Source organism: Pelophylax lessonae, assembly GCF_965119305.1.
Source record: "Pelophylax lessonae genome assembly, chromosome: 13".
Classification (NCBI taxonomy): Eukaryota; Metazoa; Chordata; class Amphibia; order Anura; family Ranidae; genus Pelophylax; species Pelophylax lessonae.
In genome coordinates, this window is record NC_138780.1 from 205070118 (window position 1) to 205131065 (window position 60948).

General features: G+C 46.5%; 2 protein-coding genes across 4 annotated transcripts in view; both read left to right on the forward strand.

The window, feature by feature from the left end:
- The window catches only part of LOC309569940 (serine protease inhibitor A6-like), a 7718-nt gene extending 2319 nt beyond the window's left edge, over positions 1-5399 (forward strand). The window contains exons 2-3 of the mRNA XM_082275935.1: positions 931-1078; positions 5181-5399. Of these exons, the coding sequence (XP_082132061.1) occupies positions 931-1078; positions 5181-5396 (364 nt within the window). The 3' untranslated portion in view covers positions 5397-5399. The remainder of the gene's footprint in view (positions 1-930; positions 1079-5180) is intronic.
- Positions 5400-16345: 10946 nt separating this feature from the next.
- SERPINA10 (serpin family A member 10) lies at positions 16346-51022 on the forward strand. Of its 3 annotated transcripts, none has more exons than XM_082242771.1 (5): positions 16346-16489; positions 26250-26926; positions 32025-32298; positions 37788-37935; positions 48952-49333. In XM_082242771.1, the coding sequence occupies exons 2-5, from the start codon at positions 26266-26268 to the stop codon at positions 49141-49143; spliced, it is 1275 nt and encodes a 424-aa protein (XP_082098897.1). In that variant the 5' UTR covers positions 16346-16489; positions 26250-26265; the 3' UTR covers positions 49144-49333. The 3 variants fall into 3 exon arrangements, 2 of the variants coding, with proteins under 2 accessions (XP_082098897.1, XP_082098896.1); XR_014224780.1 differs by lacking the exon at positions 16346-16489 and adding an exon at positions 50940-51022 and having other exon boundaries at positions 26218-26926; positions 48952-49306; XM_082242770.1 differs by lacking the exon at positions 16346-16489 and having other exon boundaries at positions 26218-26926.
- The last annotated feature ends 9926 nt before the right edge of the window (positions 51023-60948 follow it).

Genomic DNA, 60948 nt, shown 5'->3' on the forward strand with positions numbered 1-60948 from the left:
TGGGTGTGGACACCTGTAACGGAACTGCCGACCCACACTGTACTTGTGGTCTTCCGTCAGTATACGGATTCCTTGCAGTCATGAACATATATACCAGATTTTCCCAGCCACCCCCACACAAAGCTAGCCAACAACTTAGCTTATTCAAGTTTTGGAACTTTCTCCTTTATTGAACAGTTTCACACTCAATTTATACACACATGAGCACATCCCCCTAGTGATCAAAATACCACACACAGGTCAGGGGTTACCTGATTACATTATCAAATGCAGATGAAATTGTATATAGAACCTGAACTAATTATCTAGCCATCTGGACAGAACAATGTGGGCACATTAACATTTAACAATGGGACAGGCAGACTTAACACAATCCACATCCCACCTCAAAACAGACAATAGGACAAGACTGCCAATAACAGTCTGTCCTTCTCATACATTGAAGTACATGGAATACACATCTACGTATTGCTATGATTATTTAGTAGTCAGACTTCATGGCAACAGGCTATAGGTCTCACAGTGTAAAGTGGGATTAAATCTTCATATTCCTTGCTGACAAATATTACTGTCCTACTTGAAGCAATCCAAACCATTAAGTATCTGTCTTTCACCCCCAGTGACAGGGAATACCATCACAACAGCCATGTGATGCAATTCTGACAAGCATTGCATTGTGGGATAGTGGGAGTTACTAAAATAACAGAGAGGTGATTTTTAGCTAAAAACGCCAAAAAATGCTAACACCAAAAAAATCTACAAAAACGCGGAAAATCACCAATGCAAAAAGCTGAAAAACTCGAAAAAACTCACTACAAAGCTACTGCCACTAGCGGTTGTTGTCGCTTGTGAATACTTTTTGCCTCATTGAGAAAGCCTGGGCTGGTTGGGACAGCTAATACAGACGCTGATGCATATCTTCCTCCACAGTTTGTTGGATCTCTACATACCCAAAGTATCCTTCAACTCCCCGGTCAATGTGGCCTTTGGGCTGCTAGACATGGAGATGGGAATTATGGGTGGTGACAATCCTGACTTCTCCGGGATCTCAGAGAGAGAAAAGCTAAACGTTTCAGAAGTGAGTATCTTTCATTGCAAAGGACTTGTCACCGGTATTGGCTGTGGTCTCCCGGCAGCTTATCTTTTCTTATTACTCACCTACCACCATGCCTTGTTCTGCACTGTGGTCTCCCGACAGCTTATCTTTCCTTATTACTCACCTACCACCATGCCTTGTTCTGCACTGTGGTCTCCCGGCAGCTTATCTTTTCTTATTACTCACCTACCACCATGCCACCATGCCTTGTTCTGCACTGTGGTCTCCCAGCAGCTTATCATTTCTTATTACTCACCTACCACCATGCCTTGTTCTGCACTGTGGTCTCCTGGCAGCTTATCTTTTCTTATTACTCACCTACCACCATGCCTTTTTCTGCACTGTGGTCTCCCGGCAGCTTATCTTTTCTTATTACTCACCTACCACCATGCCTTGTTCTGCACTGTGGTCTCCGGCAGCTTATATTTTCTTATTACTCACTTACCACGATGCCTTGTTCTGCACTGTGGTCTCAGGCAGCTTATCCTTTCTTATTACTCACCTACCACCATGCCTTGTTCTGCACTGTGGTCTCCAGCAGCTTATCTTTTCTTATTACTCACCTACCACCATGCCTTGTTCTGCACTGTGGTCTCCCGGCAGCTTATCTTTTCTTATAACTCACCTACCACCATGCCTTTTTCTGCACTGTGGTCTCCCGGCAGCTTATCTTTTCTTGTTACTCACCTACCACCATGCCTTTTTCTGCACTGTGGTCTCCCGGCAGCTTATCTTTTCTTATTACTCACCTACCACCATGCCTTGTTCTGCACTGTGGTCTCCCGGCAGCTTATCTTTTCTTATTACTCACCTACCACCATGCCTTGTTCTGCACTGTGTCTGTGTGTGGAAGCGGCCATCTTGGTGAAGGCAGGGTTTTGCTTCCGTTATGTCAGATCTGCTCCTCCTGATGACTGGTGATTTAAGGATTGGTGGGGTAATGATGAAGAAGCAGCAGGAGAAGTGGAGAAAGCACAGAATGAATGAAGCAGAAGCAGGGAGATCTTTGCACTGCAGGTCCTCAGTTACAGCTTCCCCTCCAGCAAGGAGAACAATGATCAGCACAGATGTAAGATCATTCATTGAAAAATATACAAGGCATTCTGTGAATAGAGGCAGAGTTGAGCAAACCACCCCCTGTAGTCAGCGTGCAGTAGGGCAGTCGCTTGGCACATAGGGTTGCCACCCGTCCGGGTTTTGAATCATGTGTACGGGTTTCAGGCCACCTGAAACCCCGGAAACAATATTCAGAATGGACTGTTGCTCCCCAAGCAACCAAGTACCACAACCTCTGAGTGTACCTAATGGGCACCTGGAACTGGAAGTCGATGATCGACTGTCAGACTGTGCCATCCTTTTCCTGCCCTATAGTATATATTGGTCCCTGTAGTATGTATATAGTAAGGTATATACTCCAGGTAGTTGTACTCTCTTGTAGTATATATCAGTCCCTGTAATATGTATATAGTAAGGTATATACTCCAGGTAGTTGTACTCTCTTGTAGTATATATTGGTCCCTGTAATATGTATATAGTAAGGTATATACTCCAGGTAGTTGTACTCTCTTGTAGTATATATTGGTCCCTGTAGTATGTATATAGTAAGGTATATACTCCAGGTAGTTGTACTCTCTTGTAGTATATATTGGTCCCTGTAGTATGTATATAGTAAGGTATATACTCCAGGTAGTTGTACTCTCTTGTAGTATATATTGGTCCCTGTAATATGTATATAGTAAGGTATATACTCCAGGTAGTTGTACTCTCTTGTAGTATATATTGGTCCCTGTAGTATGTATATAGTAAGGTATATACTCCAGGTAGTTGTACTCTCTTGTAGTATATATTGGTCCCTGTATTATGTATATAGTAAGGTATATCCTCCAGGTACCAATAAAAATAAATATCGCCTTATCGATAATTTGCATTTTTATTCTCGTGGGTGATTGTGTAGGCAGGGGGCCCCAGTGCACTGCATTGCCCAGGGGCCTATTAGGCTCTTAAGATGGCACTGCCCATCGGCACTGACTTAGTTGATAAGAGAATCAAGCAATTTTCTTTCCTTTAACCCATGCTTGAAGGAAAGAAAATTGCATAATGTATGTCCAGCATGGCTGTCTATAGACGACTCCAGCAGGCTGATTGAAAAAAAAAACAGTGAAAGGTTTCCCCCCATTTGCACAATCGAGTTGAATGGTGGAATCCTTCCCACTGTGCCATTGTATTCTTACAGTGGGACGCTTTGCTATTAGAATATACTGATCATGTTGATTGACAAATGTTTTCCAACACTCCTGTTACTTTTGTTGAGTATATATATATATATATATATATATATATATACTAGAGATCGACCGATTATCGGCAAAGCCGATATATCGAGGGCCGATCTGCACTTTCCCCAATATATCGGAATCGACCACCAAGGTGACCGATATTACCGATATTTGGGGAAAGTGCTGTACCGGAGTGATGCCTGCAGCTAGAGGCGTCACCCCGGTACCGGCGTCCATAGCCGACGGTCGGCTGACTTGTAATGACAACCGATGCGGCTGAGAAGCCACTCTGCTGTCATTACAAGGAGTGGAAGGGGACGTCCCCCCCCCCTCTCGCCGCCTTTCGCGGCTCGCCTGGGTCTCCCGTCCCACCGAGAGACCCGGGCAACCAGCCTGCATGGCCACCGAAGACCTAATAAAAGCCGCTTTCGGCTCTGATGGGGTCTCCATGCAAAATCCCAGGAAGTGATGTCATGACGTCATTTCTGGGTACTCGGCGCCAGATTTAAAAAAATGACAGCATTCAAAACAGCCAAACTTGGCGTTTTGAATGCTTTTAAGTGCAGAGGAGGGGTTTGCGGGCTTTTAGACCCCCAGATCCCTCCACAAGAGTACCTGTCAAATAAAAAAAAAAATTAAATGTACGAAAATATCGGCCCATATCAGCCGATATCCATACACGCTGACCAAAATATGAAAAAACAATATCGGTCGATCCCTAATATATATAGGGGCGTAACTACAGGGGTTGCAGGGGTTGCAATTGCAACTGGGCCCCATGCTCCTGTACACCTGGATAGGAGGGGCGGTGGGGGCAGCATGTAGAGAAATTCCCGTCCTCCTTTTTCCTCCTGTAGCTGCATTAGGAAAATGGAGGAGATTGGTTCCTCTGTATGCTGCCGCCGCCACTCCTCCTATCCAGTTCACTTGTGTTCTGCTGTCTCTGAGCCCCTGTGTGCTCCCTTGGTCCCTCCTACACCCCCCCACCCCTTCCCACTGTGCTCCCTCCCCTCTCCCGCCGGCTGCTGCAGGGGATGTGTCACAATAGAGAACCAGAAAGGGGTCAGTAAATATGTAATTTACCAGCTCCTTCCTTTTCTGAATGGACAGAGTCATAGTCAGTCACATTGTAAAAAAAATGAAATAAAATGATAAAAAATAATACAATTAAAATACCAAAAAATAAAAACTACTGACACCAGTGGGTGAACTTCCAGGATGGCAAAGGTCACACTTGCGACCGGGCCCCGGCATTCCACCACCATGGGGAGGCTCCAAGATGGCAGGAAGGGGGCCCACTGCAGAACTTGTGAAAGGGTCCCGCAATGAGCATAAAGGGCCCCAGGATCAGTGGGAAGAGCCCCAGGCTTGAAGGGAAGTGTCCCGGCCAGGGGTCCGGGGGGCCCTTCATGGTTTCTTGCACCGGGGCCCTGAAGGTTCTAGTTAAGCCTCTGTATATATATATCACCATTGCTATTAAGTAATGACAAAGTTATCATTGAAAAAAAAAAGGTCCATAGCAGAATTGTAAAAATGTCTTTGCTCCATTGAGGGGTGAACAGGTGTGAGAGGTGAAGTGGTTAAAGGACCAAAATAAAAGTTTTTGGTTGGACATAAAATTGAAGTTGTGTTCCTTTTTCCAATGAATGTTATTAACGTTCTCTTTCATACTTATCTGTGCTTTACCTTTTTTGCAGTCTTTTTTTTTTTTTTAACTTGAGCGATCTTTATTAAGAATTTTTTTTAGTAAATTTGCTGTCTTTTAACTTTTTGAGTAAGTTCATTTATTTAGTTATTTGTGTTGACAGTTTATCCACCAGTCTTTTATCAACATCGAAGAGGGAGAAACAGAAGCGAGAAGTGCGACTGACGCCCGACTGAACTTAGCCTCAGCAAGCCCAGAATTCAAAGCTGACCGTCCATTCCTGGTGCTGCTCTACCACAAAGTTGCCAAAATTATTCTTGGGATGGGCCGATTCATAAATCCGTTGTGGTCACAGAACACACGTCCAAAGTCCTTCTGAAACTTTATCTCCACACAGGATCTCCGGAGCTCAGTCAGAGTAATCATCAGGATCTCGGTCACCTCTCCTTCTAAGGTCCTTCCCCCCCGATTGCTCAGTTTGGTCAGGTGACCAGCTCTTGGAAGAGTCCTGGTTGTGCCAAACTTCTTCCATTTGAGAATTATGGAGGCCACTGGGCTCTTGGGAACCTTCAGCGCAGCAGAAGTTTTTTTGTAGCCTTCCTCAGATCTGTGCCTTGCAATAATCCTGTCTCTGAGCTCTGCAGGCAGTTCCTGTGACCTCATGGCTTTTGCTCTGATACAGTATGGATTGTCAGCTGTGAGGCTTTTCCAAATTAACCAATTCCAGCTCAAAGCTCCAAAACGCTGGAGGAGAAAAAAAATCAATTATTCTCTATGGAGTTGGTTCACATGTCCACTAAAGGTGTCAGGAAACTAACACAACTAATACTCATTCTAGTGCAGCTAATGCTCATTTTCTCAGAATTTTCCCAAAGCTAATGTTCATTCCCATGCAGCTAATGCTTGTGTACATGTACCAGCACACAGACAACCTCGGGCTAGTATCCAGCATCCACTGACATGTAGGCGCATTTGCGTGCAGCGGCGCGCATGTGCGTGAACATTCACGTTCATTGGCACCAAGCTGCCTTTTTAAAGGAGATCCTGGTGTGTGCTAATCGCTGGATGTTCTTCCGCATTTCCATGACCCGTGCTCCTGTGTTCTTGCTTTTGCTGACTGATCTTCTGTTGCTGACCTGGCTTGTTCCTGACCTTGCTCTGTGGATTCTGGATACCAACCTCAGCTTGCCTCTGACTATTCTCTGCCTCTTCCCTGGTACTGACCTTGGCCTGCTACTTGACCTTACTCTGCCTGCTTCCCTGTTACTGACCTTGGCCTGCAACTAGAATTTGCTCTGCCTGCTTCCTGTTAATGCTGCTACCTCACTGTTTATGACCCTGGCTCATCTAGACTTGGCCTCCGTATATGGTAATCACTTGCTACCAAGCTACTGGCATCTCTGGTTCTTTGAGCATTGTACTTCTGTCACCACATTCAGGGGTTCTCAGACCAGAGCCACAAGAGAAGTCCTCTCATCAACTCCATCCAAAGCATGAGATACAGGTACTCCCCACTTACAAATCATCTCTTGTCTCCACCCCACAGAACCTCCAGCAGCCAGAAACAAATAAACCCCTCCCTCAACAATAGATCCCTCCCAGAAACATAAAATCCCCCACCAGCAACAGCAGACCTCCCCAGGGACAATAGATTCCCCCCAGCAGCCAGCATCAATAGACTCTCCCACACACCCCAGCAACCCATTCAGTGAGGGAGGTGGCGGAACTGCGTTCCCCCGTGTTCCTGCATACCATACAGGCCAGTGTAAACAGTAGATAGTAGAACCAAATCTTTCCCTTTCAACCAATATAGATCGATCCACAATCCATAGCACTAGAGATCTCTTACACCCAAATTCCTGCCAATACAGAGCTCACTTTCTAAATCGCCCCCAGTATAGACTGCGACCCCCCCCCCCCAAATAATCATCAGTACAGACCTCTCCCCCCAATACAGACCTTTCTCTTCTCTCTCCCAATGCAGACCTCTCCCATAGTACAGACAGACCTCCTCCCCGTACAGACCTCAACAACCCATACAGGTCTCTCCTTCCCAGTACAGACTCCCCCCCCCCCCCACCACCCAATACAGACAACAGACCCTCTAATACAGATCCCCCCTCCCTCAGACCTTTACATACCTTTTTTTCGCCAGTACAGAGCACTCCCCAGTAAAGAGCACAGATCCCCAAGTATAGACCAACCCTCAGTATGGACCTTTCTTCCTAAGTGCAGACCTCTCACCAGTACAGATCCCCCCCCCCCCCCCACACTCTTCCTCCCCAGTACAGACCTACCCACATTACGTACGTTTCTTCCCCAATCAGGGCAGCCATCAGAAATTTTGGGGCCCCTTACACAGCTTTAGGCCTGGGCCCCTCCGGGCCTGACCACCAACATTCTGAAGGGCCCGCCCTCTGGCTGTCCCGCCGAATCCGCCCACTGGCCATCCCACCGAGTCCTTCAGTGCACCCACTTCTATTTTAACACTCTTACAACTTAATATATGAGAATGAATCAGACATCCGCATATAGTTAGCAAAGAGACATCCCAATCTAGTAAAGAGACATCCCAATCCAGTAAAGAGACAACCTCATATTTTCATCAACAAGACATCGCAATCCAGCAAAGAGACGTCTCTTCAGCTGCATCGGCTTACTCTGTAGCCACCCTGCTTTAACAATTGCTAGTTACTACAGCAGCAACAACTCAATCTTGTGGATTGGGGCCTGCCAGGTGGGGCCCCTCAGAATGCCAGGGCCCCCTACATGTGTATGGGCTGTCCCCTCCTGATGGCTGCCCTGTCCCCAATACAGACCTCTGTAAAGATCTTATCCCCTCTGTAAAAACTTCTATCCCCTCAGTACAGACCCCCTCCCAGTACAGACCACAGACCCCCAGTACAGACCTCTCCCCAAGTAAACACCTTTTCTTCCTAGTACAGACTGCCCCACCTCCCAGTACAGACGTTTCTTCCCCAGTATAGACCTTTTCCCCCCATTACAGACCTCCCCCAGTACAGGCCAAAGATCCCCTCGTATAGACCTTCCCACAAATACAGATCCACCCCCCCAGTACAGACCTTTTTTCCCCAGTACAAATATTAATATAAAATCCCATGAGCTACCACGTATGCCAAAAAAGTTTATTGATCAAAGGATAATATTTGAAAGCAGCTGCTCACAACTTACAATGTGTCCCCACATCAATAAATGAGATTAGAAGATATTTGGTGTGGTGCTTAGCATCAAAGGTTTTAAAATGAAATCAGTATGTGTATCAAACCAAAATCAGTCCCCTGATGAAATCACGTGCCTTGTGATGCAACGCGTCGGGAGGAGCTGGGTGATGTCATTCTCTGCCATGGCCGGGATCGGAGATATCCTGTGTAGATGTGATCTGGAGCCTTATCCATGCTGTTCATTATGGCCCAAATATGAGTTACTTTTTTTGATAAATCTTTTTAAAAATACTATTACACTCTGTGGATTGTTCTTTGTATATAAGCAAAACTGATTGGAGGAAAGGAGAACCCACAGCGAGCCACAGCAAGGATTATTCTACTTTTAATACCCTGCTAGACCTATCGGGTCCAAACATGAGGTAAGCTGCTAGAGCAGTTAGTGTGGATTGCCATTGGTGGATGGGAGTGATGACTTCATACAAGGAGCTTCCTCTTTATATACTTTAACAACATTGGATTGTAGTTTACCTATTTATGGACCCATGCAGGGCTTTTTCCCTTCCGCAACGTGCCGGAACGCCGTTCTGCCACCCATGGCAACCCGCTCTTATCGGACCTGTCATGTAACATATTAGCCAGGGAGGAGAGCTGGGGGGGGGGGGGATTATAGCAAAGAGGAGAGCTTGAGGGGAGTTTAGCAGAGAGGAGAGCTGAAGGGGATTTTAGCACAGAGGGGGAGGGGGATTTTGTACACAGGAGAGAGCTGGGAGAGGGGAGTATAGACGAGAGGAGAGCTGGAGGGGATTTTAGCTCAGAGGAGAGGGGGGGGGGTAATTTGTACACAGAGGAGAGCTGGGAGTCGGGAGTATAGCAGAGAGGAGAGCTACGAGGGGTTTTAGCAAAGAGGAGGGATGGGGGGGTGGGTTTAGCAGAGAGGCAGGTGGGGGGTTATTCATATTGTAAAGCGCTGTGCAAACTGTTGCCGCTATATAAATCCTGTATAATAATAATAATTTGTGGAGAGAGGAGAGCTGGGGGTGGGGAGTTTAGCAGAGAGGAGAGCTGGGGGTGGGGAGTTTAGCAGAGAGGAGAGCTGGGGGTGGGGAGTTTAGCAGAGAGGAGAGCTGGGGGTGGGGAGTTTAGCAGAGAGGAGAGCTGGGGGTGGGGAGTTTAGCAGAGAGGAGAGCTGGGGGGGTTATCACAGAGGAGAGCTGAGGGGAGGGGGATTAAGCAGTGAGAGAAGTTGGGGGGATTTTGCATAAAGGAGAACTGGGAACGTGTGTGTGTGTGTGTAGGGAGGATTTATGCAGATAGGGGAGCTGGGGGCAGATTTAGCAGAGAGGAGAGGATAGCAGGTGGGTGGAGATTTGTGCAGAGATGAGAACTGGGAAAGGGGGAAATGTGTGCAGAGAGAACTGGAAAAGAGGGAGATTTATGCAGAGGGGAAAACTGGGAAATGGGAGATTTGTGCAGAAAGGAAAACTAGGAAACGGGGGGATTATGTGCAGAGAGGAGAACTGGGAAATGGGGAGATTTGTGCATTTTACTTAAATATTATAAGTATATTTTTAGTTGGTCTGGGAAAATAAAGTCACATCTCCTTTATGAACTGTATATAAGCTGTCCTGACTTCAATGCCGTTAAATACAGACTGAGGGTGTTTTCACACTAGCACTTTTGGTGCGCACCCGGGTTTGATTGACGTCAGAATTTGGTTCTTTTTGATGATGTGAACACTGTCTTTGAACTCGGGTGCACACCTGCGAATCGTACCCGAGTTCACTTAAAAAGGGTGGTCTGGGGTACGGTTCATGTGAACTCCAGTACGGTTCGCTTCTGATGAGAACGCAATCATACCAAAGCGAGCAATTCTATCCATTTTGGCACCTTCTCGTTTACAGCGGTTGCAAGCAACATGAGTATGCGCCAGCTGCAGCATGATGACACAAGTGTACCGCGGTTCGGATACAAAAATCAAATGTGAACACAGTCCATCGGGGGCAGGGGGAGGGGGGAGCAATCGAACTCGGGTTCGGACCAGGCAATCGCACCAAGTGTGAAAACACCCTGAAAGACCATACCTGTCTTGATAGAAGAGGCACTCATCTAGGTAGAGCGAGGTGTTATATGGCCAACATCCCAAATATATAGCAAAGAAGAACCCCTCTTGGCCCCTAAAAGTCCCATTTTCTACCAAGGGGGGGTTTTCTTTGGCATACCTGTCTTGATGTCTTATTTCCGAGTTCTCATAAATTCTTTACAGGTTGATGGGAGGCTGGCCAGCAGAAGTATACCTACCAAGGGATATTCCCTTTCACCTCCCAGTACTGACAACAGACCAACCCCCCTCCCCAGTACAGACCCCCCCCCAGTACAAACCCCCCCCCCCCCCCAGTGCAGACCTTATCTCCCAAGTGCAAACTCCACCCCAGCACAGACCATAGACCCCCCAGTGCAGACCTCTCTATTCAGTACAAACCTCTCCCCCAGTACATACCTTCACCCCCCCCCCCCCCAGTACATACCTCCATTCGCCAATAGAGACCTCTTCCCAGAACAGACCTTTCCTTCACAGTACAGTCTCCCCCCCCCCCAGTTCTGACCACAGACCCTCCCCCTCCCACCAGTGCAGTTGTTCAGATGTTTCCCCCCGAGTGCAAACCTCCACCCCAGCACAGACCATGGACCCCTCCCCCAGTGCAGACCTCTGTATTTAGTATACAGACCTCTCCCCCAGTACATACATTGCCACAAGTACAGACTTCCACCCCCCAGTACAGACCTCCATTCGCCAATAGAGACCTCTCCCCTAGTACAAACCTCCATTCACCAATAGAGAACCCTACCCCAATACAGACCTCCATTCACCAACAAAGACCACTCCCCCAGTACAGACCTCCATTCACCAATAGAGACCTCTCCCCCAGTACAGACCTCCATTCACCAATAGAGACCTCTCCCCCAGTACAGACCTCCATTCACCAATAGAGACCTCTCCCCTAGTACAGACCTCCATTCACCAATAGAGACCTCTCCCCCAGTACAGACCTCCATTCACCAATAGAGACCTCTCCCCCAGTACAGACCTCCATTCACCAATAGAGACCTCTCCCCTAGTACAGACCTCCATTCACCAATAGAGACCTCTCCCCCAGTACAGACCTCCATTCACCAATAGAGACCTCTCCCCCAGTACAGACCCCCATTCACCAATAGAGACCTCTCCCCCAGTACAGACCTCCATTCACCAATAGAGACCCCTACCCCAATACAGACCTTTCCTTCACAGTACAGCCCTCCCAGTATAGACCTGCATAGTACAAACAGTGACTGCACATCAGAGTTGAGGAAACCTTCCTCTGCTCTATAAAAGTCGCTGCGCTGTGCAGTGCAGCGGTGAAACTTAAAAAAGCTAAATGCCCCAGCCCTACTGCCGGGACAGTTGTTTCCCAAGTATAGACCCCCCAAAAACTATTCCCGGGATATGGGTCAAATGGCAATCATAATATAGTCAAATTTTGTATGTAATTTTTTTTTTCTTGCATCTCTTTGTGCCCAACTAGAGATGTTATATTCTAAAATGACTCCCGTGTCTTCTGTGTACTAAGCTAAGAATTTATACACCTATAGAGATTGGAGCATTGTGTTACCAGTGCCAGTATGCTCAAAATAAATTTGCTGTTAATCTCTGTAAAATTGCATTGACTGGCTGTTGATTGCATGCAGATTAGTGCCGGTGTGTGTAAAGGAGTAGGTGTGTGCATGAGTGTATGGTTGTTCGGCAAAACAGTTCGATGACAAGCTTCAGATGGTGGAATGTTACCATAGATTGTATGTGCTGTGTGTGTGGGTGTGTGTGTGGGCAATAAGAAGAACTGATAACACAAGGATTCTCAGAAGTGTGTGGTAATCACTGTAGAGTGTGCCAGACTCTATGCAATATTTTTATATTCCCAGCCATCTGGATTTTGTGCCTCTAGTGGTGGCTGGCGGTATTGAAGGCTGGATCACAGCAGGTTTTGCCTTCCAAAAGTAAACTTTCTTCTCATTCCTCCGCCTTCAAGCAACTTCCAGGCTTAGCGAGTCGCTTTGGGTGTGATTCCTGGACATCCGATGTCAGCGGTGGGAGATTAAAGTGTGCGTATGCGGGGAGGGTCAGGTACTGGGTACCCAGAGAGGAGAGAATGCAGAAATGTGGTATCAAAGTTCAGACAAGGTGGCAACAGAGTCTTTGTAGTTAGCAGAGGAACAACTTACGATGCCGACAACATCTGACCGAGGAGGTGGCTTGAAGGAGGTCTGGAAACAAGGCACCTGGATCTAGGGATCGGCCAATATCGTTTTTTCATTGCCGATACCGATATTGTGGTCATTGCATATCGGTATCGGCCGATATGGGCTGATATTTTCATACATTTAAAATATTTTTTTTTTTTACTTGACAGGTACTCTTGTGGAGGGATCTGGGGGTTTAAAAGACTTAAAAGCATTCAAAACGCCAAGCTTGGCTGTTTTGAATGCTGTCATTTTTTTAAATTTGGCGCCAAGTACCCGGAAGTGATGTCATGACATCACTTCCGGGTTTTTGCATGGAGACCCCATCAGAGCCAAATGCAGCTTTGATCGGGTCTTTGGCGGCCATGACAGCTGGTTGCCCGGGTCTCCTGGTGGGACGGGAGACCCTGACGAGCCGTGGGAGGGGGGGGACGTCCCCTCCCGCTCCTCGTAATGACAGCTGTAACGGATCAACCAGCACCCCGACCGGGTACCTCCATTGACGGATGCTCCTAGTGCTTCCCGAGGGCTCCAAGCACTCCACCAAACACCATAACCGCCTCAGACTTGGTTGGGGTCTCGCCATCTCCTACCCACCCTGGACCTACGACAAGGCTCCAGGTTCCAGTGGGTGAACCTCTCTTTCCCCAGAGAGGGCAGCAGGAACAGGAACAAGCTCTTACACAAGCTCTTACAAGAGCTTAGTGATTATCCAAGGGAGTATGAAGGACATAGCAATCCCTTGTAGCATATTCCCCCAATGAGAGAGAGGACTCTAGATTGAGGGTGAAGTATAACTCAACTTTATTGAACAAGAAACAGAGTTTTTATACAGTTTTCCCCCACAAGGTTACCGCCCAGGTGGACCTTGTTGAAAACAGGCCCTGACATTCACAATCCAATGAAAACAGAGTTTTTCACTCCCATACAGTGTACACAAAGATATACACTGTGGGACAATCCCCCCTCCCCCTTAGCAGCCAATCCACATACACATATACATCCCATAAAAAGCTTATCTTAAGGCAGACAGAACAATGTGAGGTCATTAACATTTAACAATGAGACAGGCACAATCCACATTCCCTCCCAATACACAAACAATAGGGAAGTCTGCCAATGACAGTCTGTGTGTCTCTCTCACAGACAAGCACATGGAATACACTGTGTAAGGTGGTATTAAATCTTCATATTTCTATATGAAGATATGGTTGACAAATATTACTGTCCCACGTGAAGCAATCCAAACCATTAATTATCTGTCTTTCACTCATAGTGATGGTTAGTACTGTCACAACAGCCAAGCGGCTTCTCAGCCGCATCGGTTGTCATTACAAGACAGCCAACCGTCGGCTATGGACGCCGGTACCGGGGTGATGCATCTAGCTGCAGACATCACTCCGGTACAAGCACTTTCCCGAAATATCGGTAATATCGGTAACCTCCGGGGCCGATTCCGATATATCGGGGAAAGTGCATATCGGCCCTCGATATATCGGCTTTGCCGATAATCGGTCGATCCCTACCTGGATCGGAAAGGCTCCTAACTGCGGCACAGGCGAACAGTCCCTACTGTGTCCCCCCTCCACTGGAACCTTTCCCCGTGCTAACACACTGCCCCTAAAAGGTGGGTTCCTGTCCCCAGGGCTGCTGATAGAAATCGGGGGGCCCTGTACAGACAGCCCCCCCCCGGCCAAGAAAATATTAAAGCTATATTTCACTAAAAATAAAAATAAATCATTATTAGCAGACACAAATACAACATAACTCATATAATTCCTGCTAAATCTAGAAGACAAAACTGAGTTAATAAATAAAAATGAAGATGAGATGAAAAAATATACAGGCTGGGCAGTTGGATCTCCGGGATCAGAGAGACAGAAACAAAGTTACAGAGATGACAAACTCAGGAGCATCTCTAACATTAGAGCCATGGCTGGGAGGGGGATTAGTGAGGGACAACTGTCTCTTTCTCAGCAGGTAAAAGCTGGCAGCAGGGAGAGGGGGAGAGACCAGCTGCTGGAGAAAGCGGCTCTGCACCCCAGGTCCACCCTTTTCTGAAGCCTATTAGAGCCTCTAGCTCTAATCAGGTGATTAAAAAAAACCCTACTGAACTCCATGTGTCCAGCGCCCCGCATGTAGATTAGGGGGCCGGACGCATGGATAGGGGGGGCGGTGCCCCTGCTCCCCCAACGCACCAGCTGCCACTGGACTGACCCCAGATGATGTCTTTTGAGACGAAACGCGCTGGGTCAACTACAAGTGTTGTGACTATCTCTACCAAGCGCTTTTTCATCACCATTTCTGTAAGTGATCTTACCATTTTACAATAAATGTTTTTTTACTGCTACACACTATGTGAGCTTTTTATTCCATTGAGCTCCTGTGGTGGACATCCTGGCTGTGGTCACCTGAGGTTACTTATCGATTATATCATACGGATGACATGATGTGTGTGAAGTCGGTTTTTCGTGTACTGAAGGCATTTTGACATCAGCAATACAGTGACAACCTATGAGACAGACCTAAAGAGTATGTACTCTATTGGGTCCAATCCATCTGGTAAGCCCCCTATGTACTTTGTTCACCGGTGGCGGTTACTCACTTGGCATCACCGTCGTTAGATATATGAGGAGATCCATTTGCACGTTGCACTTTTGGTGGATGCCACACAGACAACATTATATATATATATATATATATATATATACAGTATCCTACAAAAGTAAGTACACCCCTCACATTTTTTTAAATATTTTATTTATCTTTTCATGTGACAACAATGAAGAAATTACACTTTGCTACAATGTAAAGTAGTGAGTGTACAGCTTGTATAACAGTGTAAATTTGCTGTCCCCTCAAAACAACTCAACACACAACCATTAATGTCTAAACTGCTGGCAACAAAAGTGAGTACACCCCTAGGTCAAAATGTCCAAATGTCCAAAATGTCCAAATTAGTCCCAAAGTGTCAATATTTCCCAGCACTGCCTTAACCCTCTTGGCCATGGAGTTCACCAGAGCTTCACAGGTTGCCACTGGAGTCCTCTTCCCCTCCTCCATGATGACATCACAGAGCTGGTGGATGTTAGAGACCTTGTGCCCCTCCACCTTCCGTTTGAGGGTGCCCCACAGATGCTCAATAGGGTTTAGGTCTGGAGACATGCTTGGTCAGTATTTCACCATGTTTGCAATAATTATTTGCTTGATTTTGCATATAGATGTTTACAAGTTCACACTACTTGTGTCAAATTTTGCACATATTTATATCATCTATCACTATTTCACTAATACTAGCGCTGCAATATTTCCTATTCTCAGTATTTAAACACTCGCAGAAGAGGACACTCCCTTCCAAATGCCAAATCCACTTATGATGGTAATAATGTCACAATCATTCGTAGCAAGATCTCAGTAATGATAAGGATCCCAAATCCCATCAGAAGACACTCTTGCCCTCTATGCTGGAACGTCATCTTTCTGAGAATTTCCCGCCTGAAGAATCGTGACGTCACCCTCACCGCAAAGGTCTCCTAAGAAGTCTTTTTTCAATTCTCTAACTTAGACTAGTAAAATAATATCGGAAGCAGAGTCGGTTTCTGGGGACAATATAATTGCTTCTCTTTTATCACTCACATTTTTTTTAGAGTTGGGAACACCATTGCAAAAATGTTGCCACCATGATCCCTGACATAGATAAATAAAAAAAAAAAAGTGATCCATCATGAGTTTTGGGTGGCATATTTCTCAGGATGTGGTGGTCTGTTTGGATCTATGGCAATGATTTACATTCAGCCCTTGGTCATCCCTTTTCGGAGGGGCCTGGAGGTGGATGGTACACGGTGTTTCTGTGAGGGACATGTCATGAAATTCTATGTGTGTAGATCAGTTAATCAATACAGAGGAGGACACGACCAGCCTTACACTTTGGATTGTCAAATATTTGCCGGGGATGTGAACATTGGTCTCCAGCTTCTGGCATCTGTTGAAACTTTGTAGAGGAACAACACAGGTAAGAGTTTCCATCTTTACCAGAAACGTAAGAAAAAAAAATTCTACCTAATTTGTAATATGGGGTGATGTGTAGAATTGGAATATCATAGATTTTTTTTTGCCTGTGGGTATAGGGCTGTGGGTGTGTGTTGGGGGGGGGGGGGATATGCTCTATGTTTTGATTCATTTGTTTCTTTTCTAATGATTGAATGACAGCCCATTCACACTGCCGTGACAGGATTTTGTGGGGCAACCTGTGAAGTCTCGGTGCACTGCGTGTACCGCGACCTCGGCGCCACTTGCACAGACTTCATATCATTGAGGTCAATGCAAGTCGCTCCCAGCTCGCCCCAAAGTAGTACAGGACCCTTTTCCTAAGTCGGGGCGACTTGTGCCACTCCTATTAGAACGGATCCTGTACTATTCAATGGCGAGCGACCTACCGCGACTTGTCAGGCGACCAAGTCGCCTGACAAGCCGCGCTAGTGTGAATGGACTTGTCTCTTATTTCAGCCTGTAACTATTTGTTTTTGTACACACCATGATTATGAAAATTAGACCCCATTCACTCTAGCGCGACTTGTCAGGCGACTTGGTCGCCTGACAAGTCGCGGTGGGTCGCTCGCCATTGATTAGCACAGGACCCGTTCCAATAGGAGCGACACAAGTTGCTCCGACTTAGAAAAAGGGTCCTGTACTACTTTGGGGCGACCTGGAGGCGACTTGCATTGACCTCAATGATATGAAGTCCGTGGATGTCGCGCCGAGGTCGCGCTGCACAGCGTACACCGCGACTTCACAGGTCGCTCCATCAAGTCGTGTCGCCCCTGTCTGAACGGGGTCTTATTGTTTATCTATCTATCTATCTATCTATCTATCTATCTATCTATCTATCTATCTCTCTCTCTCTCTCTCTATCTATCTATCTATCTATCTATCTATCTATCTATCTATCTATCTATCTATCTATCTATCTATCTATCTATCTATCTATCTATCTATCTATCTATCTATCTATCTATCTATCTATCTATCTCTCTCTCTCTCTCTCTGTCTGTCTGTCTGTCTATCTATCTATCTATCTATCTATCTATCTATCTATCTATCTATCTATCTATCTATCTATCTATCTATCTATCTATCTATCTATCTATCTCTCTCTCTCTCTCTCTCTATCTATCTATCTATCTATCTATCTATCTATCTATCTATCTATCTATCTATCTATCTATCTATCTATCTATCTCTCTCTCTCTCTCTGTCTGTCTGTCTGTCTATCTATCTATCTATCTATCTATCTATCTATCTATCTATCTATCTATCTATCTATCTCTCTCTCTCTCTCTCTCTCTCTCTCTCTCTCTATCTATCTATCTATCTATCTATCTATCTATCTATCTATCTATCTATCTATCTATCTATCTATCTATCTATCTCTCTCTCTCTCTCTATCTATCTATCTGTCTATCTATCTATCTATCTATCTATCTATCTATCTATCTATCTATCTATCTATCTATCTATCTATCTATCTATCTATCTATCTCTCTCTCTCTCTCTCTCTCTATCTATCTATCTATCTATCTATCTATCTATCTATCTATCTATCTATCTATCTATCTATCTATCTATCTATCTATCTATCACATTATTATACCTAACCTAATTCTAAGTGTGAATTCCTAAGGCTCGTACACACTTAAAAAAATGAAACAAAAAACTGTGCTTGGGTCTATTAAATATAAAACAGCTGCTGCACATATGCTGGATAAAACATAAAAACAGTATCAAATTGAAAAGCAGCGCTATATAAAAAGTCCAGGTATAGGTAGGGTCCAGCTGATTGGTCTCCTTGAAGTGCCACCACCACCAGAGAGAGAGAGCAACCCCAATCACACTGCCGCTTATCGTCCCACTAATAAAAGAAGGCTCAAAGGTTCCACCAAACTGCTCCTCCAGAAATCCTCAGCGATTCCAGGATCAAGCCAATTAGGTGCGACTCCATACAGATCGTAGAAGGCAGATTGATCACTCATATATACCAGAAAAAAGCAAAAAAGAAAACCATAGTGCAATACCTAATGAACCACCATTTAATTTCCTTATGCCAAATAAATGCTTACAGGTAATAAGAGTAAAAAGAGCTTATCTGCCAGAAATGTTTGACCACCAACAAGATGACCGCTGCTTCACTCCGTAGTGACATCCCGCATCACAGGTCCCGCCCGACGCCTCCGTTTTTAGTTGACAGTGCATAATGTTCACGAAATTTCTCGTCCGATTTTTTTCCTAGACTTCCGTTCCATTTTGTTCCTAGACTTCCGGGTTGTCAGCAACTTCAGATCATGTGCGGTCTTTCGTATTCCATTTTTCGCGGACGTACTGCATACCAGGGCTGTCTTTAAAGCGGAGTTCCGGGCACAGGAGTCATTTTTTACTAAACATACCCCCGGGACAGTCAGGGCTAGCACATTCCACAATGGATAGCCTCTGATCTGTCCCGGTTCGCACTTACCTGCAAGAAGAAATACTTACTTATAAAATTTCTTCCACAGTGTTTCCATCTCTCTTGTGGGCAGCTGAAGCCGGCGCGGTCCTCTTCTGTGTCTTCTTCCGCGTCTTTTTCTCCCAGAATGCGCCTGCACCGGCCCCTCTCGTCACTTCCGGTGCGGCGCCGCATTCCTCCACAGCTTCTGGGCATGCCCAGAAGCTGTTTAGCAGGGGAATGCGGCGTCGCCCGGAAATGACGAGCGGGGCCGGTGCAGGCGCATTGATTCCTGGGAGCGATGACGTTCAGCTCCCAGGAATCATAGCGAGGCAGGAAGTGACGGGGTGAGCCGCGGCTCCGAGGGAGGAAGTACTCTGAGGTGAGTATCTTCGATCTTCAATTACAAGGTAAGTAAACAAAAAAATAAATAAATAACTATCCAATTCCTTTTCAGGTGAGGCATACCTAGCGGAGGGGCACAAAAAAAAAAATATTGTTTTTGTGCCCGGAACTCCGCTTTAAGGCAGGACAGAAGGGGCGGCTTCCTATGGCCCAGTCATTGTTGTGGGGCCCAAAGTAGCCCCTTGAGCCCACACTGCCTGTAAAGAGTTGATAAGTGGATTTGGGAGGGGGGCCCAAGAACATGTTTGCCCAGGGTCAAATCGATATTAAAGATGGCCCTGTTGCATACACATTAAACAAAAATTGGCCATGCTGGGGAAGGACGATAAAAATTTTGTTGTTTGTCCCTCCGGTTTTTTTCATTGAAAAATGTCCGCATCGGCTGCTGAAAGTTGTGTACACACTAGCCGAAAATCGTACGATTTTACTTCGGATGGGAATTTTCGGCAGATTTTCTACTAGTGTGTACCCCGCTTTATTTTTTTGGCTTGTTGCTCTTATGGCTGGAATACACGACAAGAAAATAGGCGGAAAATTTCCGTTCAGCGAGCGATCGGCCAATATTCTACTCGTTAATGCCCAGCCATCAATGAGCGATATCATCATATTAATTATCAATTATTATTCATTATTGTGAACGAAAAATACAGTTTGAAAAACCCAAAAAATTCTGTCATCTCGTTTGCGATTGAACGATATTCTATACGTTGGTGTTGAGGTCGTTCAGTTTAAATCTGTATAACCTCATCACGCATGACGACTGATGAACACTGTTTCCATGGTCGGCGGGCAACGGTCGGGCAATATTCTGACCGTGTATGTTGGCAACGTTTTTGACCGACAAATACTTTTTCAAAAGTCGGTGGTCGAATGATTGGGCGATATTCTAATCATGTATTCACACCATTATTCTTTGTTATTCCTCAGTCTATGATAAGCTATCTTTCTATAACTCATTGTTTCTTCATGATGTTGTTTAATCACTTCAGCCCCGGAAGATTTTACCCCCTTCCTGACCAGACCCTATTTTGCTATTCGGCACTGCGTTACTTTACCGGACAATTGCATGGTCGTTGCGACGCTGTACCTAAACTAAATTGATGTCCTTTTTTCCCCACAAACAGAGCTTTCTTTTGGTGGTATTTGATCACCTCTGCGTTTTTTATTTTTTGTGCTATAAACAAAAAAAGAGCAACAATTCTGAAAAAAAAACAATGTTTTTCACTTTCTGCTATATAACATTCCCAATAAAAAATTTAAAAATCATAATTTTTTAACATTTTAGGCCAATTTGTTTTCTGCTACATATTTTTGGTAAAAAAAAAGTCACAATAAGCGTATTTTGATTGGTTTGCGCAAAAGTTATTGCGTTTACAAACTACGGGAAAGATTTATGTCATTTTTATTGTTTTGTTTTTTTACGTGTAATGGCGGCGATCTGCGATTTTTTGCGGGACTGCGACATTGCGGCTGACAGATCGGACCCCTGACTGACATCTGTCTATCTATCTGTCTATCTATCTATCTATCTATCTATCTATCTATCTATCTATCTATCTATCTATCTATCTATCTATCTATCTATCTATCTATCTATCTATCTATCTATCTATCTATCTGTCTATCTATCTATCTATCTATCTATCTATCTGTCTATCTATCTATCTATCTATCTATCTATCTATCTATCGATTACGGGTCCAGAGCTTTTTATTTTATTTTTTTTTTGGGGGGGGGGGGTGCCACACAATTGTGGGCGTGGTTGAAAAATAGGTGTTGCGTTACGGTGTCTGACTTGTAGTGTTCCACCTTTCCTTTTTCTATTTTGACAAAATTGACTCTGGGGGCGAACTAAAGAAGAGATTTTTGGGAGTAAAATATTCCCCAATATGGCGGACAATGATATTAGCAACTCCCCCTTCCCCTCTAACTAAAACCCCTGGTTTGAAAAAAAATAATCTTCTCCAGATATCCATTTTATTTTCCAGAAGCCGCAGTCACATGACAACCCTTCTCTATTCTTCTGTTTACTTCCTGGGATCCCTCTGTGTGTGTCCACATTATTGCCTGCATGATGTGCACACCTCCTATTGGTGGAAGTGACACAATGGCCGGGTCCTCTCATTGGCTCCAGATGACCCCAGTCCAGAGGCGTAGCGTGGGTTGTCAGCACCCGGGGCAAGGCAAGTAATTTGCGCCCCCTAACCTGCGGGATTTTAGCACTCGAGTCTCTTTCACTAGATTAGTTAAAGAAACCCTTACCCCCTAAGCACATGTATTGTTTGTTATGAAAATACTGATGTAATTAAAGTAACCTTTCGGCCAATCAGGAAGTGGGTCTCATAATGGGTGGCCTCTGGCTCTAATCAGGTGATTAAAAAAAAAAAAACCCCCATTGAACTCCATGCTTCCGGTGCCCCGCATGTAGATTAGGGGGCCGGGGGCACTGCTGGGGGGGGGGGCAGCGCCCCCAACGCACCAGCCGCCACTGACCAATGGGCATTTGAGACACAGTCTAGACCCGACCCGCCATTTTCAGCCATAGGGCAGCCACGCTGGACATATCCCAGCCTAAAGATGGAGGCAGCCGCAGACAGTGTGTGAACTGTGTATGTCAGAGTCAGAGAGTGACACTGCGGATGCGCCCCCCCCAGATGTTGCGCCCGGTGCGGCCCGCCCCCCCTGCACCCCCCACGCTACGCCACTGCCCCAGTCAAATAACAATCATTCTCTCTTCTTCTGTTGACTTTCTGGAGTCATTCTTCAGGTGTCCATGCCACTGCCTGTGTGATGCAGATGCCTCCTATTGGTGAAGGTGACACTTCCAATGGCCGGGTGCTCTAATAGGCTCCTGACCATTTCTTTTTTTTTACCTGAAGCCCCGGTGACATGGAAATCCTTCTCTATTCGTCAGTTTACTTCCTGTGGACCTTCTTTGGGTGTCCATGTTACTGCCTGTGTGATGCAGACGCCTCCTATTGGTGAAGGTGATACTTTCAATGACCAGGGGCCCTCATAGGCTCCAGGTGACCATTTTTTTTACCTGAAGCCCCGGTGACATGAAAATCCTTCTCTATTCGTCAGTTTACTTCCTGGGGACCTTCTTTGGGTGTCCATGCCACTGCCTGTGCAATGCGGATGCCTCCTATTGGTGAAGGTGATACTTCCAATGACCGGGGGCCCTCATAGACTCCAGGTGACCATTTTTTTTTTCCTGAAGCCCCCGGTGACATGAAAATCCTTCTCTATTCATCGGTTTACTTCCTGTGGACCTTCTTTGGGTGTCCATGTTACTGCCTGTGTGATGCAGACGCCTCCTATTGGTGAAGGTGATACTTTCAATGACCAGGGGCCCTCATAGGCTCCAGGTGACCATTTTTTTTACCTGAAGCCCCGGTGACATGAAAATCCTTCTCTATTCGTCAGTTTACTTCCTGGGGACCTTCTTTGGGTGTCCATGCCACTGCCTGTGCAATGCGGATGCCTCCTATTGGTGAAGGTGATACTTCCAATGACCGGGGGCCCTCATAGACTCCAGGTGACCATTTTTTTTTTCCTGAAGCCCCCGGTGACATGAAAATCCTTCTCTATTCATCGGTTTACTTCCTGGGGACCTTCTTTGGGTGTCCATGTCACTGCCTGTGTGATGCAGACGCCTCCTATTGGTGAAGGTGATACTTTCAATGACCAGGGGCCCTCATAGGCTCCAGGTGACCATTTTTTTTACCTGAAGCCCCGGTGACATGAAAATCCTTCTCTATTCGTCAGTTTACTTCCTGGGGACCTTCTTTGGGTGTCCATGCCACTGCCTGTGCAATGCGGATGCCTCCTATTGGTGAAGGTGATACTTCCAATGACCGGGGGCCCTCATAGACTCCAGGTGACCATTTTTTTTTCCTGAAGCCCCCGGTGACATGAAAATCCTTCTCTATTCATCGGTTTACTTCCTGGGGACCTTCTTTGGGTGTCCATGTCACTGCCTGTGTGATGCAGACGCCTCCTATTGGTGAAGGTGATACTTTCAATGACCAGGGGCCCTCATAGGCTCCAGGTGACCATTTTTTTTACCTGAAGCCCCGGTGACATGAAAATCCTTCTCTATTCGTCAGTTTACTTCCTGGGGACCTTCTTTGGGTGTCCATGCCACTGCCTGTGCAATGCGGATGCCTCCTATTGGTGAAGGTGATACTTCCAATGACCGGGGGCCCTCATAGACTCCAGGTGACCATTTTTTTTTTACCTGAAGCCCCCGGTGACATGAAAATCCTTCTCTATTCATCGGTTTACTTCCTGGGGACCTTCTTTGGGTGTCCATGTCACTGCCTGTGTGATGCAGACGCCTCCTATTGGTAAAGGTGATACTTCCAATGACCAGGGGCCCTCATAAGCTCCAGGGGACCATTTTTTTTGTTTTACCTGAAGCCCCCCGGTGACATGAAAATCCTTTTCTATTCATCAGTTTACTTCCTGGAGACCTTCTTTGGGTGTCCATGTCACTGCCTGTGTGATGCGGATGCCTTCTATTGGTGAAGTTGATACTTCCAATGACCGGATGCCCTCATAGGCTCCAGGTGACCATTTTTTTTACCTGAAGCCCCGGTGACATGAAAATCCTTCTCTATTCATCAGTTTACTTCCTGGGGACCTTCTTTGGGCATCCATGTCACTGCCTGTGTGATGCAGATGTCTCCAATTGGTGGAGGTGACACTTCCAATGGCCGGGTCCTCTCAGAGTCCTTAGATGACCATTTTATTTACCCAAGGCCCCGGACACCTGACAATCCTTCTCTCTTCTTCTGTTTATTACCTGGGGTCCTTCTTTGGGGTGTCCACATCACTGCCTGTGTGATGCGGATGCCTCCTATTGGAAGAGGGGACACTTCCAGCAGTTTGGTCACCTCTCATTGGCTCCAGAGGCAGGATAACTCTTAGGGGAAGGGAGGGGACCAGTGCCCAAGATGATTATGAGTCGGGGAAAATGTCTGGTCCCCGGGGCAAGAAATTAGATTGGCTGCTGTGCACAACTCATCGATGACTAATGGACCATTGGGGGCCCATTTTACAAATGCTGACTTCTGTTGCTTGATGAAATGTTGGGGGTGCTATAGCATACCTGTGCACCCCCTTTGCACTGCCTCTACCATCAATCAGTTAATATATTTATGTATCTAACTAGCTATGTCTTTATCTACTGTTCTGTTTCATAGCTAGTTCTCTACAACACGTCCACATGGTTTAGGTTTGTGAGCACATCATAATATTTAAGTTGACCCTTAATGCCAGTGCCTCACGGCCCTTTAAGAGGTTTCTGATGCCGCAATTGGCTGTCACAGCGGTTACATAATCAGAAAGCTCCTGATCACAAGTAGAGATAGTGAGCTTTTAGCTAGCCGCTGGTAACTGTGGCGGGAGTGTGCAGGGTGATATATATATATATATATATATATATATATATATATATATATATATATATGTATCATATATATGTGACCTCTCGGCATTAAGTCCCACCCACCGAGAGGCCACATATATGCGTACCGCTGGCGTGAAGAGTTTAATATACCTACAGTATATATATATTATAAAGAAATGTTTTGGATATCTATATCTATCTACGCTATATTACCAAAAGTATTGGGATGCCTGCCTGTACACACACATGAACTTTAATGGCATCCCAGTCTAAGCCCATAGGGTTCAATACTGAGTTGGCCCACCCTTTGCAGCTATAACAGCTTCAACTCTTCTGGGAAGGCTGTCCACAAGGTTTAGGAGTGTCTATGGGAATGTTTCACCATTCTTTAATGGCATCCCAGTCTTAGTCCCGTAGGGTTCAATATTGAGTTGGCCCACCCTCTGCAGCTATCACAGCTTCAACTCTTCTGGGAAGGCTGTCCACAAGGTTTAGGAGTGTCTATGGGAATGTTTCACCATTCTTCCAGAAGAGCATTTGTAGGGTCAGGTACTGATGTTGGATGTGAAGGCCTGGCTCACACTCTCCACTCTAATTCATTCCAAAAGCGTTCTATCGGGTTGAGGTCCGGACAGACCAGTCAAGTTCCTCCACCCCAAACTCGCTAATCCATGTCTTTATGGACCTTGCTTTGTACACTGGTCCAAATCATTTGGTGGAGGGGGGATTATGGTGTGGGGTTGTTTTACAGGGGTTGGGATTGGCCTCTTAGTCCCAGTGAAGGGAAGTCTCATGGTATCAGCATACCAAGACATTTTGGACAATTTCATGCTCCCAACTTTGTGGGAACAGTTTGGGGATGTCCCCTTCCTGTTCCAACATGGCTGCACACCAGTGCACAAAGCAAGGTCTATAAAGACATGGATGAGCGAGTTTGGGGTGGAGGACAGAGTTCTGACCTCAACCTGAAAGAACACCTTTAGGATGAATTAGAGCGCAGACTGTGAGCCAGGTCTGCTCGTCCAACATCAGTATCTGACCTCACAAATGCACTTCTGGAAGAATGGTCAAACATTCCCATAGACACTCCTAAACCTTGTGGACAGCCTTCCCAGAAGAGTTGAAGCTGTTATAGCTGTAAAGGGTGGGCCAACTCAATATTAAACCCTACGGACTAAGACTGGGATGCCATTAAAGTTCATGTGTGTGTAACGGCAGGTGTCCCAATACTTTTGACAATATAGTGTTTCTATCTATCTATCTATCTATCTATCTATCTATCTATCTATCTATCTATCTATCTATCTATCTATCTATCTATCTATCTATCTATCTATCTATCTATCTATCTATCTATCTATCTATCTATCTATCTATCTATCTATCTATCTATCTGCCTGTCTGTCTGTCTGTCTGTCTGTCTGTCTGTCTGTCTATCTATCATGGTTTATTAATGATATTTTTCCTTCGGTACAGCTATATAAGTTGCACCATGAGGTGGACTTTTGTTTTCATTCTCCTCTTCGGCCTATGCTTGGCCCATCAGCCCACTAAAGGGAAACCCAGGAAGGACAAACACCATCAGGAGAAAATGCCTTTGTTTGAGGAGCCCACCCTAAACCTTCTTAATGTCACAGAGGATATTTCTGCACTCAACATATCAAACATGAACAACAACTTTGGCTTCAACCTCTACAGAAGAACGGCCGACAAACACGACAACAACATCTTCTTCTCTCCACTTAGTGTTTCCTTCCTTCTAGGTGTTCTAACTCTGGGGTCTCGGGGAATAACGCATGAGCAGCTGCTGAGTGGCCTCGGCTGGGAGCCCTTTAAGAAGCAGAAGAACCCCGACTTACTGCACATGTTGCTGAAGGATCTGAAAGAAGGCATCATGAAGAGCGAAGGATATTCTCTAGACATAGGAAGCCTGGCTCTTCTACACGAGAGCTTTGACATCAACCAGGAGTTTCTCAACCAGACGCTGACATATTTCGATGTGGATTTCCAAAGTGTTGACTTTCATGACCGCTTCGTTATAGAGAACATCCGAGACCTGATCAGAATGAAGACAAGGGGCAGAATCTCAGAACTTCAGGATGAAATTGACCCCCAGACGAAAATGATGCTTCTCAACTTTATATTCTTCAAAGGTAAAGGTTTGGCTTTGTATCTGTCTTGGAAATGTTATAGATACAAAATTTCTATCCTAAAAAGAAACACTACATCTGCCCTAAAATAGTATGAGGCAAAATCCACCGGCTTGAACAAAAGGACTTAGGGGCAAAAAAATATTCAGTGCGGTGTCCAGATAAACTTCAGGCTTCACTGTCCCCTTCAGATTGTTCTCTTTAGTTCTAAATGACAAAAATAGGAGAAAAAAGTGAGTGTATCAACCTTGTGTATTATTTATAGGCACCGTTTGTTGGTAAAAAAAAAATACAAATATACTCAGAAAAGCCAAATAGCTTGTAGCATATATAAATACTTGGACATTGGTAGATAGACCAACCAAATAAAAGACCTTCAGAGCTCTGAAGAAGATGGTACACCCCTCGAAACATGTTAGCTTGTATATCTGTTGTGGTTTGTTGCCCAGGTCTTCGATTTCGTTGGTCTAGCCCAGTGATGGTGAACCTTGGCACCCCAGATGTTTTGGAACTACATTCCCCATGATGCCTTGCACTCTGCAGTGTAGTTGAGCATCATGGGAAATGTAGTTCCAAAACATCTGGGGTGCCAAGGTTCGCCATCACTGGCTCTAGCCACTGAGGTCCCAGTCACACTATATGCTACAACCAGGGCTTTTCTTCTCAGAGAATAGGTGCAGGTACTCACCTTTTCCAAGGCGCCCATTGCCTCCACCCCCTACCCACCTCTGAGCACCATCCCTTGTCTCCTCCCCCTACCCATCTCCCAGTACTGCCCTTTTTGGAGACTACAGAACAGATGGTGCTAAGTCATTTTTATGGAATGTATACAATACAAGAAAGGCAGTAAAATAGGTCTCCTGTAGCCAGAAACAATAGACCCACCCCAGCAACATAAGTTCCCCCCAGCAACAATAGACCCCCTGCAACAAAATATCTACCCAGGAACAATAGACCCCGTCAGCAACAATAGATTTCATAGCAGCCAGCAAAAATAGACTCCTCCCTCAACAGTATATCCCTCCCAGCCACTATTGACCCCCCATCAATATAGAACCCCCCACAACATTAGATCCCCCCAGCGACAGTAGATCCCCTAGCAGCCATCATTAATAAACCCTCCTGCACCACCCAGAACTAGTGATCGACCAATATCGTTTTTTTTATTGCCGATACCGATATTTTAGTCATCGCATATCCGTATCGGACAATATTGGCCAATATTTTCGTACATTTAAGAAAAAAATATTATTATTTTTTTTACAGGCACTATTGTGGAGGGATCTGGGGGTCTAAAAGACCCCAAACCCCTCCTCTGCACTTAAAAGCATTCAAAATGCCAAGTTTGGCTGTTTTGAATGCTGTAATTTTTTTTAATTTGGCGCCGAGTACCCGGAAGTTATGACATCACTTCCGGGTTTTTACATGGAGACCCAATCAGAGCCGAATGCGGCTTTGATCGGGTCTTTGGCGGCCATGCAGGCTGGTTGTCCAGGACTCGCGGTAGGACGGGAGACCCGGGCTAGCGGCGGAAATGAGGGGGGGGGGGAACGTCCCCTCCCGCTCCTTGTAATGACAGCCGAGCGGCTTCTCAGCCACATCAGTTGACATTACAAGACAGCCGACTGTCGGCTATGGACGTCGGTACCGGGGTGATGCCTCTAGCTGCAGCCATCACTCCGGTACAAGAACTTTCCCAAAATATCAGCAATATCGGTAACCTCCGGGGGCGATTCCGATATATTGGGGAAAGTGGAGATCGGCCCTCGATATATCGGCTTTGCCGATAATCGGTCGATCCCTGACTGGATCGGAAAGGCTCCTAACTGCGGCCGATCCCTAAATAGAACCCACTACAACAATAGATCCCCCCAGTGGCAATAGATCCCCTAGCAGCCAGCACCACTCCAGCACCCCTTGCTATTACATACATTCAGTGCTGGAGGTGCTGGAAATGTGTTCCTCCACGTTCTCACTGAAAAAAAAAAAACCCTGGCTACAATTTATATGGCTTTTGTGAGTATATTTGTATCTATTTTAACAATTAATGTTGCCAAATGATAATGCAGAAGGCTGGTGTGCCCCCTTTTATTGCTAATAATTCCTATCCTTATATTGACCAGTGAGCCCAAAATAATAATAATAATAGCTACTGCAGCAGAGAACAGAAACAAAAAGATAAACCCAGCATCTTTCCAAACAACGGTTCTGTTTTTTTCTGGTGCATTTGATGTTTTTTTATAAGCATGCTCATATAGATATCACATTCATATTATAGTTGTAGGAGGTGCTAGACATGTGTAATTTGTTTCGGTCAGAATTTAAATACAAACAAATTTTTGGGTATTCAGAGATTTAAATGTATCCAAATTTTTGAATTAAATAGTAACGAATTTAATTGAAATTTGTTTAATATTGTTTTGTATATTCATTTTCTAAATAATTCCAACGATTCGAATTAGGATCAGACGAAAAATGTGCGGAAAACAGCTGGTTGTTAACCACTTGCCGACTTTTTCTCTTTAATAACCACTTGCTGCCGCAGTTATACGGTGGCAGGTCCGCAGGTTCCAGAGAATCGCAGTACCTATACAGTGGACCGCGGGAGCGATCCTGGGGGCGCGCACGTGCCCGCTCGTTAGCGGGGAAGCCAATCCATGCGGCCGGCGGCCTCGATTGCTGCCGAGCACCCCCGATCTCTCCCCGCAAAGAGAGAACAGCGGTCTGCTGTTGTGAAAACACAGCAGACCGTTGTTCTCTCAGCCATTAATACAGAGCCCCCTATTTAGAAACACAGGTACCTGTATTGATTTCACAAGTCCACCCCCCCCCCACAGTTAGAAAGCACCCCCTAGGCTCACACTTATCCCTTTGATCACCCCTGGTGTTAACCCCTTCCCTGCCAGTGTCATTATTACAGTGACAGTGCATATTTTTAGCACTTATTACTGTAGTAGTGTCACTAAAGTGACATTACTACAGTGTCAAAAATGTCAGTTAGGGGTCCAATCTGTCCTCCGCAATGTCGCAGTCCCGTTAAAAAATCACAGATCGCCGCCATTACTGGTAAAAAAAAAAATTACATAAATCTTTCCCCTAGTTTTCCCCTAGCGCAAACCAATCAAAATACGCTTATTGCGATTTTTGTTTACCAAAAATATGTAGCAGAATACAAATTGGTCTAAAATGATGAAAAAAATTAGATTTTTAAATTTTATTTTGGGAATGTTATATAGCAGAAAGTGAAAAATATTGTTTTTTTTTTTTTTTCAAAATTGTCGCTCTTTTTTGTTCATAGCGCAAAAAAAAAAACGAAAAATCGCAAGACCGTGCAATTGCCCATTAAAGTAACGAAGTGCCGAATCGCAAAAAATGGCCTGGTCATTAAGGGGGCAAATCCTCCAGTCCAGAAGTGGTTAATAAAAGAAAAGGAATTGGCAGCACTCCAGGTTGAGTCAAAATCCAGGTTTATTGACTGGACATCCAAATATGACAATCGTGACAAGGTAGACGCGTTTCACACACTGACTGTGTGCTTAATCATTACCAGTCATTAAGGGGGCAAATCTTCCAGTCCAGAAGTGGTTAAGGAGCGGGCCGGGAAGTCGACCGCCGCATCCTTGACAACCGGTGACTCATCAGCTGTCAGTGGGCTTCCCCACTGACAGCTAAATGTAAACAAAATAATGCTGGCAGTCGAAATTGCAGAAAAAAAATAGTATGGTGTCCCCCCCCCTTCCCAATCCATACCAAGCCCTTTGGGTCTGGTATGGATTTTAAGGGTAACTCTATGCCTAAAACGTATCCGAGTATGCAGCCCAGGCAGGCCAGGAAAGCTGTGAGGGAAGAGCGAGCGCCCCCCCCCCGAACCATTCCAGGCCACATGCCTTCAACATGAGGAATTGCTTTGGGGTAGGGGGGCTCTGCTCCCCCCTCAAAGCACCTTGTCTCTATGTTGATGGGGATAAGCACCTCTTCCACCCAATCCTGGCCCTGTGGTCCACTTAGCAGAATCTGGAAGCCCCCTTTAATAAAGGGGCCCCCAGACCCCACCCCCTTATCCCTATGTGAATGAGTATGGGGTACATTATACACCTATTCATTCACTAAAAAAGGTGTGGTTCGGTGGAGACATGTAGGCTGAGGTCTGTCCATATTGTTTTTACCTGGGCTGGTCGGGAGTAGCGGCAATCCTTTCCTCTTTACATTTACTAGCCCTCTGGATTGGTGTCGGGACAATGAGACAAGGGTACACCCTATGCTCTGGAACACAGGATCACAGGGTTATGCTTTCACCTCTATTAGGGGCGCCAAAAGCAATGTAACAGGTCGCAGGTGGCAGAAGAGTTATTCTAATGCCAAGGATGTTGGCTGCAGTGGACAGAGAATACTTAATTAAAGCGGAGTTCCGGGCACGAAAACTTTTTTTCAATAAACATACCCCCGGGACAGTCAGGGCTAGTACATTCCACAATGGCTAGCCTCTGTACTGTCCCGGTTCGCACTTACCTGCAAGAAGAAATACTCACTTATAAAATTTCTTCTCCAGCGTTGCCATCTCTGTTGTGGGCAGCTGAAGCCGGCGCGATCCTCTTCTGCGTCCTCTTCCGTGTCTACTTCTCCCAGAATGCACCTTCACCGGCCCCTCTCGTCACTTCCGGTGCGGCGCCGCATTCCTCCACAGCTTCTGGGCATGCCCAGAAGCTGTTTAGCAGGGAATGCGCCGTCGCCCCGGAAGTGACGAGCGGGGCCGGTGCCGTCGCATTGATTCCTGGGAGCGATGACGTTCAGCTCCCAGGAATCATCGCAAGACAGGAAGTGACGTCGGAGCCGCGGCACAGAGGGAGGAAGTAGAGAATAGGTGAGTATTTTCTATCTACAATTACAAGGTGAGTAAAAAAAAAAATATACCTAACTATCCAATTCCTTTTCAGGTGAAGGAGACCAAGCGGATGGGCACAAAAAAAAAAAGGTTGATTTTGTGCCCGGAACTCCGCTTTAAATACGTGTATTGCTCTCTTATATTTATTTCATCAGTTTATTTAGCTGTTTGCTGGAAGTTCAGGTTTAATAAATAATAATAATTGAACTCCTTTTCTAGGTAAATGGCAGACACCTTTCAAACCTGAGTCAACCAACGCAGACACGTTCTACGTAAACAAGTATACTTCGGTAAAAGTCCCGATGATGTTCAAAATGGAGAAGGTGGCCTCCATGTTCGACAAGTCCTTGTCCTGCACAGTGCTGAACCTTCCTTACAGAGGGGGCGCTCACATGCTGATCGTCATGCCTCAGAACGATGGCAACTTCGATGCCTTAGAGGATGGATTGTCAAGTGAACTTGTTGCCTCTTGGCTCAATAAAATGAAATCCAGGTATAAAACTTATATACAGTGGGGTTTGCCCACTTACAAAGAAATGAAGGTGTAATGGAATGGCGACCCACACTGTGCTTGTGGGCTTCCATCAGAATACCGCTTCCTCCAGTCTGAACATAGATATCAGATATTACAGCCGCCCCCATACAAAACTAGCCAGAACTTAGCTTGTATAGATCTGGAACAACAACAAGTTTTATTGAACAGACTCACACACAATATATACCACACAGGAGGACATCCCCCTCCTGATCACATTACCCCACCAGGTCAGGTGCCTGATTACATTATCATATGCAGATGAAATTGTGTACAGAAATATAATTAACATATCTAGGGAACAACCAACACAGACAGTATTCTACTTCCCCTTCAACAACTAACAGACGACAGTGATTTAATTAACTTGAGTTAATTAAGTAGCAGACTTGCTGTCACCGAGCTTATGGAGTACAATACACATTGTTATAAGTGTAAACACATCCCTACAGTAGACATTAGATGAGTAAATCAGCACAATCAACAATGTGTGGAAGACAGGTGGTTGAGCTGATGATATTAGCATCTGCTATGAGTCTGACTGTGCAGAGAAGTCCCTTTTTGGCAATAGGCAGAGTCACAGAGTCTTCATATGTTCCTTGAGGTATATCAATGATAAATATTACTGTCCCATTTGAAGTAATCCAAACCATATTCTCAGTGTCCATTAAGTAGCTGTCCATCATTTCCTTGGTCACCCTGTGCCCCTAATAGACACAGGGAGACTTTCACATAAGAGGGGCCCAAGGAGCTGAGAAAGGGATTTCCCAACCTCTCAAAGGTAAGCTGGGTTCCACGCGCCCCCCAACCAAAGTGGCTCCCTTCACAGAAGGGTCTATCATTTTTATGTATATTTCAAATGATAGAGACAGAATATTAACCAACAAATCTAGAAAAAAAACACATGATACAAATGTTCTAAATGGAGTTGCAGTTCAGTGAGTAAAATAAGTATTTGATCCCCAAGCAAAACATGACTTAGTAGTTGGTGGAGAAACCCTTGTTGGCAAGCACAGAGGTAAGACGTAACTACAGGCGTTGCAGGGGTTGCAATTGCAACTGGGCCCCATGCTCCAGGGGGCCCGTGTGGCTCCACTGTACACCTGGATAGGAGGGGCGGCGGGGGCAGCATGTAGAGAAATCACTGTCCTCCTTTTTCCTCCTGTAGCTACAGGAGGAAAATGGAGGAGATTGGTTCCTCTGTATTCTGCCCTCGCCACTCCTCCTATCCAGTTCACTCCTGTTCTGCTGTCTCTGGGCCCCTGTGTGCTCCCCCGGGCCCCCCCCCCCCTACTGTGCTGCCCCCCACTGTGCTCCCTTCCCTCTACTGCCGGCTGCAGCAGATGTGTCACAATAGAGAGCCAGGAAGGGGTCGGTAAATATGTAATTTACCAGCTCCTTCCTTTTCTGAATGGACAGAGTCATAGTCAGTGACATTGTAAAAAAATAAAATAAAATTATGAAAAATAATACAATTAAAATTCCAAAAAATAAAAACTACTGACACCAGTGGGTGAACTTCCAAGATCGCATAGGTCACACTCACGCCCTGGCATTCCACCACCGTGGGGAGGCCCCAAGATGGCAGGAAGGGAGCCCACTGCAGAACTTGTGAAAGGGTCCCACAATGAGGGTAAAGGGCCCCAGGATCATAGGGAAGAGCCCCAGGCTTAAAGTGGAGTTCCGGCCTATTTTGCAACTTTAGTGATTCCTGGAGTGCTCGCTATGATGATCAACAATTGGGCATTTTCAATTTTTTTCGGGGGTCCATTACCTTATTTTAAGGGCACTTTTGATTGTACTTCCTCCTTCTCCCCCCTCTGTGGCCGCGGCCACCGACATCACTTCTGCCTTTGCATTGCATCCTGGGAGCTGTTTGTCATCACTCCCAGGAGGCTGGAATCAGGAAGAACTCCCAGAACACTCCCTGGAATCAGGAAGAAGGACACAGATTACACTGCGGCTTCAGATGCCCACATCCAAGATGGCCGTGCCCAGACAGCGTTTTTAAAAGTAAGATTTTGACTAAAATCCAATACCGTACACCTTGTAAGTATGAGAATAGCGGTTCTGTAAAGGGCGATGGATTAGTATTATAGGGGTATTTTTAGTTAAAAAAGGTATTTGAGGCCGGAACTCTGCTTTAAAGGGAAGGGGGGTCCTTCATGGTTTCTTAAACCAGGGCCCTGAAGGTTCTAGTTACGCCTCTGGGTAAGACATTTCTTGTAGTTGGTGACCAGGTTTGCACACATCTCAGGAGGGATTTTGGTCCAATCTTCTTTACAGATCTTCTCTAAATCCTTAAGGTTTCTTGCAGGGGCGTAACTACAGGGGTTGCAGGGGTTGCGATTGCTACCGGGCCCCATGCTCCAGGGGGCCCTGTAGCAAACCAGCGGGTGAACTTCCAGGATTGCAAAAGTCACACTTGCGACCGGGCCCTGGCATTGCACCACTGTGGGGAGGCCCCAAGATTGCAGGAAGGGAGCCCACTGCAGAACTTGTGAAAGGATCCTGCTGCGGGACCGTAATAAAAGGCCATGCAATGAGAGTAAAGAGCCCCAGGATTAGTGGGAAGAGCCCTGGGCTTGAAGGGAAGGGCCCCGGCCAGGTATCTGGGGGGGCCCTTCATGTTTTCTTGCATCGGGGCCCTGAAGGCTCTAGTTACGCCTCTGGTTTCTTGGCAACTCGAAATGTCAGCTCCCTCCATAAATTTTCTATAGGATTTAGGTCTGAAGACTGGCTAGGCCACTCCATGATCTTAATGTGCTTCCATGACCTAAATGATTCTGTGGACGGGTGTCTTTTATAGACATAAACAGTTGTCGGTTGGAGCACCGTCTTACATTGACAGGACTAATCTGTGTACCACATGAGCACCTACTGTAGCCAGTCTGTGGGAGCCAGAATTATTGTTGGTTGGTAGGGGATCAAATACTTATTTTACTCACTGAACTGCAACTCAATTTATCACATTTGTATCGTGTTTTTTCTGAATTTTTGGTTGATGTTCTGTCTCTATCATTTCAAAGACACCTATGATAAAAATGATAGACCCTTCTTTTCTTTGTGAGTGGGTAAACTTACAAAATCTGCAGAGGATCAAATATATATTTTCCCCATTGTACACTACAAAGCAAGTTATTTAAAGTGTATGTAAAGTAAGAACATTGTTTTTTAGTTTGGATAGCCAGGGAAGGATTAAAACCCCTGTAGAGTTTATATACTGTAGCTGTCTATGTCTCCGCTAGGTAGGTTCACCCCCTTTGTGCTGGTAATCATTGTCACCCAAATCTATGGTACACTATATGACACCAGTATATGGACTTCCCTCCAAATAAATAAGTCCAGGTTTTTTTCAGTGAAGGGGGGTGGCTAATGTAATAGCAACATTTGTACTCATCCATCCTTGTGGTAACACTTTGGCGAAGACCCTTTTCTGTTACAGCTGTGTACAAAATAATCTCCATGAAGACATTGGTTAACCAGTTTGAACCAGCTCGATAAAGGCATTGGTGGTCCAATTTGAATCAGCTCCTTAATGACATTGGTTATCCAGTTTGAACCAGCTACATAAAGATATTGGTTGACCAGTTTGGACAAGCTCCCTAAAGACACGAGTTGACCAGTTTGGACCAATTCCATAAAGATATGGGTTGACCAGTGTGACCCAGCTCTATAAAGACAGGGGTTGACCAGTGTGGACCAGCTCCATAAAGACATGGGTTGACCAGAGTGGACCAGCTCTATATAGATATGGGTTGACCAGTGTGGACCAGCTCCATAAAGACATGGGTTGACCAGTGTGGACAAACGCCTTAAAAATTTGGGTTGACAAGTGTGGGCCAACTCCATGAAGATATGGGTTGACCAGTGTGGACCAGCTCCATAAAGATATGGGTTGACCAGTGTGACCCAGCTCTATAAAGACAGGGGTTGACCAGTGTGGACCAGCTCCATAAAGACATGGGTTGACCAGAGTGGACCAGATCCATATAGATATGGGTTGACCAGTGTGACCCAGCTCTATAAAGACAGGGGTTGACCAGTGTGGACCAGCTCCATAAAGACATGGGTTGACCAGAGTGGACCAGCTCTATATAGATATGGGTTGACCAGTGTGGACCAGCTCCATAAAGACATGGGTTGACCAGTGTGGACAAACGCCTTAAAAATTTGGGTTGACAAGTGTGGGCCAACTCCATGAAGATATGGGTTGACCAGTGTGGACCAGCTCCATAAAGACATGGTTTGACCAGTATTATGTAGAGGAACTCCTGCACAGAGCCCTAACCTCAAACGAAAATAGAGGGGACACTTGTTTGGGTAACAACTTTCTAAGAGGGGATTTCCCTTATGTATCAACCCCCTGATCCCTGGAGGCAGGTGGATTACCCCCAGAGACAGAGTGAGCTAGCATTTTCCCAGGGCTGAGTCCATGGTTGAAAGGTGGGGGATGTGTCAGTCACTTTAAGGGCTTCCTAAAAGATTTTATTCTTCACAGCAACACATAGGATAAACAGGTAGGGAACTCAAGATACCCTTTTTGACTTGCAGACTCAGGGTCCATCCATAGACATGCTAAAAGGGCCTTTAAGCTGAAACCAGTAACCTGTACCTTTTCCAGAAGAAGCAGCAGTATATCCAGTAGCAACAGCATTCACAGTGATTCCCCCTGGCTCTCCATGACTTCCCCCTCCAAGGGATCTCCAGCAGCATCCACAGTGATCTTCCTGGCTCTCCATGGGTTTTCCCTCCAAGGGATCTTCAGCAGAAGAGTCACCTCTGGTACTTCATCCCAGGCATCACTTCTCCTTCAAGATCCCTGTTCTCTGTGAGCCCAGGGCCTCAAGCAGCAGGACTATACTGGATAGGCAGGCACTTGCACCAAGGCTACAGCCCAGGGGGAAGAGAGAAGCCACAATGTCCACATTAAATATTTATGCTCTCCCTCAGCATGCACCAGTGACAATAAACCCCCTACTGGTTGGCTAGAAGAAACACAAATATTCATAACTCATTCCTACTGTAGCTTCTCACCCTATTGCCAGAGGTACCAGTGATGCCTACTGGCAGCAGAAAGAAACCACAGCTACACCGAGTTTAGGGGAAAACCAAATGAACAAATATACTATAAATTAGTTAACTACCACCCAGCACAACTAAATTTAGATAGTCACCCCTATTTAGGACAGGATGGCTTCACTTAATTGTTGTGTCTCCAGCTTTGGTCTGTATCGGATTTTAACTATTTAACCAACCAGTGCTGGTTAAATCAGAGGGAGGAAATTCGAGAAATGGCAATTCTTGTTCTCACACCCGACCAGAAGAGTTTAGCTGGAAAGGTGAGGTGTACATTTCTCTGTTTTATAAATATTGGAGGTTAGGTATTGTGTCTGATGTACAACACATCCTTGTAGACTGAAATCTGTGTGTTTTTCTTTATCCAGGAAAACTGAGGTTTTCTTCCCAAAATTTCAACTTGACCATAAATACAAGCTGAAAAGCTCCCTGGACGAACTTGGGATTAAAGATATTTTCACTGGAAGGGCAAATCTAACTGGGATGACTGAGGACAGGAACCTATTGCTTTCTGAGGTGGGTAACGCTTTTTCTGGATATCTTCATGCTGCTACCATTTCCATCATCCTTCAGACACACCTTGCAAATGGGCAGGTGACACAGGCTCACCCGAGGTGCTGTGTCTATGTTGCAGTTAGTCCTCATGAGAGCTCCTGATGGAGAGGGGTCAGGAAACCTAGTGGTCACAGTTTTTTTTGCTGCAAACTGTTACCAGGTCCCAGCCCTCAGGATAGAACCTGGAATGGAAAGGCTATGCGCAGACTGTTTACAGGGCTTGCAGACAAGAGAGTAGACAGGTCAGGAGGAGATCAAGACAGACAGAAGGAAAGAGAGTAGTCAGGTCCAAGCAGGGAGTCCAAGCAAAAAAGTAGTCAGATCAATTTGGGTCAGCAGCAAACAGGCAAACTGGTAGAGCTTAAAGCGGAGTTCCACCCAAAAGTGGAACTTCCGCTTTAGGGAGTCCTGACCCCCCGACATGCCACATTTGGCATGTCATTTTTTGGGGGGGGGAGCGGGTACCTAGTTTTGACAGGTACCCGCTCCGACTTCCGCTCGGAGCGCCGCGGCGCCCTGAGCGGAAGTTCTCCTCTCCCCCTCCCTCCCTGCAATCTTCTGGGACACGTCAGAGGTCCCAGAAGATTGCCGGCCAATCACGGCGCGCAGCGCGACTCGCGCATGCGCAGTGGGTACCCGGCTGTGATGCCGCAAACTGTAACAGCCGGGTGCCCACAGCAGTGATGCCGGCGCCGAGGGAGAGGATCGAGGCTTCCGGCGGCCGCATCGCTGGACCGTTGGACAGGTGAGTAAATGGCTGGAACTCCGCTTTAAGTTCTTAGGTAGCTATAGATAAGACAGAGCACCAGCCACTTCAAAGCAGTTTTTTAAATACCCTCTAGTAAGAGGACATGCCCAGCATCATTTTTGGGAACTCTGGAAGGTAGGGGAAGGAAGACCTGACAGATATACAGTGAGTACTGGAGGTCCTGATAGTCCTTAAAACCTGGAAGACCTGTAGACAGGTGTAGTCTACTTTCTCCACAGCAGGTGGTGCTCTTTCGCCGAGGCCCTGCAGTTGAAGAGGAAGTCAAGATGAACATGGCTCCTCCATAGTTTCCTGGGTCACTGGAGAAGCTATCTGTCAGGGTGCCAGGAAACCAGACCACACTGAGATGCAGGTAAAATAAAGCAGTTTATTGGAGCAAACAACAATAAATGCACAGCAAGAGTGAGGAGCGAGATCAGGAACAAGCCGGGGGCAAATCCAGAAGTGGGTAGTCATCCAATCCTGGGTCGAGTCCAGAAGTGGGTAGTCATCCAAGCCTGGGTCGAGTCCAGAAGCGGGTAGTCATCCAAGCCTGGGTCGAGTCCAGAAGTGGGTAGTCATCCAAGGCGGTGGTCGAGTCTAGAAGCGGGTAGTCTGCCGATGTCGGGTTGTCTGCCGATGCTGGGTCGAGAGCCAGGAGAGTCAGCCAAGCCTGGTCATACATGGAGGAACACGGAGAACAGAAGACTGCTAAGAGATGCACCTTGGAGCACAAAAGCAAGGGCAAGGACTGCAACCCATCAGGTGATTGACATAGTCAAATGTGCAGCATCATCACTGTGTGACACCCAAGCAGCAGGCAAGTGATGCTGGCACCCCATGTGACTCTGGCCAAAGTCTTTTGTCAGGTAGAGCCTTTTTAAGGTCCTGGCTCCCAGGTTTGGGAGGAATTTTGCGAGTTAGTAGAGAAGGGACAGGTATCCTTCCTTTTTTTGCGTTGGATGACATACAAGACATGTGAGTGTGTTACCTTATGTTTTATTTTATTTAATAAAACCCTTTCAAACGGTATCACGCTATTGGGATTATGTTCTCTCCTCCCCATATGCTGCTGAGCTTTTTTTGACTGCGCTGGTGCGATTCCTGTTGTGGATACTCTGGACCAGTGACCATCATTATAAGCCTGAATGCTCAAACACGAAAGTGGGTTGGGCCACAGCATCTGGTGAGTGGGCAATTCTCCTCCCCCCTTGGAGCACGGTGGTGGTGGTGATCCTTTTGAGAAACACGTCTTTGTACATTATCATCCCAGGAGATAGAGTGAAGGATTATGGACTGTTTGAGTCATTTCTGAACTTTTTCCTGCTGCCTATGTGACATCTATTGCATTTCGGACTTTTGTGCAGTGGGCACAGTATTTTTTTGGCACTTGCTTCTTGACAAGTTTGCGCTACTATATATATATAGGGATATTGCTGAGTATCTATCTATTATATATCTTTCTCCATATGTTTTAGTTAAGTAGCTGCATAGCCAATTTATTTATTGGTGAGTGGTCCTCATTTGAAGCGCTTGGGATAGCTTATACCTTTATTTGGTTTTCGTTGGGCATTTAAGCTGTCATATTATATCCTTCCTGGTAGTTGCAGAACTAGCAGCAGGGAAAGTCTCACATACAGGATATTACTCGACAGGACTCTTCTCTTTGGGTAAAATCTCTTTACTTCTGTATTCCTCACAATCTGGCCCTTCAGGCTGTCGGATTCCATTTACAGCACTACATACATATGGTATGGATCTGAGGGAGTTTATTGTCATGTCTTTGGCCTTCCTTTTGTAACACAAATATTTTATTTTCGACCAGACATATTACCTGCACTGCAGTGGTGCTACCATGGGGGCAAAATGTTCGCCCTCCTTGGCCAACTTGTACATGGGATGGCGGGAGGAGGAGTCTCTCTTCTCCCTCACCAACCCCTGCACAGGTGCCATCAGATGGTATGGTTGTTACATTGATGATCTGATTGTAGTGTGGGACAAGACAGCTGGAGACTTGGAGTTCTTCTCCACATATGTGAATAACTCTTTGAACTTAGAATTCAGTTTTGAGAGTCATCCCAACTCACATTCATTTTTTTGGTCACTCTCACGGGTGATGTGAACGCCAATATTGTCCATTCCCTCACCTTCCGTAAGGAATGTGCTGGGAATTCTTTGCTTTTGGCTACCAGCTGTCATCCAATGCACACTATCAAGTCTGTGCCTTTGGGGGAGTATATTGGAGCAAGGAGAAATTGTTCTGATATGGATTCTTTCCTTCATTAATGTGATAACATCACCTCTAGGCTGAAAGTACGTGGCTACAAAGTGGCATATTGATAGAGCCATCCATACAGCCTGCATGAAGGAAAGATTGTCTCTTTTAAATAAGGACAGGGGAAAACTGACAAAAAGCACCACAAGATAAAAGGTTCTTCTTGTTCTACCCAGAATCCAATCACCTTTGTCACTACCTTCTCACATGACTTCAATTCCATCAAGGGTATCATATCCAAGTATCTACCAGTTTTATATGCAGATTCTGATCTTGTTCCCATTTTGTCAGTGGGCTGCAGATTTTCAAGCCGCCGCTCAAGTCCCTGGGGAATATTTTATCCCCTAGACTATTTCTGCTTTGACAACAGAATAAGACATGGTTGACTGTCTCTGGCTCATATATATGTGGCTTGAACTCCTGCCACTTTTGCGACAAGCACAGCAGTAAACATAAGGCCATCACAGCTTGTGCTACTGGGAGAGAATGTACCATCCGTAACTATGTCAACTGTGGCACTTCCAATGTGGTCTATGCCAGCATCATGTAGACTACATTTTGTAGGGTGTACATCATGCCCTCTGCAAGCCAGAGTTAGGAACATTATCATGGCGCTTCTTACACTAGCGACAAAGGATTGTCCAATGTCTCGAAACACTTTAAACATACTCATGCTGGCAACATGAGTTCTTTTAAATTCTTTTTTTTTTGGAAAGGGTTAAAGCTTCTCTCCGAGAGGATTATACCATCATATAGTCTAGTGCAGTGGTCTCCAAACTGTGGCCCGTGGGCCATATGTGTCCCTTTGCTTGACTTTATTCGGCCCTTAGGGCATTGTTCCTCACACTGACACCAAAGATGGAGAACTATTCATCTCTTTGACACCATAGATAAGGCACTATTCCTCCAACTGAGACCAATGATGGCAATTGTTCTTTCCACCAATACCATTGATGGGGCACTATTCTTCCCACCAACACCAATGTTGGGGCACTATTTCCCACTAATACCAATACCTCCTACTGACCTACAGGCATAAAAAATTATTTTAACCCCACAGAACACCAAGTCTGAGGCATTTTTTATTCCCGTTGGCCACAGCCCGGCCCTCCTAAAGCCTGAAGGACAGTAAACTGGCCCTTTGCTTAGAAAGTTTGAAGACCCCTGGTCTAGTGTATTGTTAGTGCTTTAAATCATGGATTATTTATCCTGTGCTATGAACTGTTCTTTATTTATTTTTTTTGGCTTTTTTATATGCATTGGAGCGATATATTATATCACACTGGTTATTGCCTTTATGCAGTGGTGGGATTCAAAAATTTTAGTAACCAGTTCCGACTTTCAATGCACAGTGACTAGCGTGCCCCCTTTCAATGCACAGTGACAAGCGTGCCCCCTTTCAATGCACAGTGACCAGCATGCCCCCTTTCAATGCACAGTGACCAGCGTGCCCCCTTCAAAACAGTGACCAGTGTGCCCCCTTCAATGCAGTGACCAGCGTGCCCCCTTTCAATGCACAGTGACCAGCGTGCCCCCTTTCAATGCACAGTGACCAGCGTGCCCCCTTTCAATGCACAGTGACAAGCGTGCCCCCTTTCAATGCACAGTGACCAGCGTGTCTCCTTTCAATGCACAGTGACCAGCGTGCCCCCTTCAAAACAGTGACCAGCATGCCCCCTTCAATGCAGTTACCAGCGTGCCCCCTTTCAATGCACAGTAACCAGCGTGCCCCCTTCAAAACAGTGAACAGCGTGCCCCCTTCAATGCAGTGACCAGCATGCCCCCTTCAATGCAGTGACCAGCGTGCCCCCTTTCAATGCACAGTGACCAGCGTGCCCCCTTTCAATGCACAGTGACCAGCGTGCTCCCTTCAAAACAGTGACCAGCGTGCCCCCTTTCAATTCAGAGACCAGCGTGCGGCGTGCCCCCTTCAATGCAGAGATCATCATTCGTGCCCCCTTCAATGCAGAGATCATCATTCGTGCCCCCTTCAATGCAGAGATCATCATTCGTGCCCCCTTCAATGCAGAGATCATCATGCGTGCCCCCTTCCATGCAGAGATCATCATTCTTGCACCCTTCAATGCAGAGATCATCATTTGTGCCCCCTTTCAATGCAGAGACCAGCGTGCTGCGTGCCCCCTTCAATGCAGAGATCATCATGCCCCCTTCAATGCAGAGTGAACAGCGTGCCAACTTGCCAAGCCCCCCAGACCAGTGCACTTGACTTACCTGTTGTAGCGGCAGTCCCCGCGTCTCCTCGAGTCCTCCCGCGTCCCGCCAATGGCATTGGCCGAGGAGGAGGAGGATCCGTGTGACAATAACAAATTTTAATTCGCTATTGTCACACAATGGGTGGGCTCGGGGCGCACTACTGTGCGCCCCGGGTCCACCCTTTCCTACTAGAGCCAAATAGGTGGGGAGTCGGGGACTGTCTGGGAGCGGCGGCCTGGAGGAGAAAGGGGTGACGTCACTGGTTGCTCTCCCTGCAGAGAGACAGTGCCGACAGAGAGCAGCAGAGCGGTCAGCGGATCAGGACAGATGGTCAAACTCACAAGGCAGTTCTGCGAACTTGCAGAAATTTAGTAACCGATTCTATGGAACCAGTGCGAACCGGCTGAATCCCACCACTGCCTTTATGTACTTATATATGTATTTGTACATTCATTTATTTTTCATTTGTTTGACTTCTTTAAACTTTTTTTGTTTCTTGCCTTAATATTGTGTTAATGTCCATAAGCTTTCTCACTGTTATGCCTGTTTACCAATTAAGCAATTTTTATTTTTAATTAGCATAACTGTTTGATTGCTTGTTGGGTAAGCAGAGATTTTGCACTATACAAACTCTGTATCTCACTTCATTATTGTGCTGTGATCAAGGCGGTTTGCTGAAACCTGTTAGCCTTCTTGTATGCTCTTTTCATGTAATGAATGCATTTCCTATACGGATTTGTAATTGCCAGCTCACTTACTGGATTAGCGGCAGGGAAAGGTTTCCAATGAGGAGGGAAAGCGTAGGGCTCGGAACTTCTCCGGGCATCTTCCTGCTTGGCCAAAAAACAGTCAGGCCACATTCTGCCCCTCTCAACAGGAGTGTGAATGAACCCTGCTCTCTACATGCTGTTGGAACTGTGAGTGTTCCCGGTTGGGCTGCCTTCCCAGTGGGTTATTTGAGAACTGTCTTTGCATTATTTCAATACAAGTTCTTTCATCACACCCAGACTGTGCGTTATTGCCGCCGCACCATGCTGCACCCCACCTAAAGGCTGAAAAGGGATCATGTGAGTACAGGAGGTCCTAAGAATCCTTGAAACCCTGGAAGACCCAATAGGGATCATGTGAGTACTGGAGGTCCTGAGAATTCTTGAAACATTGGAAGACCCAATAGGGATCCTGTGAGTACTGGAGATCCTGAGAATCCTTGAAACCCTGGAAGACCCAATATGGATCCTGTGAGTACTGGAGGTCCTGAGAATTCTTGAAACATCGGAAGACCCAATAGGGATTCTGTGAGTACTGGAGATCCTGAGAATCCTTGAAACCCTGGAAGACCCAATAGAGATCCTGTGAGTACTGAAGGTCCTGAAAATCTTTGAAACCCTGGAAGACCCAATAGGGATCCTTTGAGTACTGGAGATCCTGAGAATCCTTGAAACACTGGAAGACCCAATATGGATCCTGTGAGTACTGGAGATCCTGAGAATCCTTGAAACTCTGTAAGACCCAATAGGGATCCTGTGAGTACTGGAAGTCCTGAGAATCCTTAAAACCCTGTAACAACCAATGGGGATCCTGTGAGTACTGGAGATCCTGAGAATCATTGAAACCCTGGAAGAACCAATAGGGATCCTGTGAGTACTGGGGATCCTGAGAATCCTTGAAACCCTGGAAGACCCAATAAGGATCCTGTGAGTACTGGAGGTCCTGAAAATCCTTCAAACCCTGGAAGACCCTATAGGGATCCTGTGAGTACTGGAGATCCTGAGAATCCTTTAAACTCTGGAAGGCACAACAGGTATCCTGTTATTGTTGTAACACAATCTGAATGTTCAATCCCTATTCCAGCCTTTTTTTTTTTTTTAATGATATCAAGAAACCCTTGAAATAACATTTGACTCTCGTGGAACCCATGCTAACAATAAGTATATTTACAGTTCAGAGTACATTAGTGTGAACAGTAAATTGTAGCTCCAGTATACTTGGATTTTGCAAAAGCGTTTGACACAGTTCCCCACACATGGCTATGTGTAAGGTAAAGTCTACAGGCTTGGAAAGATCAGTTTGTAAATGGATAGAAATTTGGCTAAAAGATAGAATTCAGAGAGCAGTGGTTAATGATTCTTACTCTGAATGGTGTAAGGTTATCAATGGTGTACCCCAAGGTTCAGTGTTGGGACCCTTACTTTTTAATACCTTTATAAATTATATCGGGTCTGGGATTAAAAGTAGCATTTCAGTCTTTGCAAAGGACACCAAGCTTTGCAGTGGAATAACTTCCTTACAGGATGTCTCCAACTTACAAGCCAATCTCAATGCACTGTTTTATTGGACAACTATGTGGCAAATGAGGTTTAAGGTTGATAAATGTAAAGTTATGCACTTGGGGGCTAAGAATATGCATGCATCATACATACTAGGGGGAGTAGAACTGGGGAAATCCATAGCGGAGAATGATCTGGAGGAAATCCATAGCGGAGACGGATCTAGGGGAGTCAATGGTGGAGAAGGATCTGGGGGATTCCATAGCGGAGAAGGATCTGGGGGAATCCATAGTGGAGAAGGATCTGGGAGAATCCATATCGGAGAAGGACCTGGGAGAATCCATAGTGGAGAAGGATCTGGGGGAATCCATAGCGGAGAAGGATCTGGGGGAATCCATAGCGGAGAAGGATCTGGGAGAATCCATATCGGAGAAGGACCTGGGGGAATCCATAGTGGAGAAGGATCTGGGGAAATCCATAGCGGAGAAGGATCTGGGTGTTCTGGTAGATCAGAGGCTTAATAATAGCATGCAATGCCAAGCTGCGGTTTCCAAAGCAAGCAAAGTCCTTTCTTGTATTAAAGGAGGCATGGACTCCAGAGAGAGAGATATCATCTGTACAAATCATTAGTAAGACCTCATCTGGAATATGCAGTTCAGTTTTGGGCACCAGTTCTCAAAAAGGATATCTGGGAAATGGAGAAAGTGCAGAGAAGGGCAACCAAACTGATAAGAGGCATGGAGGAGCTCAGCTATGAGGAGAGATTAGAGGAACTGAATTTATTCTCTCTTGAGAAGAGGAGATTAAGGGGGGATACAATCAACATGTATAAATACATAAGGGGAGATATGATCTCCATGTATAAATACATAAGGGGGGATATGATCTCCATGTATAACTACATAAGGGGGGATATGATCTCCATGTATAAATACATAAGGGGGGATATGATCTCCATGTATAAATACATAAGGGGGATAAATGATCACCATGTATAAATACATAAGGGGGGATATGATCACCATGTATAAATACATAAGGGGGATATGATCTCCATGTATAAATACATAAGGGGGGATATGATCTCCATGTATAAATACATAAGGGGGGATATGATCACCATGTATAAATACATAAGGGGGGATAGGATCACCATGTATAACTACATAAGGGGGGATATGATCACCATGTATAAATACATAAGGGGGGATATTATCACCATGTATAAATACATAAGGGGGGATATGATCTCCATGTATAAATACATAAGGGGGATATGATCACCACGTATAACTACATAAGGGGGGATATGATCACCATGTATAACTACATAAGGGGGGATATGATCTCCATGTATAAATACATAAGGGGGGATATGATCTCCATGTACAAATACATAAGGGGGGGGGGATATGAGCTCCATGTATAAATACATAAGGGGGGATGTGATCACCATGTATAAATACATAAGGGGGGATATGATCTCCATGTATAAATACATAAGGGGTTCATATAGTGAACTTGGTGTTGAGTTATTCACTTTAAGGTCATCACAGAGGACAAGGGGGCGCTCTTTATCTCTAGAGGAAAACAGATTTCGTCTCCAAATACGGAAAGGTTTCTTCACAGTAAGGGCTGTGAAAATGTGGAATAGACTCCCTCCAGAGGTGGTTGTGGCCAGCTCAGTAGATTGCTTTAAAAAAGTCCTGGATTCTTTCCTGGGTGTACATAATATAAATGGGTACTAATATTTATAGGTAAAGGTGATCCAGGGAATATCCGATTGCCTCTCGGGGGGATCAGGAAGGAATTTTTTTTCCCCTGCTGTAGTAAATTGGATCATGCTTTGCTGGGTTTTTTGGCCTTCCTCTGGATCAACTGCGGGTATAGGATTGGGTATATGGGATTGTATGATTGGGTTTTCTTTACTGTTTTTTGTTTTTTATTGGTTGAGCCGGATGGACTTGCTTCTTTTTTCAACCTGACTAACTATGTAACTATAACTATATTAGGGGAGGAGTGTGAGAATTTCCTCAAGGTTTGGTGTTATGGAGAATTTGAATTCAAAATGGAAACATATTGCAATCAATACAGTAAGGTATAAAAGTAAAATAAGATAATGATTTCTACTCAGAATGCTTTATAAATCAGAATAGAACAAAATAGAATATACAATAAAAGAAATCATAGAATAGAATAAAACAGAATAAAATAGAAAATCAAGGATTATAAAAATGAATAAAACAGATTAGAATAGAAAAGAAAAATATAATAAAATAGAAAAGAAACATATAATAGAATAATACTGAATAAAATAAAATAGAACAGAAAATAAGGAAGATGATTAAATAAAACAGAAAATAATAAAAAATAAAATAATATAATATAATAGAATAGAATAAAAAAGAATAGAATAGAACAACAAATACAATAATACAATAAAACAAATCATTCTAACATAACGAATATGACGAAACTCTTTTATAGAGTTTTGGATGTATCAGAATTTCTGAATCACAATAGCAACAAATTTCAACTAATCTGAAATAAATTATAATGAAACAAATTATCTGAATTTGAACATAAATTTGAATTTGAAAATGAATTTGAATTTGAAAATGAATTTGAATTCAAAATGGAAACATATTGCAATAAATACAGTAAGGTATAAAAGTAAAATAAGATGATGATTCCTGATTAGAAAGCTTTATAAAAAAATAAAAATTAAAAAAATAAAAATTAATTAATTAATTAAAAGAATAGCAAAGAACAAAATAGAATAGAAATGAATAGAAATAAAAAGAATTGATAGGATAGAATAGACTAGAATAAAACATAATAAAAAAGAAAATAAAGGAATATAATTGAATAAAACGGAATAGAATAGAAAATAAAAGATTAGATCAAAAAAGAATAAAATAAAAAATAGAATAGAATAAAACAGAATACAATAGAATAGAACAGAAAATAAAGAAATTTGATTGAATAAAAGAATAGAAAATAAAAGAATAGAATATAATATAATAGAAAAGCAAAGAATAGAAAAAATAGAATAGGTTAGATTCGAATATAATAGAACAAATATAGCCAGCTTCTGAAATTCAAATCAATTCGAAACGATATGCAATTCGATAGTGAATATGCGCAACAAATCCCATATATACAAAACAATTTCCCAAAACAAATCTAACATAACAAAATTATTAACTTAAGGAATTAATTTGAAACTAAATGAAAAAAACTTTTGTGGACCTCTACTCTATAATATTAGGATATACAGGATTTTCACTATACTCCAGCAGTTCTTGATATGCACATATCTGATTGGGCACAAACCAATTAGCATGACTCCGCCCACTCTCCTGAAATGAGGAGCAACCCTTTTATATGTGGAATTTGTTATAAAATTAGATGTATTTTCCTAGAAGACTTTACATATAATTCTATCCCTGTCACCCTTTTTCTCTGTTTAGGTAACACAGAGATCTGTGATAGATGTAGACGAGACGGGGACCGAAGCCACCGCCGTCACCGGTGCCGAAATCATTCCATATTTCTTACCTCCCACCATCCGAATCAACCACCCCTTCATCTTCATGATCTTCGATGAGAAGTTCAAATCTTTACTTTTTATTGGGAGAGTCACCGACCCGACAAAACATTAAAGACTCAGCAAATCTGCAAGAGATTATTAGCAACAGTAACACCCGCCGTGTAAAGGAATTAAAATCCAGCACCGCCCACAAATCGTGTTGTAGATTAGGAACATCACTGGTCAGAGTTATCAATATCAACATTCATATCTCTCCTGGAGACCCCAGGGCTGAGGTTCCCATGCTGTAGCTTGTGTCTCTGCCCTGAGACTCCAGGACTGAGGTTCCCATGCAGTAGCTTGTGTCTCTTCCCTGAGACTCCAAGGCTGAGGTTCCCATGCAGTAGCTTGTGTCTCTGCCCCGAGACTCCAGGGCTGAGGTTCCCATGCAGTAGCTTGTGTCTCTGTCCCGAAACTCCAGGGCTGAGGTTCCCACACAGTAGCTTGTGTCTCTGCCCCGAGACTCCAGGGCTGAGGTTCCCATGCAGTAGTTTGTGTCTCTGCCCTGAGACTCCAGGGCTGAGGTTCCCATGCAGTAGCTTGTGTCTCTGCCCCAAGACTCCAGGGCTGAGGTTCCCATGCAGTAGCTTGTGTCTCTGCCCCCGAGACTCCAGGACTGAGGTTCCCATGCAGTAGCTTGTGTCTCTGCCCCGAGATTTCAGGGCTGAGGTTCCCATGCTGTAGCTTGTATCTCTGCCCTGAGACTCCAGTGCTGAGGTTCCCATGCAGTAGCTTGTGTCTCTGCCCCGAGACTCCAGGGCTGGGGTTCCCATGCAGTAGCTTGTGTCTCTGCCCCGAGATTTCAGGGCTGAGGTTCCCATGCTGTAGCTTGTGTCTCTGCCCTGAGACTCCAGTGCTGAGGTTCCCATGCAGTAGCTTGTGTCTCTGCCCCGAGACTCCAGGGCTGGGGTTCCCATGCAGTAGCTTGTGTCTCTGCCCCGAGATTTCAGGGCTGAGGTTCCCATGTTGTAGCTTGTGTCTCTGCCCTGAGACTCCAGGGCTGAGGTTCCCATGCAGTAGCTTGTGTCTCTGCCCCGAGACTCCAGGGCTGGGGTTCCCATGCAGTAGCTTGTGTCTCTGCCCTGAGACTTCAGGGCTGAGGTTCCCATGCAGTAGCTTGTGTCTCTGCCCCGAGACTCCAGGGCTGGGGCTCCCATGCAGTAGCTTGTGTCTCTGCCCCGAGACTCCAGGGCTGAGGTTCCCATGCAGTAGCTTGTGTCTCTGCCCCGAGACCCCAGGGCTGAGGTTCCCATGCAGTAGCTTGTGTCTCTGCCCCGATACTCCAGGGCTGAGATTCCCATGCAGTAGCTTGTGTCTCTGCCCCGAGACCCCAGGGCTGAGGTTCCCATGCAGTAGCTTGTGTCTCTGCCCCGAGACTCCAGGGCTGAGGTTCCCATGCAGTAGCTTGTGTCTCTGCCCCGAGACTCCAGGGCTGAGGTTCCCATGCAGTAGCTTGTGTCACTGCCCCGAGACCCCAGGGCTGAGGTTCCCATGCAGTAGCTTGTGTCTCTGCCCCGAGACTCCAGGGCTGAGGATCCCATGCAGTAGCTTGTGTCTCTGCCCCGAGACTCCAGGGCTGAGGTTCCCATGCAGTAGCATGTGTCTCTGCCCCGAGACTCCAGGGCTGAGGTTCCCATGCAGTAGCTTGTGTCTCTGCCCCGAGACTCCAGGGCTGAGGATCCCATGCAGTAGCTTGTGTCTCTGCCCCGAGACTCCAGGGCTGAGGTTCCCATGCAGTAGCATGTGTCTCTGCCCCGAGACTCCAGGGCTGAGGTTCCCATGCAGTAGCTTGTGTCTCTGCCCCGAGACTCCAGGGCTGAGGATCCCATGCAGTAGCTTGTGTCTCTGCACCAAGACTCCAGGGCTGAGGTTCCCATGCAGTAGCTTGTGTCTCTTCCCCTCCCACAAAGGCATTTTGAAGGTGTCACTCTCTTACAGATAGACACCCCCAATTATATATATTTTACATTATAGAGCAATCTTTCTCAACCTTTTCAACACAGAGGAATCCTTGAAATACGTTTCCGGTTTCATGGAACCCCTGCTAAAAATGCCATATCTACAACTCATGATACATTAGTGTGATGGTCAGTGGGAAGAATGCTCCTCACACTTGTGGTTATTGGGAAGAATTATCTCCTACAGATAGCTAAAACGAAGAATGGTGTCATTGGGAACTTATCTGAAAGGCAGAAATTGCTCATTGCTCAAGGAACCCCTAGCAACCTCTGGAGGAACCCTTGTTGAGAAACCCTGTTATAGAGTATCTCTCCGGGAAGGGTGACACCATCATTTGGTGCTCCAACTAGCTGCTGATGAGCTCTGTGGTCCAATGTTCAGTTGCTTTAATATTTTATATTTTTAGTTTAGTTCCATATATACTGTTCCCCGTCTTCAAGCCCTGATGAAGGGAGCGTTGGCCCTTGAAATGTGCTGGTTCTGTAACAAAGTCATTTATCTGATCATTTATTAGAATAAAGTCTTATCTGGATGAATAATTCTCAGTGTGGTGCTTCAATTTCAGATCCATTTCATTACAAAAACAAGGAAATTGAGGAACTCCTTTGGCATGGGGATGCTGGCAGCCCAGAATCCGGACATCCTGGTAAAATGCTGCTACAACTCTATATTAGTAGTCCTCAGCTCTGAGGATCCTGCTCTACCCATCCATTTTTCCAACCATCATTTAGCTTTTGAATCTGGATATAACTGGCAATACAACATCTGGGGTGGATCTCTACTGGCTGATAGCATAGAAACCCAAAAGAATAAAAACTGACATATAGGACAAATACACTGCTCAGAAAAATGTAATTAACACTTTCTAATCAGCGTATAGCATCAAGTTAATTAAACTCCTGGGATATTGATCTGGTCAGTTAAGTAGCAGAGGGGGATGTTAATCAGTTTCAGCTGCTTTGGTTTAAATGAAATCAACAACAGGTGCACTAGATGGGCAACAATGAGACAACCTCCAAAACAGGAATGGGTTTACAGGTGGAGGCCATTGACACTTTTTTTCCCCTACTCATCTCTTCTGACTGTTTCTCACTAGTTTTGCATTTGGCTAGGGTCAGTGTCACTACTGGTAGCATGAGGAGATACCTGGACCCTATAGAGGGGGTCAGTGTCACTACTGGTAGCATGAGGAGATACCTGGACCCTATAGAGGGGGTCAGTGTCACTACTGGTAGCATGAGGCCATACCTGAACCCTATAGAGGGGGTCAGTGTCACTACTGGTAGTATGAGGCCATACCTGGACCCTATAGAGGGGGTCAGTGTCACTACTGGTAGTATGAGGCCATACCTGGACCCTATAGAGGGGGTCAGTGTCACTACTGGTAACATGAGGCCATACCTGGACCCTATAGAGGGGGTCAGTGTCACTACTGGTAGTATGAGGCCATACCTGGACCCTATAGAGGGGGTCAGTGTCACTACTGGTAACATGAGGCCATACCTGGACCCTATAGAGGGGGTCAGTGTCCCTACTGGTAGCATGAGGCCATACCTGGACCCTATAGAGGGGGTCAGTGTCACTACTGGTAGTATGAGGCCATACCTGGACCCTATAGAGGGGGGTCAGTGTCACTACTGGTAGTATGAGGCCATACCTGGACCCTATAGAGGGGGGTCAGTGTCACTACTGGTAGCATGAGGCCATACCTGGACCCTATAGAGGGGGTCAGTGTCACTACTGGTAGCACGAGGCCATACCTGGACCCTATAGAGCAGGGATCCTCAAACTATGGCCCTCCAGCTGTTGCGGAACTACACATCCCATGAGGCATTGTAAAACTCTGAAATTCACAGAAATGACAAGACATAATAGGAATTGTAGTACCTCAACAACTTGAGGGCCATAGTTTGAAGACCCCTGCTATAGAGGTTGCACAGGCAGTCCAACTCCTCCAGGATGGCTCATCAATACTTGCAATTGCCAGAAGGTTTGCTGTGTCTCCCAGCACAGTCTCAAGAGCATGGAAGAGATTCCAGGAGACCGGCAGTTACTCTAGGAGAGCTGGGCAGGGCTGTAGAAGGTCCTTAACCCATCAGCAGGACCGGTATCTGCTCCTTTGTGCAAGGAGGAACAGGATGAGCCCTGCCAGAGCCCTACAAAATGACCTCCAGCAGCCACTGATGTGAATGTCTCTGACCAAACAATCAGAAACAGACTTCATGAGGGTGGCCTGAGGGCCCGACTGTCACGGAACCATGAACCAGACGTACAACAACAGATAAGTGAAAATAAGAAAGCTTTATTGAAAAACAAGCTATAAAGCAAAAGTCCAAACGGATGGCGAAACCGATGCAGAGTCTTTGCGAAGCCAGGGGTCAGGAACCAGCAGGGTAGTCAGACGAAGCCAGGATCAGGAACCAGCAGGGTAGTCAGACGAAGCCAGGATCGGGAACCAGCAGGGTAGTCAGACGAAGCCAGGAACAGGAACCAGAAGCAGCAGCAGTCTTAGAAGCATGTGAACACAGGAGGACCAAGCAGGGAACTGAAGCCACAGACCTCCTATATATATGAGCTAGGCATCCAGCTCCTCCCAGTGGGAAGGAGGAGCCGCAGGGTGGGAGGCTACAAGAAACCCAGAAACCAAGATGGCCGCCAGCACATGTCAAACGAAGGAGAACAGCAAGAAGGTAAGACCATGACAGTACCTCCCCCTCAAGGGCCCCTCCTCCGCGGAGTAAAGAACGGTTTCTGAGGGAAGCGTGCGTGGAAGGCTCGGAGCAAGGCAGGAGCATGGACATCTGCGGAGGGAACCCAGGAACGCTCCTCTGGACCATAACCACGCCAATGAACCAAAAACTGCACCCGACCGCGGACCAGGCGTGAGTCCAGGATATTGCTCACCTCATACTCCTCACGATTGCCCACTCGGACCGGACGAGGCCGAGGAACCGAGGAAGTGAAACGATTACACACCAGTGGCTTCAACAGGGAGACATGAAACACGTTGGAGATCCGCATGCCAGGAGGAAGCGCAAGGGCATAGGCTACCGGGTTTACCCTGCGAAGCACTCGGAAGGGACCAACAAAGCGAGGCGCCAGCTTGGGAGTGGGCACTCGAAGGTTGAGGTTGCGGGTGGACAACCATACACGGTCTCCGGCCTGGTAGGAAGGAGCAGGCGCTCGTCTGCGATCAGCCTGGAGTCTCTGGCGCTGCGCAGAGACCTCAAGGGACTTCTGGATCTGTACCCAAGAAGCACGTAGGACGGAAAGGTGATCCTCCACAGCCGGAATATCCTGGGGAGAGAATACCTCCGGTAACACGGCAGGTTGGAACCCATAGTTGGCCATGAAGGGAGACGTCCCAGAGGAAGAGTTCACCGCCGTGTTCCTGGCAAACTCAGCCCAAGGCAGGAGGTCAACCCAATTGTCTTGGTGATCGGAGACATAGCAACGAAGGAATTGCTCCAAGGCCTGATTGGATCGTTCTGCGGCCCCATTGGACTGAGGGTGGTAGGCCGAGGAGAAGGAGAGATGAATCCCCAACTGGGAGCAAAAGGCGCGCCAGAACCTGGACACAAACTGACTCCCCCGATCCGACACAATCTCCTTGGGCAAACCGTGCAACCGGAAGACCTCCCTGGCAAAAATCGTGGCCAACTCCTGTGCAGAGGGTAACTTCTTGAGAGGAACACAGTGGCACATTTTGGAAAACCGATCCACAATCATGAGAATGACCGTATGGCCTCGGGATGCAGGGAGGTCCACAATGAAATCCATCCCCAGGTGTGACCATGGGCGCTCCCCGGTGGCTAAGGGTTGCAGAAGGCCCAACGGAAGGTGCCGAGGGGACTTACTCTGGGCACAAACGGAGCATGCCGCTACATATGCGGCGATGTCGGAACGTAGGGAAGGCCACCAGAACAGACGTGAAACAGCCCAGGACAGCTGATTCTTTCCAGGATGCCCCGCGGTCTTGGAGTTATGGTAGGTTCGCAACAACCGAGTGCGCAACTCCTCAGGCACAAAACATCTGCCGTTGGGTCTCCCAGAGGGAGCACCAGATTGAGCCGCCAAAATCTGCTCACCCAGGGGAGAGGTCAGGCTGGTGCGAATGGCGGCCAGGATCTGATTCGGAGGTATGACCGAAGTCGGAATCGACTCCTCCCTGGACAGGTCGGAGTACTGCCGTGATAAGGCATCCGCCCTGATGTTCTTGGAACCGGGTAGGTAGGAGACCACGTAATTAAAACGTGACAAGAACAGAGCCCATCTGGCCTGACGTGGTGTCAATCTCTTGGCCTCAGAGAGGTAGGTCAGATTCTTGTGGTCCGTCAGGATGAGGACCGGAACCACCGAACCCTCGAGCAAGTGCCTCCATTCTTTAAGAGCCTGCACGATGGCCAATAACTCCCTGTCACCAATCTGGTAGTTGCACTCCGCAGAAGACAGTTTCCGGGAGTAAAACCCACAAGGAAGCAGAGGACCCTCTGGTGTTCTACGCTGAGACAGAAGGGCGCCTACTCCCGTCTCAGACGCGTCCACCTCGAGGACAAAGGGCAACCCAGGGTTGGGATGCGACAGAATCGGAGCCGACACAAAGGCGGACTTTAGAGCCTCAAAAGCTCGGATGGCCTCAGGCGGCCAGACCTGGGAATTACTGCCCTTCCTGGTCAGATCCGTGAGAGGCTTGGCTAGCATGGAAAAGTCCCTGATGAACTTCCGATAATAATTGGCGAAGCCCAAAAAGCGCTGCAGGGAGCGAAGACCACTGGGCTGGGGCCACTGTAAGACAGCCGAAACCTTCTCAGGATCCATGGAGAACCCCTCAGCGGAAATGATGTAACCTAAGAAGGTTACCTGGGATCGGTGAAATTCGCATTTCTCAAGCTTACCGAACAGCTTGTTCTCTCGTAACCGTTGCAACACTCGTTTGACATCCAGAATGTGGGTCTCCATGGACTCAGAATATACCAAGATGTCATCCAAATAGACCACCACACACTGCTGCAACAGGTCACGGAAAACATCGTTGATGAATTCCTGAAAGACTGCGGGCGCATTGCACAGCCCAAAGGGCATAACCAAGGATTCATAATGACCGGTCCTGGTGTTAAACGCGGTCTTCCACTCATCGCCCGCTTTGATCCTTACGAGGTTATATGCCGCCCTCAGGTCGAGTTTGGTAAAGACCGTGGCCCCTTTAAGGCGATCGAACAGCTCGGAAATCAAGGGTATCGGGTAAGCGTTCTTGATCGTGATGCGATTGAGACCCCTGTAATCGATGCAAGGCCTCAACTCACCGCCCTTCTTTTTCACAAAGAAAAATCCAGCCCCTGCCGGGGACGAGGATTTGCGAATGTGTCCGCGTGAAAGCGCCTCCCTCACGTACTCCTCCATGGCCTCATTCTCGGCTACCGACAGTGGATAGACTTTGCCACGAGGAGGAACGGCACCAGATTGTAACTCGATGGCACAATCGTATGGGCGGTGCGGAGGTAGGGCAACCGCGCGCACCTTATCGAATACATCCCGGTACTCCTCGTATTCAGGGGGCAACAGAGAGTCCGAGGAAGTACACAGCAACTTGACAGGCCCATGGATGCAACTAGCCCCACACTGCGGTGACCACGAGAGGATCTCGGCCGATCTCCAATCGAAAATCGGATTATGCTTCTGGAGCCAGGGGTACCCCAAGACCACCGAGTAGTGTGGAGACGAAATAACCTGGAAGCAGACCGACTCTCTGTGGACGGCACCAATGGCTAACCCCACTGGAAGGGTCTCATGAGTCACGTGTGGCGGCAGAAGGGGTCTGCCGTCTATCGCCTCAAGAGCCAGAGGAGAACCTCGAGCCTGCAGAGGAATGGAATTGGCGGCAGCGAACACACTATCAATGAACAAACCACCAGCACCAGAGTCCACCAACGCCTGGGTCGTCACCGAGCCCCCGACCCAGGAGAGGACAACAGTGATCAGTGGTTTGTCAACACGGGAAACCGGGGACGAGGAGACTCCACCCAAGATCTGCCCCCGACAGGATCTCAGGTGCGAGCGTTTCCCGGACGGTTCGGACATGCCAACCGAAAATGCCCACCGAGACCACAGTACATGCATCGGCCCTCGCGTCTCCGGAGTACCCTCTCCCCCTCGGACAGGCGAGCAAACCCCAGCTGCATGGGTTCACCCCCAGACAAGTCATCCCCAGGAGGCGTGGGAGGAGAGGGAGGCACGGGTGGGACAACAAAGGTAGGCGCCAATCTGTTAGGAGGCCTCCGCAGACTCTCCTTAAAGGAAGGTCTCTCCCTGAGTCTGGTGTCAATCAAAATCAGGAAAGAAATAAGAGACTCGAGCTCCACTGGTAGGTCCTTAGCTGCAACCTCATCCTTCAAGGCATCCGAGAGACCATGAGAGAAAGCAGCGACCAGAGCCTCATTATTCCAGCCCACCTCTGCTGCCAGGGTACGAAACTCAATGGCGTATTCAGCTACGGATCGTGAACCCTGTCTGATGGACATAAGGAGCTTCGCAGCAGAGGCAGCACGAGCCGGCACATCGAATACCTTCCGAAGAGAAGCAACAAAACCGGAAAACTCGGCAACCACTGGATTGTTGTTCTCCCATAAAGGGCTGGCCCAGGCCAAGGCCTTGTCCGAGAGCAGCGAGATTAAGAAGCCCACCTTTGATCTCTCAGTAGGAAAGGCATGTGGCAGCAGCTCGAAATAAATGCCCACCTGGTTAAGGAAACCTCGGCACTGAGTTGGCTCTCCCCCAAAGCGCTGTGGAAGGGGGGCAGAACCGGACATACCCCGAAACACCGCAGGCGCAACAACAGGTGTCGGGGTAGACTCTGGCGCAACAACCGGAGCGGCAGTAGGAGCGGGCCCAGGAGCGACAACCGACCCATCGGCAACGGGAGCGAAATGAGCCGTGCGTTCAAGCAGGGTTTGCAACGCCACGGCGAACTGACCCAACAGGTGATCCTGCTGATCAAGTCTGGCAACCAGCGTGGGTAGCGAGGATGGCCCTGTACCGTCAGAATTCATGGCTTGGTCCTAATGTCACGGAACCATGAACCAGACGTACAACAACAGATAAGTGAAAATAAGAAAGCTTTATTGAAAAACAAGCTATAAAGCAAAAGTCCAAACGGATGGCGAAACCGATGCAGAGTCTTTGCGAAGCCAGGGGTCAGGAACCAGCAGGGTAGTCAGACGAAGCCAGGATCAGGAACCAGCAGGGTAGTCAGACGAAGCCAGGATCGGGAACCAGCAGGGTAGTCAGACGAAGCCAGGAACAGGAACCAGAAGCAGCAGCAGTCTTAGAAGCATGTGAACACAGGAGGACCAAGCAGGGAACTGAAGCCACAGACCTCCTATATATATGAGCTAGGCATCCAGCTCCTCCCAGTGGGAAGGAGGAGCCGCAGGGTGGGAGGCTACAAGAAACCCAGAAACCAAGATGGCCGCCAGCACATGTCAAACGAAGGAGAACAGCAAGAAGGTAAGACCATGACACCGACGTCCTCTAGTGGGCGCTGTGCTCACTGCTCGGCACTGTGGAGCTCGAATGACATTTGCCATTGAACACCAGAATTGACAGGTCTGCCACTGGTGCCCTGTGCTTTTCACAGATGAGAGGAGGTTCACTCTGAGCACATGTGACAGACATGAAAGGGTCTGGAGAAGCCATGGAGAACGTTATTCTGCCTGTAACATCATTCAGCATGACTGGTTTGGTGGTGGGTCGGTGATGGTCTGGGGAGGCATATTCATGAAGGGGCACACAGACCTCTACAGGCTAGACAATGGCACCCGTTACCCTCCATTATGGACTTTGTAGGCTCCCACAGGAACACAACCTACCTAAAACATGCAAAACTGTCTCTCTTATTTGAGATGAAGTATGAAGATTACTGCCTTATATGGGCCACATATATACTGTATGTTTGTTGGTCAGCCCAATTTACAGCCATCTCCATGAATAGTGGATAACCATTACATCCATAGTACCCCTTATATTCTATTTAGGGGGTACCTCCTCTACCTGTATGTTGCCTCCACACTCGCTTAGAGATGCTATTGCATCTGAGACTGCATTCTTGTGATTGAGACATATTTACCATTTTTTGTAAGAATTATTTGTGACCTTCACATTCTCCTGAAGATGCAGGAAACCACGACACATGTAGAGAGTACAAGCACAAGGACCATGGCATTTCCATCCTGGTCAGCATTTTGGATGCTTAGGACTGATGTTGTATAGTATACAGTGCAGTGGCGGCTAGTGCTAAACTTTTTTGGGGGGTGGCAAACAACCCCCCCTCCAGGTCCGCACTCACCCCTCTATGCCCCCCCCCCCACTCACCCCTCAACGATCCCCCGCACTCAGCCCCTCCATGGCTTCCTCGGCTTCTCCTTCTGGCCAACCCGATCCGCCTCCTGTCCTGATTGGCCGGGAGGAGAAGCCAGAAGACTATAGACCATTGATTCGCTAGTGTCACAAGTCGGTGGGTTTAGGTGCAGTGCTCTGCGCCCCAAGCCTAACCTTTTCCAAACCAGTTAGAGCCTCCGGCTTTAATCAGGTGGCTTGAAAAAAGAAAATACAAATGTACGAGTCCGGCGCCCTGCATGCATCCCCGCATGCAAACTAGAGGGGCGGCGCCCCCTATGGACTAGCCGCTCCTGATACAGTCGGGGTTCTTCCTTTCCTTGTGATTCTGGAACACACCTTCTGGTGATCCTGGAACACACCTTCTGGTGATCCTGGAATTCGCCTTCTGTTGATGATGGAACACACCTTCTGATCCTGGAATACACCTTCTGGTGATGATGGAACACACACCTTCTCTACCTGCAATACACCTTCTGTTGATGATAGAACACACCTTCTCTACCTGCAATACACCTTCTGTTGATGATAGAACACACCTTCTGATCCTGGAATACGCCTTCTGGTGATGATGGGATGGAACACACCTTCTGTACCTGCAATACACTTTCTGTTGATGATGGTGATCCTGGAACACACCTTTTGGTGATCCTGGAACACACCTTCTAGTGATCCTGGAACACACCTTTTGGTGATCCTGGAACACACCTTTTGGTGATCCTGGAACACACCTTTTGGTGATCCTGGAACACACCTTCTGGTGATCCTGGAACACACCTTTTGGTGATTCTGGAACACACATTCTGGTGATCCTGGAATACGCCTTCTTTTGATGATAGAACACACCTTCTGTACCTGCAATACACCTTCTGTTGATGATAGAACACACCTTCCGATCCTGGAATACACCTTCTGGTGATGATGGAACACACACTGCAAACTTCTTGCTGCCTCCCACATACAGCAACCCAGATAGCAAATAAACACTGCTCATGGCTACAAGGTAGATTCAAATCCACCTTAGAAGTTTAAATGAGATTGCCAGAGTTGGAAGGAAGTTTAACCACCATGGACGTAACTTTTAGGGGTCATAATGGTGACCCTGCCAATGCGGCCTCCCTCTCAGGCGTTCACATCGGGTTTTACATGGGGTGGTGTTCAGCTTGGCCCAGAAGCTCTGCCAGCATGCCAGCTGGTTCTTGCTGCAATGGTTCCCCTTCTTCAGAGCCACTATCTGCCTGTGGTAGGTGGTACCTGAACCTAATCCCAGTCTATGCTGCACCAACAAACAACTGCTCACTGCCCCCACCTATGGCCTTCCCAGCAAGGAGCACATGGAAGGGCAACACATGCAAAATAAAACCATATTATCCAGTCTAACACTTTGTGTTAAAAACAGGGGTTTAATTAGCACACAATTTGGCAATTAATGTGTAAGCTGCAGAGCTGCTCCAAGGCACCCCAATATTTCTGAAGTCTTAGCTCTTGTAGGTTTATGAGAGCCTCCATAGTAGAAGCACATGCATTA

Coding starts and splice junctions, on each gene's coding strand:
- SERPINA10 (XM_082242770.1), top strand. CDS start 26,227: ATGATATTTTTCCTTCGGTACAGCTATATAAGTTGCACCATGAGGTGG. Junction 26,927..32,024: donor CAACTTTATATTCTTCAAAG/GTAAAGGTTTGG, acceptor CTCCTTTTCTAG/GTAAATGGCAGACACCTTTC. Junction 37,936..48,951: donor GGAACCTATTGCTTTCTGAG/GTGGGTAACGCT, acceptor TTCTCTGTTTAG/GTAACACAGAGATCTGTGAT.